Raw genomic sequence first — 72,089 nt, forward strand, 5'->3', positions numbered from 1 at the left:
ACGTACTTGATTTGCCCAACGACGTTAGATCTTGACGGCAATCATTAGTTATGCATTGCAGAATTGCCTAGGTGCATTAGATAGAACATACATAAAAGTTAACATTCCAGCAAGTGACCGAGCTAGGTATAGAACACGCCCAGGAGGTGGCCACAAATGTACTTGGCGTGTGTGACACAAAAGAAGATTTCGTTTACGTACTTGCCGATTGGGAAGGATCAACTGCGGACTCATGCATCCTTCGTGATGCCATTTCAAGACCTAATGGCCTGAAGGTGCCATGGGAAACTACCTACGATATTGTACGTATAAATACAATTTTCCAATTAACAGTTGCAACATTTTAATAATGCAATCAGCAATGTAATCACAGGCTATTACTACCTGGTTGATGCTGGGTACCCAAATGTAGAGGGTTTCCTAGCACCCTACAGAGGCTAACGCTACCACTTGCAGGAATGGTGTGGCGCTGAAAATGCACCTTCAACATCTAAAGAGTTCTTCAATATGAAGCATTCGTCTGCTCGTAATGTAATCGAAAGAGCATTCGGTGTCTTGAAGGGTCAATGAGCGATACTGCAGGGAAAGTCATACTACCCTGTAGAAGTCCAATGTCGCACAATACTCGCATGTTGTCTCCTCCACAACCTTATCAATACAGAGATGACAAACTTTGATATAGAAGACGACATTGATGAGGTTTATTCCACTGACGCGACTACTGCCGCCGATGACATACATTACATAGAGACATCCAATGAGTGGACTCGGTGGAAGGATGATCTTGCTGAAGAAATTTTTAGTGACTGGGATTTGCGTAACCAGTAGAACAATTAAATATTCACTGTTCATTTTCATACTTAAGTAGTGATTGCACTAGGTCTTATTTTGTCATAGTTTTCGAAATATATTTGTTTTAAATTTATTGATTACGCAAGTAAATTAATGGCAAACCGTTTTTCAGTATGATTGAATGTACTATGTATGTAATCATAGGAAATTAATGAAACTAATATGTTTGTGTTTGATTTATAGCATGCCAAGTTCATCGAGACTACCTAAGCACAATTGGACTAAAAAGGAAGAGCCAAGCCTCGTCAAGTACCTCACGGAGTTAGTCAATGCTGGTGGGTGGAGGTCCGACAACGGAACGTTTCGGCCTGGGTACCTAATTATTTTGGAGAAAGATAAATAATAATTAATTATTGTGGAAGATAATTAATTATTTTGGAGAAAGATAAATAATAATTAATTATTGTAGAAGATAATTAACTATAATAATTAATTATTTTGAAGAAAGATAAATAATAATTAATTATCGTGAAAGATAATTAATTATTTTGAAGAAAAATAAATAATAATTAATTGTTGTGAAAGATAATTAATTCTTTTGGTACACAATCGTTTAGATTTGTCTACCGATTTTTTTTTACACGATCGTTTACATTTGGCTACTCCAATCTAAATGATTTTTTTTAAGATTGTTTATACACGATTTTTTAGATTTTGCTATTTTTTTACATGACCGTTTAGATTTGGTTATCCAAATTTAAACGACGTAAAAATAGAAAGAGGAAAAGAAGAAAGACTGGAAAGAATTCACAGCGAAAAAAAAAAAAGAAGAAGAAAGACGATGGAAAGATTAAACGACGTAAAAAAGAATCAGAAAAGAAGAAAGACAATGAAAACATTAAATGACGTAAAAAAGAATAAAAAAGAAGAAAGATGGTTGAAAGAAATCGCAAAATCATAAAAGAAGAAATACGATGGAAAGATTTAACGACGTAAAAAAACAATTGGAAAATAAGAAAGATGATGGAAAGAAATCGCAGAAAAAAAGAAAAGGAAAAGAAGAAAGACGATGAAAGAAATCGGGAAAGAAGACAAGGAAAGAAATTGTCTTCAGAAATTGCAAGAGGAAGACGATTTCATCGCGAGGAAGAGAAGAAAAATGGAAGAGCAAACCTGGAATATTTAAAAAATGGCTAACTTTATGAGTTTTGTTACACGGGTCGTAAATAGCTTGGTGGTTTGTTACATTTACGTAAGTTTCCCTATGTAAAATATAATATTTATGAATAGAGCGGTTGTAATTAATACAAAATTTCTTAAATTATAACAAATATTTTTCTTTAAAAGTATGTTACTTTGATTTTAAAATATATCCTAAAATAAAGGAATTACTTCACATTATTTATTATTATTTGTAGCAAGAAAAAGAGTGTATCAATTAAAAGAAAATGAAAAACATAAAAAATATATCTGCAGTTACCAAGAGTATAGCATAGTGTGCTTGTTTCTTTTTTTTTCTTTTTAGTACGAAAAAAAAAAAGAATCAAGTCAATAATGAAAATATCATAACAATGGAAATATTCATATTGATTGTCTCAAAGACCCAAGAATGATCTTCTAGCTAACTATATTCCACAAACATTTACTAGCATGAGTGGGAAGAGCTGAATTATTAAAAACTCTAGGAGTGCAACAAAAATTCTTAATATTTTTTGTCTTTGTCTATCAATCATACAAAATAGAATTTTTTACCAGAAACTATGTAGATCAAGGAACAAAAAAAAATTGTCCTTATCTATCATTCTTTAAATCAAAAAATGAATTTTGAGAGAAATTGAGTTGTGTGCAAAAAAAAAAAAACAAAAGAAGACAAGTTTTAGAAAATGTAGTGAAGAAGATTTCTTTTATAGCAACAAGAATGATATTTCAAAACTACTAAAATTCCAAAAATTTTGAAATCAATGTAATTATAATTAAAGGTAAAATCATAAATTCTAGAGTGATTTTCTTTTTTAGAAAAAAATGGATAAAAATATTTCATATTCTACCTTCTTCACATTTGATTATATTTAATGATAATTAATAATTAGAAATTATTTTTATTAATAAAACTCAAATAAAAGGTAAATGATAAAAGAAAGAAAAAAACTAGAAAAGAATTATAACAAATATGACAAAATTATCCATCAAATTAATTATAAAAGTAGTTACAAACGAATGGTAAAATAGGGAGAAAAGTTTCTCTATATAGGGGCTTTTATATATTGACTAGTAAAAGACACGTGCATGGCACATATAATACGTAGCTTTAGATTATAGTAAACATTGCATGTATATGTTTAGGTTGGGCTATATTTGTATGAAATTCAAAATGTAATAGAATTAGATGTACATGGGAAGAAGTTATAATAATTAGATTAAATTATAAGAATTTAAAGGTAAGACTTGCATATATCAAAAGTGGATTTCTTTATAAACAATATTTTTTTGCATAATTTGAAGGTAACTTATTGTCACCTATGGGCTTGACCCAAACTTTTGTTGTCTTCACTGAAATTTCTCTAGATAGTGCAAGATAAAGTTATCCATGAGCAAACACACTTTTTAAGAAGATATATTCTAACATTAAGAATTGTTTGTCTTTGTGCTTTGTTAATTGTCATTGCAAAGCATAAATAAATGGGGAATTATTTTCTCTTGAATTTGAATGGATATCCATTGTCACTTGGTGGACTTAATGGTATTCGTGGAAGAAAAACCTTGTTTTCCTACATGATCATCCATTGCTATTTCAGCATATATAATATTTTTGTTAAATGATTGATATACCAATCTTGTCCCATTACACAATCCATTTGATGGATCCAAATTTCTCAATAACAACATTGGTAGAAAGAAATCAAGGAAACCTTTTTATATAGCAGAAAAAAATGTTACAAAAGCTTTTCAACTTTCTAGTCTTTAAATTTGTATTGTTAATTAGAATTAATAAGATATTTAATTTGTAACTAATTTCTAAAATGTAAATGAAAAACTATTTGGATTTCAACTCTTCACATTCTATACTTTAATTCCACAAACTCAAGTATAATTAAGTAAAAAAGTAGTGGGTAAATGAAAGACCATTTGTATTTAACTTTTTACATTGTGCTACTTTAATTCCCTAAACCTAAGCAGAATGAATGTACCATAAAACCAAAGAGTGATTTGGAACATAGAACTAAACTCAAGGGTATAATGGAGAAAAAAAATTCTCCATATTGAGACTTTTATATATACTATAGATGTATATCTTGTTCTATTTTAGTCCTGAATTTTTAAGGAACAGCTGTTTTAATTTTTGAACTTTTAAGTAGAGCCTATTTTAGTCCATGCTTTAAGATTCCATTAAGTCCTTAACATAATGGTGCGGTAGCTTTTATATTTGGACTAAGTTATCAATTAAGTTAATAACTAATAATCTAGAATTTTAATTTTTAATTAAAGGTTAGATGGTAAATTGATATTTTATCAAAAACCCAAAAAGTCACTTTCACTTCAAAAATTTTATTGTCACCATTTTAGCGTATTGTCATTCTATTTCACTTTCTCAACTTATATGCTAGATGAAATTCATCTATATACAAAAATTTGAGTGCCACAAGTTTGGGATATTTTGTGATTCATTGAGTGTTTCTTCTCTTCCTTCCAATTATTTCTTCTATTTTCCTTTTTTTTTTCTTTTTGCGATACATTATTGGAATATTTATTTGCAACTTCATAGAGTTTATTTTATACGTGTGTTGTCATTGCTTTATTTTACTAGTTTATTTTATCCTGTCATAGATGTTATCAATATGTTAGTTCAATTTTATTTTTCTAATATACTCAATGTCATTATTCTAATTTGTTTCAAAATTCCAAGTTGAAAAAAAAATTGTGGGGAGAAAGATGCGAGAGAATTAAATTTTGAAAAACGGAACAATTAGTAGAATAAGGGTGTGTTTGGATTACTTTTAAGGTGTTTAAATTTGGGGAAAACTTATTTTTAAAAAATTTGAGATGTTTGGTAACTTTCAAAATGCATTTTTAAAAAATGAGATTGAAAAATAATCCATTTTAAAGAAAACATTCCAAACCAAATTTTGAGAAAATAGGTTTTTAAACAAATTTATGAATATAAATGGAGATTTTTTCAAAAATATAAAAAAGTGACAAAATATTTACACTCTATAGAATAATTCCAAAAATGGAAAAAGCATAGAGGCGCATGTGTAAAATACCAAAAATGCCCCGAAAACCACTCTGTCAATAACGCGCGCGTAATATATTTGCGATCTCGTTTAGATATGGTTACAGTTTATACGCGATCGTTTAGATATGGCTACAATTTATCTTTTCCATTCCATCGTTTAATTTAGTTACACAATTGTTTAGATTTGGGGACCCAAATCTAAATGATTTTTTTTTTCAAAATTTGGTACACGATTTTTTTAATTCTTTTGGTACATGATCGTTTAGATTTCTTTACACGATCGTTTACTTTTTTTTACACGATCGTTCACATTTGGCTACTCCAATCCAAATATTTTTTTTCAAGATTTTTTGTACACGATCTTTTATTTTTTTTTTTTACACAATCATTTAATTTTTTTAAAACGACCGTTTACATTTGGCTACTTCAATCTAAATGATTTTTTTCAAGATTCTTTATACACGATCTTTTATTTTTTTTTACACAATTGTTTACTTTTTTACATGATAGTTTACATTTGGCTACTCCAATCTAAATAATTTTTTTTTAAGATTCTTTACACACGATCTTTTAGATTTTGCTATTTTTTGTACACGACGTAAAAAAAGGAAAAGAAGAAAGACGATGAAAAGAAATCGCAGCCAAATAAAAGAAGAAGAAAAGTAGAAAGACGATAGGAAAGCGAAAAAAAAAAAAGGAAAAGAAGAAAAAGGATGGAAAGGTTAAACAACATAAATAAGGAATTGAAAAATAAAAAAGATAATGGAAAGAAATTGTAAAAAAAATAGGAAAGAAAAAAGATGAAATCGCAGGAGGAAGACGATGAAAGAAATAGCAGGAGGAAGACGAATCATAAAAGAAAGATGGAAGGGCAAATCTGAAATATTTAAAAAATTGCTAAGTTTATGGGCTTTGTTAAACTGGTCGTAAATAATTTGGTGTTTTATTACATTTATGTAGGTTTCCCTATATAAATCTATATTTATTATATTATCTATACTTATACTATATATAAAAGCTCTTGTATGGAAAAACTTTTTCTTCTTATTTTACCCTATCTTTATGACTATTTTCATTATTAATTTGAAGAATAATTTTGTCATTTTAAATCAAATACATTTTTTAGCTTTTCTTTCTTTTATCATTACCCTTTTAATTGAATTCTATTAATAAAAATTATTTCTAGTTATTAATTATCATTAAATGTAATCAAGTGTTAAGAATGTAGAACTTGAAATGTTTTTATCTATTTATTTTAAAAAAAACCATTCTAAAATTTATGACTTTACCTTTAATTTATAATTACATTGGTTTCAAAACTTTTGAAATTTTAATAGTTTTGCAATGTCATTCTTGTTACTATAAAAGGAGTCTTCTCTTGGTTTCATTTGCACACAACTTAATCAATCTCAAAATTCATTTTTTAATTTAAAGAATGATAGATAAGGACATTTTTTTGTTCTTTCATCTACACTTTTTCCTCTAGCAAATTATTTTCTATATGATTGACAGAGAAGGACAAAATATTATTAAGGATTTTCGTTGCACTTCAAGAGTTTTTAATAATTATGTATCTTTTCCCATTCATGCTAGCAAATGTTTGCGAAATGAATTTGCATGTTAGAATATTATTCTTGTGTCTTTGTAAACCATCAATATATGGATGTTTTATTTGTTTTGATATTTTCATTACTTGGTTCTTCTTCCTTATTTTGAAGTTTATGCTTATTTTGTTTTTCCTCTTTGTATTTTTTCTTCGATATTCAATGATATAGAAAGAAATTCTTAATAATTAATCTATCATTCTTATATTAATAATTTATTCTTCAATATTCAATGGGTCTCTTTAGAAGCTTGAGGATTTAAAGTGATGAATTTTTCCATCAAGGATAAGAGAATTTTTCAACCTCCATTTGAGTAACCTTGGTAAGCTAATAAAATTAAATTAATATTTTATTAATTTAATTTTGGATCTATTTGGGGTTTCTTTAAAGGTTCAATTGGCTAAGTTTTTAAGATTTAAATCTTGGATTTTTTCCAATCAAGGTTGAATTGGTTTCAACCCCTTTTGTTTTAGAAAATTGATCCATTTGGGAGAATTTTTGGATGTTAGCCAATTGCTAATTTCATTAATTAAGATACTGAGTTTTCCTTTTGTGATTAGGATCAAGTTAATTGGAGAATTTTTTCTGTCAGCTAGGGAGTACCTTGTTTGGCTAAAATCTCCAGGTAAGAGATTCTCCTATTAGACCTTCGAACTGAATTTAAGAGACCGCATGTAATTATGATTATGCATTGATGATAGCTAAAATGCATAACTTGATGCTATTGATAATGACTATCATTTTATGGATGATTGATGATGATGACTGATGTTATGTTAATGACTGGTAGTATGTTGTTAACGACTGTTGATGTTTATGTTGATGCATGATATATTTAGAGGTAATTTTTATCATTTTGTGTGTTTTCTTTTCGAAAATTTAAAATTTTGGTGTAAATTCTCGGGTTCCTTCGAAGAGGGTAAAAAAATGAAATTTAGGGTTATGATTTTCTTTAAATTTAATATTTTGTAAATTGATATAATAATAATATAATAATAATTATATTATTATTATTATTATTATTATTATTTAATATAATATTATGATTATTATTTAATATTAATAATATTATTATTAATTATTATTATTATTATTATTATTTAATATATATATATATATAATAATATTTTTTTTAAAAGAGCAACCCTAGCCGCGCGCCCCCCGACTTCATCTTCTTCTTCTTCCTCCGTTCTTCGCCTGACAGCCCGCCTGCCTTCACGAAGCCGACGCCGCCACCTCTCAATCCATTTCCCGTCATCACGCGTCCTCGCCTCCGTCCCCATCTCCATCGTTGCCTCCGTCTCTGCATCGAATAGCCGTCGCGACCGCCTCCATCTCCGATCCCCTTTCGGTCTCAAGCAACCGCGGATCTGCCGACCGTCTTTGTCTCTACTACAAGCGACATCTCCTCATCCGTGTGCCATCCGGTGCAACCCAGAAGGTCCAAACTAAACCGCAGACCATCGCCGCCGTCGCTGTGTTAATCTTCGTCTGTCGTCGCGCGCAGCCAAGGTAGCCGTTCGCGTGTGCGCCAGGTGTTTCGAGCGAGCCGAAGACCGAGCCGAGCCATGAGTCGAAGACTAAGCCGAGCCGCGAGCCGAGTTGAGTTGAGCCGCGAGCCGATCCGTGAGCCGAGTCAAGCCGAGTTGAGCCGTGAGCCACGAGCTGCGAGCCGCGAGCTGTGAGCCGAGAGTCAAGCTGAGCTGAGTCGCGAGCCGAGGGTGAGCCGAGCCGAGCCGAGCCACCTAAGCCATTTTCTCCCTCCACTTCGGGTCACAATGAGTCTTCGGTAAGGATTATTTTGGTGAATTTCCTAATGTTGCTATAACCGTTTCGAGTTTGAATATTGGAGTAAGACTTGGTCCTACCTTTCGTTCCTTGAAGGTATTAGGGAGTTGACGCTCAAATTCTCGGGTTTCGTGGCAGGCTTATTTGGAGATAGCTTTCCTTTTCTCGGGTAAGTCAACGGATGTTGCTTAGGACCATTTAAAAATGACTTCTACTAGTATCATCGTTTAAAACCCTTGTGTTTTCGTTTAGGTGGATCCGTTGAGCGTGGACTCGATCGAGGGGCATAACCAAGTATCAGGTAAGGGATTTCCTACTACTGGACCTCGAATCGAGGCTGGAAGCGTAGTAATCCACAGGGGATTTCACGTTAGTAACTGTACTGAATGAATTGATGCATGTTTGACTATTAAGTATCGCTGTTATGTTCTTGACTGAGTAAAGGTAACGTGACCGCTAGTTGTAGCTTGTGTGCCATCGGGTGTAAGGAGTTGTTTACGGATAGACACCGATGCCCGAATGTTCTGTATATTGTAGTTATGTTAATGGGCTACATTGTGAACTGGAATTGTATGTCGACGGACTTTAAAGTCTTAAGGTTAGGTATGTGGTAGTCTATTATCTGGATATTGATCATGGAGTTATGTCGTGGAAGGACTATGGGTCCGATTCTGATTTGACTGGTTGACTGGATCTAAAGAATATCACAATGATGTGTGAATTGGATACGCATGTAGCAATTGAGGCTATGGTTGTTTAAACCTATACTCTCTGACTGACGAAGTCTATGACGAGATTGCAATATGAACGTTGTCGGAGCGTGATTGTCGTAGACGATTTAGTATGGACTGAGAGGTAACGGTTAGCTTCATCTATGGGGTAGTGTACCTTATGGATAGGTGTATCCTTCGGGATCACCAGACTGATAGGTGTATTCTTCGAGATCACCAGACTGATACATGCATCCTTCGGGATCATTAGACTGATATGTGTATTCTTCGGGATCACTAGACTGATATGTGCATCCTTCGGGATCACCAGACTGATAGGTATATCCTTCGGGGTCACTAGACTGATACGTGCATCATTCGGGATCACGAGACTGATATGTGCGTTCTACGGAACCACTAGACTGTTTACGTAGGGTACCCCTGAATAGGAAGTTAACTGTTGTTCCCTAACGGGCCCAGTAGTGGGTCCCTTACTGGGTATATTTTATACTCACCCTTTTTCCTCTTTGACTTTTCAGGTAAGGGTACAGCGAGGGGCAGACCGACGAGGGGAAAGAAGGATGTGTGAAGGCCATATGGACGCGTCTGGTTTTCTTTATGCTTCCGCTGATGTATTTTGTTACTCGTTATTTTCATTGTCGGGTCGAGTCATGTTTAGAATATTTGGTTGTGATTTTGTTGTTGATGAGATGAGTACTGTATTTTGGAACTCTCGTGATTTTGATTTAAAATAGGACCCGAAACTATTTCGTTTGTATTATATCTAAAACGTTTTTAATGAATCATAATCGGTCCTTTATGAGTATGTGTTATGTGGTCGAGTCTTGGTACTGAGTAGTGACCTCAGCTTAGTCCGGAAAGTTGGGTCGTTACAATTATGGACGTTAAGATTAATATTCATGCCATGTTATGATATTATGTTATGCTACATGCTATGGATAGGGTGTTCTGTTAACTTTATCTATTAGAGTCGTACCCACTGGGTGTCCTTCGGGATCACCACTCTTTTGATACAGACATGATGGAGAGATCCGACGGGATCGCTCACGCTTATGACTGCGTATTCCGACGGGATTACCAATCTGACATTGACATTAACATAGACATGATTTGAGTGATTCGACAGGATCACTCACAGCCCGATCGTCTTAGGTGTTCCCTTGGGTTCACCAGAGACCAGCTTGTTCCTACAGGATCACAATTTTCACGTGTTCGGGAACGTGCCAGTTCAGGGGTACTTCTTTACAGGACTCTAATGGAAAGTTAACAGACACCTAGCGGGACTAGTAGTAGGTCCCTTACTGAGTATATGTTTATACTCACTCTTTCTATGTTTAATATTTCAGGCGAAGGTAAAGGTAGAGGAAAGCTGGCAGCGGTAGAGAAGAATCCGTGACATGCCATATGGGGACTCAGTTTTGCTTCCGCGTCTATGTTTCAGTGTTTTAATATTTCGTTTTTAATGAAAATTTAGTCTTCCCTCGTTTCAAAAAAAGTGTCTCTTGTCATTGTTTCTTTTTAGTGATGACCTCAGCTTAGTATAAGAGTTGGGTCGTTGCAATGATGATGCATGATATATTAATCACATGATTAAGGACATTAAGATTAATATTCATGTCATGTTTATGATGCTACATGCTATGGATAAGCGTTCTGTTAGCTTTATCTATTAAAGTCGTACCCACATGAATGTCCCTCGGGATCACCACCTTTTTTTATGACTGCATAGTTTGACGGGACCATCAGTCTAGTATGAGATGATATGTTTATGAGTGACTCGACGGGGTCACTCACAGCTCGATTGTCTTAGTGTTTCCTTTGGGTCCACTAAAGACTAGTTTGTCCTAAGTGTTCCTTTGGGTTCACCGAAGACTAGAGATGTTCCTATAACAGATTGCACATGTTTGGGAACGTGCCAGTTTATAGGTACTACTCTACTCTAATGGAAAGTTAACAAACACCTAGCGAGACTAGTAGTGGGTCCCTTACTGAGTATATGTTTATACTCACTCTTTCTATGTTTAATATTTCAAGCAAAGGTTGTAACGACCCAACTTTTCTGGACTAAGCTGAGGTCACTACCAAATACCAACACTCGACCATTCAACATAAAATTTTAAAACGGACCAGATACGATTCATTAAAACAGTATAAACCGTACAAAAGACAGTTTCGGGCCCTATTTTAAATAATTCAAGAAAAACCACAAAATAAAATGTCAAGTCACCAGTCCAAAATCACAGTCAAAATATTCTGACAAAATACATAGCGGAAGCGAAAAGAAAACCGGACGCGTCCATATGGCCTTCACGCATCCTTCCTGCCTCTCGTCGGTCTGCCCCTCGCTGTACCCCTACCTGAAAAGTTAAAGAAGAGAAAGGGTGAGTATAAACATACCCAGTAAGGGACCCACTACTGGGCCCGTTAAGGGACAACAGTTAACTTCCTATTCGGGGGTACCCTACATATCAGTCTAGTGCTCCCGAAGGACGCACATATCAGTCTAGTGCTCCCGAAGGACGCACATATCAGTCTAGTGCTCCCGAAGGACGCACATATCAGTCTAGTGCTCCCGAAGGACGCACATATCAGTCTAGTGCTCCCGAAGGACGCACATATCAGTCTAGTGCTCCCGAAGGATGCACATATCAGTCTCGTGCTCCCGAAGGATGCACATATCCGTAAGGCACACTACCCCATAGATGAAGCTAACCGTTACCCCTCAGTCCGAACTAAACTGTCTACATCAATCACATCCCAACGACATTCATATCACAGTTCCGCCATAGGCTTTATCAGTCAGATAGTATAAGTTTAAACATCTACACCCTCAGTTGCTATATGCATTACCGATTCGCACACCAGTAGGGAAAAACCCTAGGTCCAATCAACTAACCAACCAAAACCGGACTCACGGTCCATCCCCGTCCAAATTCCATGAACCACATCCAGACTGGTGTTTACTACATACTGAACCATAACTTCAAAGTCCATCAACATAAAATCTCAATCCACAATTATCAGTCACAGTATATTTACATCAGACAGAATATAATATCAGTACTTAACAGCCAACACGCATACAGTTATTCAGTACAGTCACTAACGTGTAATTCCCTGTGAACTACTACGTTTTCAGCCTGGACTCGGGGTCCAGTAGTAGGAAAACCCTTACCTGAAACTCGGTTATGCTCCTCGATCGAAATCCACGCTCGACAGATCTACCTAACGAAACACGAAAGTTTTAGTTGGTGACTTTAGTAGCAGTTGTTTTAAAAAGGTTATCCGTTGACTTACCCAAGGAAAGGAAGCTTTCTCCAACCAGGTCTGCCGCGGAACCCGAGGACCTAAGCGTCAACTCTGTACTACCTTCAAGGGAGAAAAGTAGGGCCACATCTTAATCCAACATTCAAACTCGAATCGGACGAGGTAACTTTAGGGAATTCATCAAAACAACCCTTACCGAAGACTCACCGTGAACCGAAGTGGAGGAAGGAAGGCTTAGGTGGCTCGGCTCGGCTCGGCTCGGCTCGGCTCGGCTCGGCTCGGCTCGGCTCGGCTCGGCTCGGCTCGGCTCGGCTCGGCTTGGTTCGGCTCGCGGCTCGGCTTGGTTCGGCTCGCGGCTCGGCTCACTCGGCTCACGGCTCGGCTTGGTTCGGCTCGCGGCTCGGCTCACTCGGCTCGCGGCTCGGCTTGGTTCGGCTGGCGGCTCGGCTCACTCGGCTCGCGGCTCGGCTTGGTTCGGCTCGCGGCTCGGCTCACTCGGCTCGCGGCTCGGCTTGGTTCGGCTCGCGGCTCGGCTCGCGGCTCGCTCAGCTTAGGGCTCGGCTCGGACAAGGATGGCGGCTCGGGTACGGCTCGGACTGGAAACGGGTTCGGGTCGGGTCAGCTTGGAACCGGGTCGGGTTGGACGAAAACCGATTTAATCTTCACACTCCCGGCGGCGGAACGCGGCGGCGATGGCAGAGCTGTTTTGCCCGGTTTCTTTCGTCGACGACGGTAATACGACGTTTTACCACCAAGGCAGAAACGGCCGACGGCTGGCCGTGCACGCGGAACCGAGAAGGAGGGTAGTCGGGGACGGCCGTCGCTGATGCCTCCCACCGGTGATGTGCGAACACCGAAGTGGACGGCCGATGAAAACGCGCGGGGCGACGTCTGAGTGCCGGATGAAGAAGCCGAAGAGAAGAAGAAGGCGAAGGAGAAGAGAAGATGGACGGCTCGGGTGGCGGTGGCGCGGCGTGAGGAAGGAGAAAGCGGAAGAGAAAAGAAAAATTTGGACGGGGGGGGGGGGGGGGTAGGCGGCGCGCACGGTAAGTAGGGTTTTCTTTTTTAAAAGGTTTTATTATATATATATATATATATATATATATATATATATATATTTAATAATTATATTATAAAATAATAATAATAATCATATAAAGTATTAATAATAATGTATAATAATATTAATATTAAATAAATAATAAATTAATATTATGTAATAATAATGTTATTGTTTTAAAATAATAATATTACTATAATATTAAATAATAATAATAATTATTATAATATTAATATTATAATAAATAGAATAAGTATTAATAATAATAATATAATTAATATTATATTATTATTATATCAACTTGCACATTACGTAAAACGAGGAAAATTTTACCTTAAATTTTCGGAGCGTTACAAAGGTAAAGATAAAGGAAAGCTGACGAGCGACAAATAAGGATCCCTGACATGCCATATGGGGACTCAGTTTTGCTTCCATGTCTATGTATCAATGTTTTAGTATTTTGTTTTTAATGAAAATTTAATATTCCTCTTTTCAAGAAAGTGTCTCTTATTATTATTTCTTTTTAGTAATGACCTCAACTTAGTATAAAGAGTTGGGTCGTTACAAGTTACAAATTAAATATTTTATTAATTCTAATTAATAATACAAATTTAAAGACTTGACAGTTGAAAGTTTTTATAATATTTTTTTCTACTATATAAAAATCCTTCATTGATTTTCTTCTACCAATGTTGTTATTGAAAAATTTGAATCCATTCAATGGATTATGTAATGAGACAAGATTGGTATGTCGATTCATTTAGCAAAAATATTATACATGCTGAAATAGCAATTGATGATCATGCAGGAAAATAAGTTTTTTCTTCTACGAATACCATTAAGCCCACCAAATGATAATGTATATCTATTCAAGTTCAAGAGAAAACAATTCATCATTCATTTATGCTTTGCAATGATAATTAACAAAGCATAAGAACAAACAATTCTTAATGTTGGAATATATCTTCCTGAAAAATATGTTTTCTCATGGATAACTTCATGTCGCACTATCTAGAGAAATTCAAGTGAAGACAACAAAAATTTGGATCAAACGCATAGGTGACAACAAGTTACCTCAAAATTGTACAAAAAAATATTGTTTATAAAAAAATATATTTTTGATATATGCTAGTCTTACATTTAAATTTTTATATTTTAATTTAATTATTATAATTTCTTCACATGTAGATCTAATTCTATTACATTTTGAATTTCGTACCTTTAAATATAACATAACCTAAACATATACATGCAATTGTTACTATAATATGAAAATACGCATTATACGTGTCATATACGTATCTTTTACTAGTCTTATAAAAAGATCTAACCAAATACGTAACTATTTAAATTTTAAGAAAAATGTTTAAAAGACGATCTACTCTTCAAAAACATTTTTTTCATAGAGAATTCGAATGCACTCTAAAATAAGATTTTAACCAAAAAAACAATTATGTTAACCACAATATTTAAATAAACGTTCTTGGTAGGTTTGCATCTTTACAATTTAGGTTTTCTTTTCTAAATTTTATATATTTATTTTAGGAATCCATATGATTGGACAAAATTTTATACCGACTTTCAAAACTCTAAAAAAACCAAAAAATCAATTCCGTTCTTCTACACCAAAGATGCCCACCACAAAATGGCTCGTAAGAAAGCACAGATTCATAGCTGTCCACGACGCTCCAATTTCCCAATCAAACAACATCTTCTTCACGTTTTTTGTGTTCCTCTGCAATGGGTCAATTCGCTTTAAACCATAGTGAGTTTCACTACTATTTCTTCTTTTGGGACCTTTGATACGGGTGATATTCCTCTGTTTTAGATCAACAAAAAAAATCAAAGAGGAATGCAAGGTTTTTAACCTACAGTGGTCAAGTCCAATACGTACCAAGAAAATGAGAGGTCGTTGTTCGAACCTTGGAGATTTTCATTTCTGTTTTTGTCGTTAACCCATTTGATTTGATTTTCGGACGCTCCCACCTTGTTTCAGTAACTTGGACGCTGAGAATTCAGAATAACAGGGACACCCAGTTAACGTTTTTATCACTTATTTCTTATTTTCTTCTTCTTGCGTTTGTGAGAAACGCCCCAATCCAGATTTTCCAACTTCGTTACTACATTTTCCCATTTTTTTGGACGAGCGCCAATTCCAGTTGAGATACTTTGCTGTTCTAAACTGAGTCAACAACTGAAATTTGTGGTATATTCTTGCAAATTCGATTTGGGTTTTCTTTATTTTCTCTGAAAATTGCAGTGCCTGCTGAGTTCAGTTGATTGAGCACTGAAATTATTCAAAGATTGATCAAATGAATCAGTTCGAAGCTTTCTTGGCTTTTTTTACCCTTTTTTTCTTTGCTTCATGTAGAACAAAAGTAGTAAACAACTATTCTTATTCTGTTTTTCTGTTCGTTTCTCACGTGTTTTATTCTTGTATTTGGATTTTCAACATGGGAAGTAATCATTTGGACCTTCTGTCTTCTGCTATCAGCCATAAATTTTCACGTTGTTTGAATGATATGTAAACGTCCAGTTCGGTAATGGAATCGGGGATTGGTGATTAGTCAGCTGACTTCAGATTGAGTTTCAGTTTCTTTGATTCTGACCATTATTTAGCTCCAATACTTTGAGTCGCACAAACTCTGTAATCTCAAAGAGCAGATTTCCTAGTTCTTGTGTTTTTTATTTGCTTTTATATCTCTGCTTCAATTTAACCCATTTGACAAGCTAGAAATGGTTAGTTACCACTGTGTTTGCTTTTCTGTTTTCAGGCACTATACTTAGATGGCGGCAACATTGGCTTCCCACAGCTGTTATTGCCGCGAAACAAAGTTAAATGAGGGGAAAGGGAAACAAGCCTATGATCTGTCTTTTTCAAGATCAATTTCACTTCATACATTCAACAAGATTGAGAAGTCAACTTGGAGTCCTCCAAGTTCTCAACATTTCAGGCTTCAAAATGAAATGCAGCAGAATACATCGCCCCCTAGGTTTAATACTATGGGAAGAACTGTTAAGATGGTACCCATAAATGAAATAGTGAAAAAGAGAGCTGTATCTGCCAACAAAGTTGAGAACATAAATGGTAAAAAGCAAGTTATCAATGGGGCAAGTATAGTTAAGCGCAGCCCGTCTCCACCTTTGGTTAAGGGAACAAATGTTGCAGACTCAAAGAAGCTCCCACCAATTGAGGATCTTAAGGTTTTACCCTCAGATGAAGGTTTCAGTTGGGCTAATGAAAATTATAACTCTGTGCAAAGGAGCATTGATGTCTGGAGTTTTGTCATTTCCTTACGAGTCCGAGTTTTCTTAGAAACTACAAAATGGACATATGCTGGAGGTTTTTCAGAAGATAAGCAGGTTAAATACTTTCCTTAAGTTGTTATTTATCTACTAAATACCTCGGTTCTTGTCAGTTTTTTGTCTTCGAGACTAGAATGTTGTATTTTGCTATAATTCAATCATCATTCTCTCCCTCCAGAAAAAAAGAAGGCTAAAGACTGCATCTTGGTTGCGGGAGCGTGCGCTGCAGCTTGGCCCTACTTTTATTAAGCTTGGACAGCTCTCCTCAACTAGGTCAGATCTGTTCCCTCGTGAGTATGTGGATGAGCTTGCTAAATTACAGGTATCATTTTTGTTTTTTTTTTTGCCGCATTCTCTCTTTTCATGGAAACTTGTTTTAATTAAATTGATGAACGCCTATAGCCTCACTGTCATGAGGATGTTCAGATTATGAAATTATGGGATGTCGTGATGTCAGTGCTGAATAAAATCTGAAGATTTATTTTTCTGATATTGTATGATCAGGATAAAGTCCCTGCTTTCTCTCCAGAGAAAGCAAGAGCATTCATTGAGAGTGAACTAGGCGTCCCCATTGATACATTGTTCAGAGAATTTGAGGACCATCCTATTGCTGCTGCAAGTCTTGGTCAGGTGCTTTGTTTCATTTCAATTTGAAACGAACCTTCCAAAAGTGATAATTACTGGCATTTAGGTCAAGTTTACTTTTTTGTTTGTTGCATTTATATCTCTACCTATATCCTTTCTGCTTTGATTTTGAGTAATGTTGTCTTTAGGTCCATCGTGCAATACTCCATAATGGAGAAAAGGTGGTCGTCAAAGTCCAAAGGCCTGGTCTCAAGAAGCTTTTCGACATTGATCTACGTAAGGTTTGCTTTTCCTTAGCTGGAAAAAAATAGTGCAAATATAAGCTAGCTTATAGTGATTATTGAACTTTAATGTAACTTTTCATGGATAGGAAATCATTATTTTATAACATTTTAGCTGATTACTGGCACAATTGTGTATTGTTGATACATTTGGCTATAGAAACTTTTATTTATGTAATAGGCCATATAACCCAGGAAAGTAAATGTTGATTAGGTTCCAATTTGTTAAGTTTGAGACGTGTCACTGAGGCCACATGTTAACTTTTACTGTTGTTTGTATTCCATGAACAGGGAATTTGAAGTTGATTGCAGAATATTTTCAAAACAGTGAAACTTTTGGTGGTCCTACCAAAGATTGGATTGGTATATATGAAGAATGTGCTACGTAAGTAATACCAACGATCTTTCATTTGTAATAAAATGAAAGGTTCTTATTGTGTACTGTAGACTATGCATCTGTTTGAGTGCACCCTGAACTTGAGGAAAGTAACCTTGGTATCTTGGTCCTCAAAGGCTGCGTTGTTTCTTAGATACACAATTATGGTGTCTAACATATTATTAAAATATGACGTCAATGTTAGTTTTGAATGGCCAAGATATGGACATCTCTAGATTACCTGGGGTTGGTCTAGTGATTAAAGATGATCAATGTAAATAGTAAAGGATCTAGAGGCACACTAGGTTCAAGTTATGGTGGTCATTTACCTAAGACTTAACATTCTTTTAATTTTTTGCCAACTAATAGTTGTAGGGTTAAGGAGCTATTCTATGAATGGTCAAAGCTTGTACAAATGTCAAAAAGTAATTATAAGAAGAAGATATGACGATTTCTCAAAATTACAGTTCACAATATGATGAAATTAAAGAGGGATATAATGGTTTGGTGAAACTACCATTCTAGGAGCAATAGCTTGTAGAATTCTCATATCTGCTCCGATCAACAATAAAATTTTTGTCACTTCAACTACTTATCTCTGTCATGTTGTAAAATTTGATTTCACTATTTGTAACTATGGTTTATTTTCTCTCATAGTCATAGTCCATTAAAATAGTAATCCATCGTATAGGGTTCTCCTTCTGTGCTTTCATTTGATCATTGAACTGATCTCCCCTCCAAGGAAAAGAAATATCCTTTTTCTTCTTTTTTCGAAAATGAGACAGCCACTTTATTAATATTACTATAATAATAATGAGACAAAAACTCATAGTATAAGAGAATTATACAATGAGCATGTAACCATGGATCAAGAGGTGCACCTGGACATTTCAACTTGGTTGACTAGCACCCTCATCAAATCCAACCAAACTAAAAACCGATAACAAAGGAGTAATGTTCAAGAGCAACAAAAACAAAAGAAGTACAAAGAAATACAGATACAAAGACAAGACTAAAACAGACTAAACATCCTTCTAAAGAAAAGGCGACTGAATAGGCTTAAAACTCGCACTGAGTCAAACTCGAGATCCTTGGAGAAAGAACACCACGAGGAGGCTGAAATGTGATGACTCCATTTGGGTCTTATGCTAAGAAGCTTGCTCTGAAAATATCTTTGGAATATTCCCAAGTACAATTCTGACAACGATGCAAACCAGTTGAGAAAAAGAAATCACTTGTAAGGAGTCACTAGCGGCAGAGCATAATTGTAGATTGAAGGAGACAAACAGTGTCCAAAACCATTTTCCAAACATAGATTAACGATTAGACATAGACCCCTGTAATCCCATAGAGTTTTCACAACTTTTATTCAGAGGAAGGAAATAACTCAAAAAATTTCCAACAGGAGCCAACGGCCACTATCTTTGATCAATTCTAACCCTTTCTTTCTGGTGTGACTAAAGCCCCAAAGGAATCTGAAATTCACTCACTTCTTTAACCTTCAAGATTTCTTGAAACAAAAGTTCCAGCAAACTACTTTTTGTTAAACAACTAAACATCTTCTTCTTTTTCAAATCATATTGACTGCTGGGAATCGTCTTGCCAAACTTAATTACCTCCAAAAGATCAAGGCTTCAAAATGAACTCCGATAAAGAAATAAGTTCTAGTCAAATACACCATTTCTTTATGATCATACAGTCCATATTCAAATGTGATTCTGAAATCTTTTTGCAAATGGTTCATAAGCATCAAAAGAACAAAAGATCTCCACAAGGAATTGAAGAATTTGGAACAAAACTTTACTTTTTGACACTTGTAGCAAAACCAAAACCGGGGTAATCTAGATATGCTTCCTAGCTACCATTTTTTTTAACTCCTAGCTCTCTTTAATTCCAGAAGGACTTTCAATGCACTATCACTTCAAGACTACTTACAGTGCCGGAGAAAAAGTTTAAAGACCTCAAATGAAAGATATATCACAAGCTTCGATGATGTCATGCAAGTGCTTTGGAATTTCTTGTCTGAATTTCTGGAGAGAAGGTTGTTCTTCTTCTAAACCTTCCTCCTCAAACAACTCACAGACATCGCTGATTATGTTCTCCAAAATCTCAGAATCTTCAAACTCTTCCTCTGCATTAATCTCTTCTAATTCCTCACTACTTACACTTTGGGACTGATTCAACATCTGAGTCAAGAGCTTCTTGAGCATCAAGACTGCCAGCTTCCTTTGGATTAGTAATCCCATATTGCAACTTGCTTGAATTTTGCTTGCGCTCTCGATGAGAGTTCAATATACCTAGCTTGGTATTGCAACCAGTAGCTTGGATTAGAGAGCTGGAAACTTCCAAAAGATCTGGATTTACGTCAGTGAACAAAGACTTGAAAGATTGATGAGATTGATGGCCTGGGAATGCTTCTCTTGAGCCTTGAATGAACAAACTCCAAAAGACTCAGAATTGAAAAGAGCAGCCCAAACATTGTTGAAGGAAGTATTTTTCCTTATAAAATGCTGCAAGAAGAACTTTGGGGGGCAAGAGTTCTTTTTAGCTTTATTAAAACGAGCTGACAAGGGAGTAAAAGATCTTTTTTCTTTAATGATTGACTTGCTTGATACAGTAATTGGAGAAGAAGCAAGGGTGTCAACTTTTGATGAACCGAGAGGAGAGAGACACCGTTAGAGATTAGATATAAAGATTCTGACCTGGTGATGCTGTTATCAATAGGAAAGATACAGCTGGTTTCTTTTTTTATTATTATTTTTAGAGTTGAGTTACCTTTGCACTCCTTTTTTTGTCTTTTCACTTGCTATATTTTCAAAAGTAGGAGACGTTGAAGGATGCCTGGGACCCACTAAATTAATATCACAATTGTCTTCTACACCTTTTCTCTCTTCTTTAATAGCATCTATTCTTTTCCTGGCAGTTTAAATGCAACTTCCGTATGAATTTTATTATTGGCCTTCATGGTGATTAATGTCTTGTTGGCACTCTTGATCATAGAAACAACATTATTATTATCTTTAGTGTTGCAAATATGTGACTGCTGGACTCCTTCAAGTGACTTCTCAAATGGAATAAAATTAAAAGAAGTCTCCTCTGGCGGGAAAACTAAGCCTCTCTGATTGGTGGTTTTGATTTTGAACGTCTTTTGGAATTCTCTGACTTTCGTTTGTCTTATGCCATCTGTTTACTACCGGAACTGCCAATAGTTGGAGGTTGAAGAGAAGACTTTCTTAGATCTGATGTTGCTTTGCATTTCTGGTGAGTTGATGTTGGCCTCTGATGAAGATGATTGAACAGCCTTTCAGACAACTTATAAGGGTTCCTTTGTGTGCTTGGGATGGAGTTCGAAGGAAGGAGAAATTCAAACTTGGAGCTAAATGAAACTTCCTCAAAACCTTCATCCTTCATAACTTGGTTTAATCGGACAATATCTAATGGATTTGAGAAGTCATGAGAGTAAATAAATTACCTTGTAATTTGTTGGGTGGATTGGAAACAAAAATATCCCCAAAATTTAAAAAATATGTTTCCTCTTCTTTCATTAGAAATCTCAATGGTTGCCGGAATGAAACCACACATATTCTCCTTCATTTGAATTTTGGCTTCTGAGACATTAATGAAGTTGATAGTTTCAGCTGCAATAGTTTCTAAACCTTCAAAATGAGCTCCAATCACTTCAAAAGTTTTATTACACCAATAATCAAGAGGTTGATTTTTTATTGTAATCCACCCTCCATAGCCTTTCGAATATAGCGGTCTTCCATGGATGAGATTGTTCCACTTTTCAAACTTTAAATGAAAGGCACCAAAATATTGTCATTTGCCTGGATTTTCAATGAACTCCTTCAAAGGACCACGTTCCAATTCAATCATAGCATTTTCCGCAAATAAAGGGTTGATGATAACTTTTGAATCGAAAAAGAGTTCTAATGCTTCATTAACTTTTACCCAAGTATCAAATTCGAAAAGTTCTGAAACAACTAAAAGATTATCAAAATCTGCTTTGAAGACTACCGAATTCTTAATCACCCAATATTTGCTTGAACTTTGTGATGCGGTATCGGAGAAAGAGATCTTGGATGTCTCTTTTGATTATCCTATCTCCTCGTAGCTTCCTTTCATACTTTTGTTCGGCTGCTTCATAATGGTGTTGAACTTGGTTTCGGAGGAGAATCAAATTTTGTATTCATGGATGTCCTTGAAGTCTCCCAACATTTTTCCAAAGCTTTTCCACCCCTGTTTATCTTCACCAATGGGGATATGAATAAATGATCTCCCTCCCATACGAGGCCATGCAATGCATCTTAGAACCCACCCACTTTTGGTTTTGAATTTGGAAGTTTCAACCCTTCCACACTCAATTTTTTCTTTCTTGTAGAAATAATCTTCTTCAGATTTCTTATTCAAATCTTTCACTGTTTCAATGAACCATCTAAGTTGAAAGATTGATAGTAATATTATCTTCAACATCTTCAATGTGAAAAGCTTCATCTTCGTGCCAGATGTAGAGAAAATATTTGTCGATTTTGCAGCTTTTTACTTCCATCTTTGTGAGTTAAGAATGGTTGCTAGGGAAATGCCAAAGTACTAGGCGATGTCTAGCAGTGTCTACCGGAGAGGGTAACCGGCAATGAAGTTGAAGGGAAGGAGGAGGAGGAGAGAGGGGGGAGAGAAAGGGAGAGAGAACTTAACTTTTGAGTGATTTGGCAGTAATGGTTGTAATTACTTCATAAAAAGATAGCTTATTAAGACTACTAAAAATTTTTAGTGAGGAAAATCACTCATCTAAGATGATATTTATTTTCCCGTTTTAGCTGTAGTTAAGGGGATGTCCCAATGTTAAGGTTTATCATGAGTTTTTTGTGTGCCTAAACTTTAGCTCGTGTTGATTTTGATGTTTTATTAATCTTTTTGAACTCATGTTCTGATTCTTGGTTGTAGGATTTTGTATCAAGAAATTGACTACATAAATGAAGGCAAAAATGCTGATAGATTTCGCAGGGATTTTCGTAATATAAAGTGGGTCCGAGTACCTGTACGTTTCTTCATACAGATACTTCTTTAATGGATATTCTCCGTCCCTCTATAAAATTCAAAATATATGGGTAGAAGAAGTTTAGAACTAAAACTTCTTGTAATCTATCTACTCAGTGAATAAGTCTTAACTAAATAGACTTCCTCTTTTTTTTTCTTAAACATTCTTTTTTCTTTAATTCTATTTTACCTTTTGTAGCTTGTCTTTTGGGACTACACTGCTTTGAAGGTATTGACTTTAGAGTATGTACCAGGTTTGACCCCAAGCAATGCGTTTTTTGATATAATACATTACTATCTACATTCTAGTATGTTCACAGTGTTACTTAAGAATGCCATTGCTATTTTATGTGTAGGAGTTAAGATAAATCAGCTGAATGTTCTGGACTCACGTGGCTTTAGTCGCTCTCGAATTTCATCACGTGCCATTGAAGCATACTTAATTCAGGTCTTGCCTGTCAGTTGGATATAAAGTGATTCACGTCATTAGCTATTCCTGGCAGTGAATGTGATGAAAGCCAATCCATTGTAGACATTATGTACTTCGTTAAATTGTTTTTGTTAAGCATGGTTCCATTTTAAAAAGACAATTAATTAGATTATCATCCTGTATTAAGCAACGGATATACTTCTCTGATCTTTCAGATCCTGAAGACTGGTTTCTTTCATGCTGATCCTCATCCGGGAAATCTTGCTATTGATGTGGACGAAGCAATCATATATTATGATTTTGGTATGATGGGGGAAATCAAGTCCTTCACTAGAGAGCGGCTGCTTGACCTTTTCTATGCAGTTTATGAGAAAGATGCAAAAAAGGTTTACATTTCCTAAATATCAAATGGCTTTTCTCGAATACCTTTACAGAACCTTCTTTATCCTATATATGACTTACAGGGAAATGATCTAAAACAATCATGCATGCTTTCCTATCTTGTTACCAGAAATTCTTGTTCCCAGGATCATGATTCATGGATCTCATCGTTTCGAAAAATCTTAATATGATAATTAACCAACCATTCCCTCATGCCCCCACCCCACACACACACACAGAGGAAGAGAGTAGAGAGCATACAGCCTTAAAAAAATCATGATTTTTCCTTTTTGAATTTGCTATAGGCTATAGTAAAAGGGATGCGAATCATACCTATATCATATGATGAAATTCATCGTGATGATGCAAATTGGTTGATTCATCTGTTGATATGATATATCTTTTACCGACAAAGGGGCAATCATGCAGGTTATGCAAAGGCTTGTTGATCTTGAAGCACTTCAGCCCACAGGAGACATGTCTTCGGTACAAACTGACAGATTGAATATAAATCTACGATCATTGTTTATTGTATATCATTTTTCAAAATCTTTTTATTTAGGTGAGGAGATCCATTCAATTTTTCTTGGACAATCTGTTGAGCCAGTCACCAGACCAGCAGCAGACACTGGCTGCAATTGGTGAGGTATGCAAACATTCAATCTAGCAAATTCCACAGCCTCGGTTGTTTCATATTTCGTATCATCTTTTATAAACTCAAGCTTGGGTGTCTGACAGGATTTATTCGCAATAGCTCAAGATCAACCTTTTCGATTCCCCTCCACCTTTACTTTTGTCTTGAGGGCATTTTCTACCCTTGAAGGTTGATCCCGTTCTCTTATGCTTTGGCAATTGAGACATCATGTCTCCCAGGAATAAAACAGAACTAAAACTATTGTTTCATATTGTCAAAAGAATTATTTATTTTAAAGTATATAAACTGACCAACTTCAACTAGATTACACTTCTGCTCTCGACTGAGAAATCAATTTTGTTTCAGGTATAGGCTACACACTTGACCCGGATTTCTCCTTCGTCAAGATTGTGGCACCATATGCACAGGTTTGTTGCGTTCTTTTTGAATGATTTTAGTTTATAATTTTGTCAAATGAGCCTTTCACATTTCTTTGTGTCATCCATGAAGACTTTATCTAGTTATTTATGTGAAAATTGAGATGTGCAGGAGCTTTTAGACTTAAAACAGAAGGAGCGGAGTGGAACACAACTTGTGCAGGAGATAAGAAAACAAGCTAATGATGTACGGTACTTTCTTCGAGTTTACTGTTGTCTTCTCTCTTCATAGAGTGCAACTTCTTACAAATAACAGAATTCATTTTCAGGCTAGAACATCCACCATTTCCATGCCGTACAGAGTCCAAAAGATAGAGGAATTTGTACAACAGCTCGAGTCCGGGGACTTAAAGCTTCGAGTCCGAGTGCTCGAGGTACATATTTAATCACTTAAATTCTTATATTGTTGAAATTACTATAATTTCAGCAAATGTTGAAATTTTCACCTCTAAAAACCTTGCAATAACCCCCTCCTAAAACTTCACCATATTGTCATGGGATTCTTAGTCTGAAAGAGCAGCAAGGAAAGCAACAATACTTCAGATGGCAACGATGTACACTGTGATGGGTGGTACCCTTTTGAACCTCGGAATCACCCTAAGCTCTCAAGGAAACCAAGCTGTTGCAGGTGGATCTTTCGTTGGAGCAGGTGAGCTCTTTTCCCATGGCATAAGTTCAAGTTTGAAGTTCACATCTTACCTTGATCTTTCTGTGAAATGCAGGAGTTTTCATGACGCTTGTTCTTCGATGTATGCAAAGGGTTAAAAAGCTTGACAAATTTGAGAAGATGGTATGACTTTCGACCCTCCAAACACAATCAACTTTCTTGTATATCCATTCATTAGAAACTCTGCTACACAATCCTTTCAACAAGCATATTACAGATATAGAATCCCTTTTTCTCTCTATATTTGTTAGAGTAAAGGCAAGTCCCCGGCAGTTTGGAAGTGAAAACTGCATAGAAGAGGAAGAAAACAAAAATTGATTATTAGTGACAGAGGAATCATTTGGTGTAACCCTGTCCTGAATTAGAATTTTGAACAATCACTTTCATTATAAATTTATTATATTCTTTACTTTTATTTCATCTGAGGCATTTTCATTCTCTATTTTTCTCTCAATGTCCATTTCTTTATAAGAAGGATATAAATAAACCAACAAAAAAACTAACCATAATCAAATTTCAGGAGAGAGAGATTACATAGATTGTCACGTTTAAGTATATGTGATTTGTCGCATCAAAATAAGTAATCGACAAATATGACTTTTATAATCATTAAATTCAATTTATTAAGGGTTTTAAGGCCATCTTTCATTTTTATTCTTATAGATTAATTAATATGAAGTATAGAGATTTTTAATCTCTAGGAAGTATAGGCTAATTACTACTACAAAAAATGTTAGTATTTAGTTTGTTGATGAATTCAATAAGTTTTGTCAATTGTATGTGATGTAAGATATGGTCGACGTTGAATTATGGTTTGGCTCTAACGATTATTAAATTAATTTTTAGTATTATATTTAAATTAGTTGGGAGAAGAAAAGGACAAAATGTATATTTTAATCAACCACATGGATTGAAAGGCCTCTCGTTGACATGAAAATCAATGTTTTCCCCCTCTTTTTTCTTTCATTCTTTTAATTCTTTTTTCCCCTTTATTCTTAATTGAGTACAACCCTTTTTTTAAGCTTATACAAGGTAAGAGAATTTGACTTCCATCATTTCAAAATTCAAACATAAACCACGGCATTAAATCCTTAAATAAATTTATTATCTTATGCTTCTAAGTTGTAAAACTCTTTACCACTTCAATAAACTTAATTGATAAGTTGTTTTCGTAAACATACTTATTTTAACCAATATTTCCACCCTTTCAAATCCAACTACCAAATCCATCACTTACATGCTACATTTACATCTATTTCCAACATATTCGAGAGACTTGAAATTTTTTAAATCATCGCTAAATACAAAAATTCAAGTTCATGGATTATGAGTTCAATAGATCGTATTAGCTAGACATTCAATCACATTACACAAAAGACACAACTCAAGGTCCGCACAGGTTGTGAAGATGTTCTCCATGTTTGGTGAGTAATTTGAACATAGTGCAAGTAACTATTCAGGTGGGGGTCAGATTTTAGGTGCATAAATATGTGTGGGCATAATTTGAGCATTGTGTTGTGTGGTTGTTTGTAGAGTTGGATTGGCTCGATGGGCTAGCTTGTCTGCTTAAGCACAAGGTTTAGAAAAAAAGATGGAATGTGGAGTGCATTCTCAACCCAACTTCTTCACACACATAATTTGAGGGATTCATTTCCACTCATTGCACCCATTCAAACCATGGCTGTCCTCACTTTCATCAACATTACCAAACACTATAAATTATATATAAATGAACAAATCATGGATTGCCACGTTCTCATTCTAAATGTGTGATTCTTATTATCTTTTTGTTCAACTCAAAAGTATATTAGTATGAGTTTGAGATTTATGTTCCTGTATTTTTTAGTAGCTAATAATTGTTGGAAATGCAAAAAAAAAAAAAAAAACTCATATTTTTAAGAGTACGTGTAAAACAGAGACATTTTGAGTAAAACCAAAAATAAAATAATGAAAACTATCGATCAAAATTGTGAAGCTACTTGAAAAGTAGTTGTTCATCCCTCTAACAAACTAATATCAAAGTCCTAGCCTTACTTACCCTATATGTTGGTAGAATTCTTAGATCTCAAATAAAAAAGTGAAAAGCCTTGGAAGATGCGGTTATGGTGGTATATTAATCTTTGTTTGAGCTTTTGAACAGGTGGTGTGGTTAAGTATAATTTGAAGGGATGACAACATGTTGGGAAAAAAAAATCTTCCACTGCCAAAGAAAAAAAATACAAGAATTAACATGGAAAAAATTTCACCTAAAAGCAATCGGTGAGGAAATTCAAAATAAAGTGTATATATTCATTTTAGGGTGTTTGAAGCCAATCACTATATTGAGCCCTTTTAGATGATGGGACAGTGACATGTTTAATATTTTGTTAAAATCCTACAATATTGATACACACATTGACTAATTGGATTTCTTATCATAGTGAAAATTTCTGCTTTGAGAACTTTTCTTTGCCATTTTCAATAGGGCTGGAAATTTTTTCATGAAAAGGATTTTGAATATCCAGCAGTATAAAACTAAAGATTAAACGTGTTATTGTAGAGTCATAGTAAATTTGACTCATGAATTGAGTTTCTAATATTATATAATAGTTGAGGTTGTGGAGTAAATTAAAGTTTGAGTTCTAAGATTTTTCTCCCTCTTGTCTTACTAACCATTAGGGCAACTCATAATAATAGAGTTTAACTTTAGGCTTTATAAAAACTAGGGTGGCTCTATCATGCATATTTACAACCTTACTCCCTCAAGTTGTCTATTTGTCAACAATCCTTCAATAATTTTATACTAAACCCACCTACATTGATAATTTATCAATAGACATGTCACATCAATCTTTCATTAACAATATATATTATAAATAATTAATTCAAACCTAACTTGATAGATAAAACATTAATTGTTATTTTAAAAGTTAACCTAGATTTACAACGAAAAAATATTTTTTTACCGAAAAAAACAAACACAATTTTCGGACATACCAAATGATATTTAAAATCAAATTTCAATAGAAAACTTTCAAATATATTCTTTTATAAAAAGTAGGATTATTCATCCAGTCTCGGTGAAGATAAGAAAATATTTGAAAAACAAAAGTGTATATTACAAAAAAAAAAAAAAAAAAAGGGAGAAAATTACAATTATAACCTCGAACTCTTGTCAGTAGAAATTGAGTCTTCACATTTATGGTAGGATTAAAACTAAAGCTCATATCCACCGTAATTATGTAACTTTGAAACATCAACAACAGTCTAATTACAATTATTAATCTCAACTTTTACCATTGACATTAAAGATGTCTTTGGTAATTTTTGCAAAAAGTGGATGAAGAGAAGTTAAAAAAGAAAAATAAAGAAAAAAAGAAAAAAAGAAAAGTGATTTGTCTTTCAACGTCTGGGGGTTGGCGCTTGGGGTATGCACAGCTGGAAGTAGCAGACACCGTTAAACGTCCTTCGAAGCTGCGTAGACGAAAGGCCCCACTCTCCACTTCTATAACATCCCATTACCCAAATTCCTTCTTCTTCCTTCCTTCTCTCTCAATCAATCATACACCCAAATCAACACATCTTCTTCTTTTTCTTCCTCTCAACCCTCACTCATGGCGGTATGTAATCCTTCTTTCTTTCATCTCTAATCTCTCTTTACTTATCCCTGATTTTGACTTCCTCACTTATTCCTTTCTGGGTTTCTCTTCATCTTTTTTTTTTTATTTTTTTTATTTTTTATTTTTTATTTTTCCCTTTCTATTTTCCTCTTCCTCTCTAATGGGCATTCTTAAATTGAGGGTTTGCTGGGTCTGCTTTCTATTTGGTCTTCATATGAATCCGGTTGTGTTCTGTTCCTATGTTTGGTACTATGCTTGATTGCTTTTCCCCTTTGTGTTCACACCCCTCTCACTTTCTTTGTTATTCGATGATTTGTTTACTTGCTTTTAGCCTTTTCTCTATCGTTTTGTTAGTTTGCTAATTTTGCTGAGGGATTGGTGGGGTTTCTTTCTGTTTGTTTGGTTTTGAAGTCCCTTCCATTGCGGAAATTTGGGCTTTTCACTCAATCAGCTTGTTCGTAAGTATGCTGAATAAAAAGTTGGGGAGTTCTTTGGCATTCTATGTTAATATGTGTAAATTTTATCTAACTTTAGAGTTTCGTCCAAACGAACAGACAAACTAGATAGCCCAACGTATATCTTATAATTTGGTGTTATAGATGAGCTCTGGGAGTTCTATTTTTTTTTCCTACAGCTATTTTTAGTCTTGAGTAAAGACATAAGGATGACCAAGAAACTTGGAAAAGTCTCATGTACTATTCTATGGAGTGCGTTGTGAGATTTCTCTATGAATGTTGAATCTGAAGCTTTCATTTTCTGCCCTGTTTTTCACCATTCTATTCATAAGTTTTATGAGATATCTCTGATACTTGATTGGGTAGTTCTTGATTGTTTCGAGATTGTCTCACTTTGGGGTTGGGTCTTCATATCATGGGGTTTGGTAGCAAGTGTTGGTTAATTTAGGAATGCACTTTTGTTCAAAACCTTGAATGACAGTTGAAGATTTTTCTGTATGTCTGTTTTTGTTTTGAATCAGACAGGATTTTTTGAATTGTATCTATGGTCTTATATAGGTTTCTTATGCTTTCTCTTTTTCTCTCCCTTGCGTAGTTTGTATTTTTTGAGCATTAGACTTGGTTAATAAATAAACTCTATGGTCTTACATGGGCAAGGTTTTAGAGATTTGAACCAAGAAGGGAGAAGAGATGAAAGAAGTATACTTATGCTCTCCACCTTCATATCTTTGTTACTTATTTTACTAAGTTTTTTGCTTCCCTTGGCCTCAACCTTTAAGCTACAAACTTAAAGAGCTATGACTAAGTGTACATTTATACTATGTTGCCATGAAATGACTGCCATCCTTGAGTTTATTGATTCTGCAGGAAAAAGGCAGTAGCAGTCCATTGCCAAAGTTCGGTGAATGGGATGTCAATGATCCAGCATCCGCCGAGGGATTCACAGTAATCTTTACTAAAGCCAGGAATGAGAAAAAGACTGGTGGCATGCCTGACTCTCCAGCAAAGGATGAAACAGCATTCAAGAATGGTTCTGTTCTTGGAAAGTCTCAACCTGTAAGTTCTTTGTAGCCAAAGGCTTTTAATTTATTTGATTAGTTTTGCGATTGCTTGGAATTGGAAGCTTTGCTTGTTAGACTATTGGCGAGTGTATCTTTTTGGATACCTCCTCTTGAGCTTCTAACCCACATTCATGCAGCCATTGGATAGAGCCACATGGTGAAATCGATTTAAATGATCACCTCTTTGTTGGGTGCCTAAACCTTTTGCATTTTCTTTCTATTTCACGAATTCATGATGGAGGCATTGTTAAATATACCATATTGTTTAAACTAATTCCATTCATATATATTATATTACACGAGTAGTAGAACACTGCTATTTTCTCATGATTTTGAAAGTTGGAAATTGCAGAAAAAATGGTTTTGCTGCTTGCAAGCTGCGGAATCGTGAAGGTTTTGGGTTCGATAAAGGGGGTTCAGCAGAATTGTATAATCTGAAAATTCTGAACAACACGAGTGAAGCTGTATTTAAAACCTGTGATGGATAACGCTGGACTCCATTTGTTAGAACTTTTGTCAATAATTTGGGGGTCTGGTTGGGGATGAGGATGATTAAATCTAATCTATCATTGTCTTGTTATGTTGTTCATTCTGCATAAATGACAATTGTTGAAGATTGTTGTATTCATCATCATCCCTCCTCCCCGCTACTTGTGAAATGATGTTGTTTGTCGACACTTTCTTGTATGAATGATTTCAAATGTCTATCTTTTCTATGTAGATGCAAAGGGTTGTTTCATATCCTTCACACACCTTCCATTTCAATTCATGTGTGGTCGGTTATTGAAAACTAGACGATGTTGAACTATTTGTTTTGGTTTTTCAGAACAATTAGGTTTTTTTCTTTAAAGAACTTGAACGACAATGCTGGTTCATTAGCATTCTAATTTGTTTTATAGCTTTTATTATATTTATTTAGGGTGAAAAATGAGAATCTAAAAAACTAAAGTTTTTAAATGTCTAAACAAAATTTAATGAAATAAAATCTCATGGTTTCCTTTTTCCATGATATGGATAATGATGTGGGTATATCAGGAAAAGATCATGTCAAAATATCTTCTGATTCTGACACAAATATTTTATACTTATTCTAAAAAGCACTACTCTTATTATTCTTATTCCAAAAAAAATTCCTCATGTTTCAATTTCATCAGGCTCTATCTTAACAATTGTTGAACTCTTTGTACCTATTTAATTAACACTAACTCACCAATTTACTTTTCCCCCATTTGTAGGGAAAAAAGGTCAAAATTTCCCACAAACTTGCTATATTCAATGAAAAAAAATAAAATTAAGATGAACTAAATAACTTTGCCAAAAACTCGCATTTTTTATAAATAATTTAGTTTTAGTGTTTTTTTTCCTTTGACTATCAATTTTAACCCGACGTGTGTAATTCATTAAATCACTCGTGTAATAAAGAGCTTTACGTAATAAAAAGTTTTACTCAACTGACATTTGTATATGTTGAAAATCAAGAAGTCCATGTTCAAATCTCATCCTCTCTAATTTTTACCTCAAAAATAATTATTGAACTATAATAATTTTGAACAAAAATTTATGAAATAATTTGAAAATTTGTTTAAAGATCGGGTGAAATTATACTATTTATTTAGTTTGAGATGAAATTAAAAATTTAGAGTAGAAATGGATACAATGTGAAATTTCACTATTATCAATATTATTTTGCTATGTTTGTAAGTATTTTGTTGCACATTGCTATATTTAATGATATTTGAGACATATCAAATTAATTTTAGTACTAGATTTTTTTTTTTGTTAACATATCGGTTTAGCCTTCATGTTTGAAATTTGTTCAATTTTAGCTCATATACTTTCGGTTGTCTAACTTAGTTCTGACTACTTGTTTATTTTGATTTAATTTCTTTAGAAAGAGAAAATTACAAAAACCACCCCTAAAGTATAGTAATAGTTACAATAATACCCTTCAACTTTGAATTTTAAAAATTGAGCCTTCAAACTTGTGCAAGTGTAAAAGTTGAGTCAACTTGGACCTTCAAACTTATATAACCCTATAAATAGTAATATTTTATATAAATTAGATGATTCAATTTTAAATAAGGATCCAATTTCTAGAATTATTGTGATTTAGAGGGTCGAATTTTAAAATAGGTAGAAGTTTAGTAGTTCAATTTTTACATGTAAATTGAAGGTGTAATTGCAACTAACATCATATTTCAAGGATGATTTTTGCAATTTACACTAAAAACATTTTATTTTCCATTAACACTTTTACTTTTTCTTGCATAAGTATTATACTATTGTTGTATAATCAATTTCATTAAAAGTTAGTTTAGAAGTGGTAAATTAAAGATTTATTAAAATATACAGACTAATATTGACCGGTTAAAGTTATAGAAACTACAATTGAAATTTGCTAAAATGATACTTTAACCAAAATTTTAAAAATAAAAGAAGTGATACATGTATATATATTAATAGTATATCATTTGATGATTGAACTCAATTGTTCGAGGAGAAATCATTCAATGTCACTTCACAAAAGATGATTTTTTTTTTCTTTTATACGAATGACTTGTTTGTGAGTGTATTCACGATGGATACCCAAACACTCGCATAAGTATGATTTTTAATCTTTTGTTTATGTTAGGTCTTATATTATCTCAATTTTATGATCAGTTGCGTGAGAGATGATCTAAATTTTCCAGCAACAAAAATGAGCTGCCCTATAGAAAATTTGATATCAATAGAAATCTCGAATACAATAAATTGAAAAAATGCGGTAATAAATTTGGTTAGGGTTCATACTTGTAAGGGGTGGATTATCAATTACGAGACACTCCTAAAAAGAAAAAGGTCGTTACACAAAAACCTCACTCAGAAGTCAAAACAGACTCATTTTTGGTGGATGAAACGACTCTCAAGTTATGATCGAGATAGTAAGAAAGTAAAAAGAAGCGACACATGTAAATAGTGGAACTCACTCTCATGCTGCAATGAATCAGTTTGGTTCGACACTTGTTCTTCCATTATCAACTTGTTTCATTCGGCCATGAATCGGTGACGGAAAAAGCTTTGAATTTCTTTTGTTTCTTCAGCACCTCCCGTCACCGTTCGCAAACCCTCAAAGCTTATCAACCTTCCTATTAAAAATTCCAAATATTCAAACATGATTACCAATCTCAATCTTATCTCCTGCAATTTCTTCTCACCATCTCTTCCTTCGAGACTCTCCAAACTCACAATTACCCACCAAACCCAAACCCAAACCCGAAACCCCAAAACATTACGCTCCCCAAGTATCATTCCCTTCAAATTTCCTCCCAATTTCAATTCAAGCTCCAGTAAAATGGGTTTGTTCAAAAAATGGCGTAGTGCATCGGGAAGCCAGACCATGGGAGACCCAGCTGCGGAAAAGGGAAGCCCGGTTGAAGGTGAGAGCGGCGGCGGCGGAAATGGTGGGGAGGGAAGAGACTGGACGACTTCGATTTTACTGTTTGTTTTGTGGGCTGGTCTTATGTTCTATGTTTTCAATCTCGCTCCAAATCAGACTCCGGTATTTACTTGGTTTGGTTTTTCTTTTCTGTTTGTTCATGTACATGATTCATCAAATGCTTATTCTATATGTTTCCCTGAAAATTTGCAGTCAACGGACTTGTATTTCTTGAAGAAGCTTCTGAACTTGAAAAGTGACGATGGTTTCAAAATGAACGAAGTTCTTGTCTCTCTTTGGTATATTATGGGCTTGTGGCCTCTTGTTTACTCCATGCTGCTGCTTCCTTCTGGTAGAAGGTGCCTTCATCTTCTTCATTTAATCAACATTAGTTCTTATAAGGGTGTCTGTGGCAGTTAAACAATTTGGAACTCATTCTTCCTGCTCAATTATCCTCATTTTCAGTTACTGTTTATAATGGTATAAATCTTCCTATATCAATTCGTCTTCTCCATCTCAGAACAATATTTTAAAAATTTGAAGATTCCCATTTAATTTTGATCAGTAATTCGTGGAATGTATATCTTAGCCTTAAGGATTGAGAAAATTTGAGCTAATGAGTTGATTGAATGTAAGAGCCTTTAATTACTATGTCCTGCTTTTTGAGTTGATAAGTATCATAGATTGGAGTGGAGCAAGCCTATATGACTGATTAGCAAATCTTATATGTTACTTAAATGTCATCAGCATCAATGCAGTGTGTCGTCCGCTTTTAGTCTGACGATTACAAGCTGATTGATAGAAATTAGACTTCCTGTTCAATTCAGATAGCATCAGTGACATAATTCTTGTATCTGCAGTTCAAATAGCAATGTTCCTGTTTGGCCTTTCCTAGTACTGTCATTCTTTCTGGGTGCTTATGGTCTTCTTCCATATTTTGTACTGTGGAAGCCACCGCCACCTCCTGTCGAAGAAGATGATCTCAAGAGATGGCCTTTGAATTTTCTTGAGTCGAAGTTTACTGCTGGGGTATGGAAAATTCTTCCCCTTACCATGAATTTATCGGAAGCTACTGTACTAAATGCATCAGTTACATATAATGATGCCACCTAACATAATGCATCATAAAACATTGTCCTATAATTCCCAGATCAGGTTGAAATGGATTTCTCTCTATCTTTACCATTGGCATGACCAAATATTTCTTTCGTCTTTTGTAATCATCTCATAATGAACTAGTTTTTGAGATGGCTTGTAAACCTTGTACCAATGTGGAAACCACATTCTCTTCCACTGAAACTCTCAGAAAATTCTTTAATAACATAAACACAATTTTGTGACTAGGATTGGATTGTGAAGTAGCACAGCCACTATTATGGATTGGATTCTGAAATCACTGCTAAATTTGTTTCTATCTTTTTTTCCCTTAAAGTTTGATTGAGAATGAAAACTAACCATGTTGGAATCAGATAACGTTTGCTGCAGGACTAGGTATATTGTGTTATGGTGGATTAGCTGGTGAGAGTGCGTGGAAGGAATTTTACCAGTATTTCAGAGAGAGCAGATTTGTAAGTCTGCCAATTTCATTTTAACATACTGTCAAAGTTAGTTAAAATTCTTGATTTGTAGACTAGTTGAAGATCATTTTTTTTGCTGCTACTCCTGGAATCTGACTGATGATAGTTTTGGTGTTTAGATATTTCTATCAAAAAGTTCTATCATTGAATAGCCATGTAGCCTCACCTTGATCTCAAAACATTACTGGTGCAGATCCATGCCATGAGCATCGATTTCATGCTGTTATCTTCATTTGCACCGTTTTGGGTTTACAATGACATGTCTGCTCGGAAATGGTCTGGTTACCATCTCATGCTAATTCTTCTAACGTAATTCATTTTAGCCTTTTGGACAATTTTGCATAACATTGCAATGAACTCATTCAGGTACGACCAAGGTTCTTGGCTTCTTCCACTTTCGCTGGTGCCATTCTTGGGTCCTGCCTTGTATCTCGTCTTACGACCATTGCCAAAGGTGACTCCCATTCCACTCAACTCTGCTGCATCTGAACCCAAATAACCGTGGAAAATGTGATTTGGCAGAATGGAAACTTGGCTGTAATGGTAGAAAAGAGAAGCTTTCAGGTACATAGAGAAGTTTTGTACTTCATGCATAGTAGATTAGGAAAAAGGAACATCAAATAATTTGACGAAGTGTTGTTGTTTGGTTATATTAATATGTTTATTTGATCAAATAGTGGCTATATATTATGCTTCCAACAGGGTTGATTTTGGTCCTGTCACTTCTTTTTTTTTTCCCCTACCAACAGTCAGACATTTTAATTGTTTCATCAACCATAATAGGCTTACTTGTAGTGGCTATAAGGATACGATAATCAATTTTTGCTAGGGAACACTATGTTTCTTTGCTTTCCATGAACCAAGAGGTTCTAAAAAAAAAAAAAAAAATACAACGTAGGCTTTTGAGCAATCAATCAGGATGTCTGATTAGATGAAAGCGTGTGAACTAAATGAGATTGAGTAGCAAACAAATGGTTTTGATGTGGTTGAGTTAAATACTCAATTTATGGACAACAAATGCGATATATGGATGGGAAAGAAGACGAGCAATAAGATGAGAATTTGTAGTAGGACCATCTAACAAAAACTTATTGACCGGAACCATTTGAGTTTTGGATCAGCAGGAAGAGGACATGGGACATGGTTTACAAGCAAGAAGCTCGATATCTTCTAGAAGCTTTAATGTGTAAGGTCTCTATGACAAAATTAGTACTTTGGAATACCCAGCTAACTCAAGACCTAGACAATACCTCAACGACCTCAATTCTAGCTTGAAAGTAGTATTAAGATAGTATTTTGAAACATCAAAGTCATGAGATAGGGCAATAGTGAGTGGTGACAATAATGTCATCAACACATACTGGCACAAAAATTTCCTTGAGAACCACAAACAAAGATGGAGTATTTTGATTTTGACTCTTTGAACCCAAGAAGCAATAGAGCATGGGAAAACTTGTCAAACATAGGCTTAAGTGTTGGGATCGTGTCATAAATTATCGTAACTAATATGTTATTTATTTGGTTTAGATGTAATATTATTTTATTCATTACAGTAAATATCTAATGTTATTAGTTTTATCTTTAAGAGAATGTGGTTGACATATGATCATGTTATTCAAGTCAAAAAATAACATAAAGGGTTTTTGATATATAGATAAGACTGGGTACTTTATTTGAGTGACATTGTGAATACTCTTTTATCATTTCCGAATTATTCATGTGGAGACACACAGGAGTAGAGATATCATATACAAAAAGTTTCTATTGTGAAGTATTTTTCTCATTGTATATATCCATTCATTAAAAGAATTAATATCTTACAAAATGATTTTTATGCAACACGATTTGAATCCCAAGTGACTTGTGAATTTTTAAGACTCATTCTTTGATTTGACCTAAGTGGCTCATCCAATAAGTCTACTATTTTGGACAGTTAACCCAGTAGGTAAGGTAAGAAGATGTATTTTCACAAGATAGAGATCTACTCATTTCCAGATCTTTAGGGTAAGAAGTGGGTTTCAAGAAGTTGATATGATATAAAAAATATGTGTTTTTTTAGTAGTGGGATCCATCAACTTTTTGGGCCAAACGTAAAGTAAAGTTCTCCACCCCTACTTCCTCCTTGGGCCGATTACACATAAATGCTAATTTTAAGAAGGAAAGATTTAAACAAAACATCTAATTTCACTATGAGATTTGACAAAAATCTTAAAATAACTTTTTTTTATTATTTAATTAGGAAGGAATTCACATATTTTGATTAACATTAATTATAAAGGTAATTCATAATTAATAAGTATTTTTTACCTTATTTCCAATATATTTATCATTATTGTCTAAAATATGATTTTCTTAATTATGTTTTTAATTAATATAAAATATTTATTATTCCACCAAAAACGTTACCTTAATAATTGATTTAAAATTATAATTAAATCGTATATTTAATTATTTTATAATATATCTTTGAATATGGAAATATTTTTTAAAAATCTATTTCTTAATCAAATCATCTCCGCTTAATTTCTCATCTACGTCGTTTGCTGTCTGTACATTATTCAACTTCTCCATCAATTTCGTTATTTCGTTCGTTCGTATGCATATTATCTCAACATTTTCACCAACTCCATCCATTGAAGATCAATTGAATTTCTTCACCAAATCCATCCGTCTATGCATTATCTCAATTTTTTTCGTCATTTGTTCGCTTCATACATTCGGTTAATTGTCTTCTTCAATTTGTTATATTTTCCTGTATTCTATTAAATACGTTTTATTCTCAAAAAATTGTTTTAGACATATACCACTTTATATATAACATCGTAGATTTTCTGGAACTTTTTAAACTTCGATTCCATAATATTGCATTTAGATATATACAACTTGATATATACAATTTATATAAATATATGTCGACATATAGTTTTCGAAAAATATGATATATTGGTACTGTTATTTAGTGTGTATATACCCCTTCATATATATAATAATATATATAAATTGACTTAAATTTGTTGAAAAATAGGATATGTTGAAATTGATTTATGAAAAGTATACATAAAATAATATATTGTATATCTTATGAATGAAAGGTTGTGTTTTCAATTTGTTAAATTAATTTATGTATTTTATTTTAAATATTTATATTATATGTAAAAAATCATAAATTATGTTTGAAACAATATTGATTATGTATGAATTATTAAATATAATAAATTGAGGAACTTTGATTAGTACGGAAAAATATGGAAATAAAATAATTTAAACTAAAAATTGGAATATTTCAAATAAAATTATGAGACAAATAATTCAATAAGCAAAACTTGTATCTCTTTCGGTTATGGCCGACATGTCCACAATGGTCATATTTAACGCGTCTCTTGAACTCTATTTTAGAAGGATTCTAATCTTCTTTGATAGACCAACCGAACGTTTTACATTCGGTGGGAGGATGACAGCTTCAATTTTTGTATTATTGAATATATATAGCAGTATATTTTTAACAAATCGCAAAACATAAACGTATTATGCAGTAGTATATATGTACGAAACCAAAGAAAATACTAATCAAATCAAGAAAAAAAAAGAAATACGAAACATAAAAGAAAAAGAACTGAACTATGTGTCACTAAATACCTGTTATTGTACATATACAAATGTATATACTAATAACATCATCTGTGTATGTAATGATATATAATGAAATTCAACTATAATTTATGTATTATTAAATATATGCAATAGTATATATGTAGCAAATCACATAACATAAATATGAATAAGATGTTCTATCAAAATAGAAGTTTAAACAGTAATATATAAATGTATATATTGTTCATGAAAACTTTATTGAACAAAAATATGAATAAGATGATCGGAACATGTGATAATTATTGAATATATGCAGCAATATATAAATTGAGTAAGAAAAAATTACAGAACATGAGGAAAAATTTGTGTATGTATTAATAAATATATGCAGTAGAATATATGTAACAAATCACAAAACATAAATGTATTATTCAGTAGCATATGTGGAAAATCAAAATAGGCGGAACATTACCGGAATATATGTTATGAAACGGAGGAAGAAAGAACAAAATTTTTGTAACGATCCAACTTCTTATATTAAGCCGAAGTCATTACTAATTTGAAAGATAAATAAAATTTATAAAATTAAAATAGAAAAATAAAACAGAACCTTGAATTTCTCATTAAAAGCATAAACAAATGTATTTAGAAATAAGTCTAAAAATAAAACCCTAACTCGCGCCCTATCTAATTTTAAAGAAATAAAATAACAAATAAAGAATAAAATAAAAATGAAAATACTGAAATCTGAACTATGACATAAAGCGGAAGCAAACGAGTTCCTATGACTCGCTACGGTCACTTCTGGTCATTCACCAGCTTGCCTTTACTCTTACCTCTGCCTCTGTCTGAAAAATAGAAATAGAAAGAGTGAGTATAAAATATACTCATTAAGAGACCCACTACTAGTTCCGTTAGGTGCTTGTTAACTTTCTATTAGAGTCCTGTAAAGTGGTACCCTGAATTGGCACGTTCCCAAACACGTGCAATCTGTGATCCCGTAGGAACATATCTAGTCTTCGGTTAACCCAAAGGAGCACCTAGGACAAATTGATCTTTAGTGTACCCGAAGGAAACACTAAGATAATCGAGCTGCGAGTGATCCCGTCGAATCACTCGAATCATGTCTATGTCAATGTCAATGCTAGACTGGTGGTCTCATCGGACTATGCAGTCCTAAAAAGGTGGCGATCCCGAATGACACCCATGCGGGTACGACTCTAATAGCTAAAGCTAACATACACCATATCCATAGCATGAAACATGTCATAACATCATCGTAAACATGGCGTATCACTACAATCATAGCATACTTAACCAATATCGTAAACATGAACACAACACAATCATCCTCATCAATATACTACTAGTCATAACATAAAATCAATTCTCGGCATCAGTAATCAACACAGCGTCGGTCATCATCAATATCATGGTGTTATGCAATTTAGCTACCATCCAAGCATAACTATAAATACATACGACCTCTTAATATCACTCGTAGGTCTAGTAGTAGAATCTCTTACCTGCAGATTTGTTCAATCAAATTCTAATAGTAAAATCACGCTTTCCAAGCAGTGAAGTCCTAAATGGTTAGAAAACAACAATTTAATAACCTATCATTCATAAAATTAAAGTCCACAAAATTCATTCGAAGTAACACCCCAAAATTTGAGGAATTTAATTTTATTATCTTAAGTGTAATTTTGAGATTTTGGGTTATATTTAAATATTGAAGTATTTTACTTTATGGAGATTTGATTCTATTGGATATTTGAAAAATATAAAATTGTTATTAAGTTGGAATTTATGTTTGTTTTGGTTATTTATGTTTAGGTATTATTTGGCTTAAGGAATTAATAATTGTATTATGAAATAATATAGGTATTATGAAAAGATAGTTTGATAAGATAAAGATGATTGGTTTGGTTGAGGAGAGAGAGTATGTGATTTTATTTGGGAAAAGATAAAAAGAAAATAAAAAGGGAGATTTGGTGGTTTTAAATGAAGAGAGAGTAAAGATTTTGGGGAAAGAGAAAAAGAGAAAAATAAAAATAAAAGAAATTATTTTTATTAAATAGACATTGGGATGTGTGAACCACTATTCATCTTCTTCATTGAGAAAAAGAAAAGGAAACCCTAAATTTTTTTTAAAAAAAGCCCTACCCGCTGCCGCCGTCGGTCGCCGCAACCCGCACCCAAGCCGCGTCAGCCGACCTCTCCGCCGCATCCTTCCCCGCACCGTCGAAGTTTCCGTCAGCGTCCGCTATCTCTCGTCGTCGAGCTAAGCCGAGCCGCTCGAGTGAATTGAGTGTCGTCGGTCGTCTGAATCAGCAACGGAGCCGATTGTCTTCACGCCGCGCGACTGCGTCAAGCCGTCTGTCAGCCGTCGTTGGAGCTTTACCCCAGCCACGTCGGAGATCGCTACACACCCGAGACGTTCTCCGTCAGTCGTGCCAAGTCGAGTGCCGTCAACTTTCGCCTCGAGCCGCGTCAACCATACCCGAGCAGCGCCAGCCGTCGCGTGAAGTGCAAGCCGCGCGTGCGCCTACTCGAGCCGCGCCAGCTGTCGCGTGAAGTACGAGTCGAGTGCTCCTGGCCGAGCTGCCCATCTGTGAGCCGTTTCTGCCACCCAGTCGAGCCGTCAAACTATTTTTGAGCCGCTTAGCCTATTTTTCACCTTTTTACCTTTTTTTGGTAAGTTTTGATTGAGATTTTGGTATGCCCGACCAAGATTTATTTTTAGACCTAAATGATTTAATTTCGGATTAAACTAAATTATTATTTATCCTAAAGGACCGGTTGGACCAATTGGAGTTTGGACTGTGGAACTCTTTCTAGTTAAAGGAAATTGTTGCAACCTTGATCTTGGGTAAGTTACTTCGAATGAATTTTGTGGAGTTTAATTCTGTGAAGGTTAGGTTATTAAATTGATGTTTCTAACTATTTAAGACTTCGTTGCTTGGAAAGCATGTTTTGCTGTTAAAATTCAACCGAGCTAATCTCTAGGTAAGAGATTCTACTACTAGACCTTCAAGTACTTTAAAGAGACAGCATGTATGAATATATGGTTATGGATCAATGGTAGCTAAGTACATAACTCGAGGTTATTGAGAAGGAGGCTGATACTATAATTGCTTCTGCTGGTTGACTTTATGGTTAGCGCTGATAGTATGTCGATGTTATCGCCTACGTTCTAATGACATAGTTTTGTGGTTGAGGATGACATGATATGATATGTTATGGTATGATTGTTATGATATGATATGTTATGATGATGCTGTGTTATGTGCATGTTATGGATAGAGTGTATGTTAGCTTTACCTATTAGAGTCGTACCTACATGAGTGTCCTTCGGGATCATCACTCTTTTTGATGACTGTGCAGTCTGACGGGACCACCAGTCTGACATTGACATTGACATAGACATGATTTGAGAGATTCGACGGGATCGCTCACATTGATGACTGCGTAGTCCGACAGGACCACCAGTCTGACATTGATATTGACATAGACATGATCTGAGTTATTCGACGGAATCACTCACAGCCCGATCGTCTTAGGTGTTCCCTTGGGTTCACCAAAGACTAGCTTGCTCCTACGAGATCACAGATTGCACGTGTTCGGAAACGTGCTAGTTTAGGGGTTCCACTCTTCAGGACTCTAATAGGAAGTTAACCGGCACCTAGCGGGACTAGTAGTGGGTCTCTTACTAAGTATTTTTATACTCACTCTTTCCATTTCTATTTTTCAAGCAGAGGCAGAGGTAAGAGCAAAGGCAAGCTGGCGAATGACCCGGAGTGACCGTGGCGAGCCATAGGGACACGTTTGCTTTCTCTTATGTCATGTGTCAGATTTCAGAGTTGATATTTTCTTTCATTTTATTTCTTTTTTTTTCCTTTAAAACTAGTAGGGCCCGAGATAGGATTTATTTTAATTTATTTCCATACATTCTACTTATGATTTTAACGATAATTCGCAGTTTTGTTTTATTTTCTATTTACTTTAAATAAATTTTAATATTTTTCTTTTAAAGTAAAGTCCTCAACTTAGTATAAGAGGTTGGGTCTTTACACCCAAGATCAAAGTTGCAACAATTTCCTTTAACTAGAAAGAGTTCAACAGTCCAAACTCCAATTGATCCAACCGGTCCTTTAGGATAAATAATACTTTAATTTAATCCAAAATTTAAATCATTTAGGTCCAAAAATTAATCTTGGTTGGGCATACCAAAACCCAATTAAAACTTACCAAAACAGGTGAAAAGGACCCAAAACAGGCTTGTGGCTTACAAAAGCTTAGCGACTCTGCTAGGAGGTAGACGCGGCTCGCGGCTGGAGGCGTGGCTCGGTAGGAAGACAAGCGCGGGCACAGGTGCGGGTTCGGTTCACGAAGAAGGGGCGCGGGTCGGGTTGGTTTGCGGAGAAGGGGTGCGGTCGGGTTGGCTTCGCGGCAACGCACAACACGATTAACGGCTTCGGCGGTGCGACAGATGGAAAGCTCGACGACTTGCGATTGTCCTACTGCTCGGTGGAAGGGCGAGCGGAGAAGACCGATGGCGGCGTTCGGCGGCTTGGCTCAAAGCAGACGACAAACAAATCGCGGTTGAAGACGGAAAGATCCACGGCTAGGCTTCGGCTTGGTTGCTTCGGATGACCGGCTGACCAAGGCAACGGCGCGGCGGAGCGGCAACGGTGGGGAGGATTAGGGTTAGGGTTTTCCTCTCTTCTCTTCCTTTGTGAAGAAGATGATGGAGCATTAAATGCTCACATCCCAAAACCCTATTTAAATAAATAAAAAACAATTTTATTTCCCTTTCCTTTTCCTATTTTAATCCAACCAAAACAAACCTTCTCTTTCTTCATTTAAAACCCACCATAATTCCCTTTTTAAACCAATAATAAAACAAATATTCTCTCTCCTCAACCAATCAAATCACCTTTATCTCCTCCAAATATCTTTTCATAAATAATAATATTATTTTCATAATATAATTATTAAATCCTTACATCCAATAATACACCTAAACATAATTAAATCAACCCACCTTAATTAACCAATTAGATATTTCTCCAAAATATCTTCTACTTCCTCCAAATCAATTACTTCAAGAAAGAAAAAAAATTTAAATAACAAAAAATTTTAAATAACACCTAAAATTCAAATTTTAACTTAAGATAATTAAAATTTAATTACCTCAAATTTTGTAGGATAATTAAAAATATTATTACCATATAAGATAATAATTTATATCATATTTAAATCATTCTAAAGGTAATAAATATTACATTAATAAATTCAAATATATATGTATTAATAATTTAGGAATTTATAATTGATATAATAAATATGGTTGTAGATAATTAAGGAAAATATTATTCAAAATTAATAAAATTTGGGTAATAAAGTAAATTCGTCCATTCTTTTGTGAAAAATGTTGGCTCATTTAGGACTTTTATGTAATATATTAGAAAGAAAGGCTTATTGTGTAATATCATGTAACAATTTAGGCTATTCTAGTTAAAACCCCTTTAAGAATTCCTTTTTGGGGTTGCACCCTTTCATTATCCTAGAGAGGAAGGTTTATATGATTATATCGTAAACATATTGTTTATTAGAGATCAATAGTACTTAAGGTGCAAGATATAGTTACACGAATAAAAATAGGCATTTGACCTAAGTGTAATTAATGATTTTGTGTATATCTGGAAAACTAATTCTATAACCCTTCTTCCTTCTTTTCACTTTCTCTGCACTTTTTTCTCTTAATTTTTTAATATTTATTTATTTATTTTTATAGTAACATTCCATGGTCCCTAATAGAGGGACTTTTCACTCGGCACTTACTATTTCTAACATCAAGAACCACAACCACATCTCCATGATGCTTGAAATAGAGAACGTTCAATATGCAAAATGGGAAAAACTCCAAGATCCATGCGCATTCCCATAAGGTTATTCATATCATTATTCCACTGGAAAACAAAAAGGCTAAGATGCCACAATTCCTTCAAGTTTTTCTTCAATTTCTTCTCCTCTTCTAGCTCCTTAGTGCTTCCAGAGGTTGGAGTGCTTCTTCTTCTGAACAATCAAAAGATTGAATATCATCCTCTAGAGATCAATATGGATACTTAGCTATTTAAGGATTGAGTTGATTTTTTACATAAAGAAAGAAAATAAAGGTAACTTTGAAGTTCAAGAGGCAAAGATGTTTTAGGATATTGAATATTATATAGGGGTATCTTCAAAAATATAATAAAACGGCAAAATATTTACATTGTATAGAACAATTTTAAAAACGGAAAAAGCCCACAAGCCAACAATGGAAAATACAAAAAATGTTCCGTCAACTACATCGTCAACAGTGCATGTAATGTATTTGGTACATGATCATTTAGATTTGACTATTGTTTGGTACACGATCGTTCAGATTTGATCGTTTAGATTTGGATAGCCAAATCTAAACGATTTATTTATTTTTAATTCTGTCGTTTAATTTGGTTACATGATCGTTTAGATTTGGTCGTTTAGGTTTGGCTACATGATTGTTTATATGTGGCTATCCCAAATCTAAACTTTTTTTTTTCAAAATTTGGTACATGATCATTTAGATTTGGCTAAACGAATTTTTAGAAGATTATTTTGGTACACGATTGTTTAGATTTGGCTACTTCAATCTAAACGATTTTTTTCAAGATTCTTTATATACGATCTTTTAGATTTAGTTACCCTAATCTAAACAATATAAAAAATAAGAAAGAAAAGAAGAAAGACAATGGAAAGAAATTGCAGTGAAAAAAAAGGAGAAAAAGAAGAAAGACGATAAAAAGAAATCAAATTTGGTTATCCAAATCTAAACGATGTATAAAAAAAGAAGAGAAAAGGAAAAAAACGATAAAAAGAACTTGTAGCGAAAAAAAGAAGAAAGACGGAAAGACTAACCTGAAATATTTAAAAAATGGCTAACTTCATGGGTTTTGTTACACGTGCGTTTGTTATATTTATGAAAATTTTCCTATTATATATCTGGTTAAGCATACAACACTTTTTAATTGACATTTGATTTAACATGCGTCTATGATTAATCAATGTAATAAAGCATAATAATATTGAAAATCATTCAAAGGAAAATATACATAAAAAAACATAATAATATTTAAAATCATTAAAAGGCAAGCATAGCTAAAAAATATTATTGACATAAATCTATATTCAAGTTCATCAACATCTTAAAACTAAAGAGCGTGTTTGGCCGAAGAAGTAGAGTGGGAGAGTGGGTCGTTCCATGTTTGGCCCACTGGTTAACACATAATTGAGAGATTAGGATTATTCACCAAATAATCGTAATCCCCAAACACCCTTAACTTCCCTTCTCTCCTTCATTGCACTATTCATCATTTCTCCTCTCTCCTTCATTGCATTATTCACCATTTCCCCTCTCTTCTTTATCGCATTGTTTATTACTCCCCTTCTTTCCTTCTCGCACTACTCCCATCTCTCCTTCCTTCTACCTTTGTTTTCCTTCTTCGAATCCCCAAGTTACTTTATTCGATCAATTGTGATGTCACATCTCACACCAAGTCACTCTATGCAAAAAAATGGAAACGTGACCGTCTGATATTCTACACGAGTCTCTCTGTGAGATAACATGCAAGCTTAAATGCAGAATATGAACACGAATGAAATAAGTAGACTCCATTAATTTAAGTAATAGACTACATTGGATGCTTAGTGCAAAGTTCCCTTCAAAAGAACTATATACAAACTCAAAATGATATTTAGACTCTCCTTGACTAGCTTCTACATGCTATGCGAGTTGATAATGGCCACTATCAAAATGATGTGTTCCGGATGGCACAGTGGACAATCAAGACTATAAGTTCAACGCTGGATATCCTTCACTACTTGAAGGAGTATAAACAAAACATTTTAAAGGTTAGATGAAAATGTTTAGGAAGCAAGTTTTTTTCTCAACATCTCTAATAAATCAATTCCTGCCTTAACGCGTTGCGATCATTTCACTACATCATGAGATACAAATACTTGTGTTTCTTTCACAAGATATGGTTTAAAAGAAATCATTTAAAAGTGTTAGGTGATTAACACAATTCAAATCTCATCTTCAAAAATTTACAAATCGTACGATAAATCATTTCCTTTTAAATCAAGTATAAGGTTACTATCAGGCAGAAGCGCATTCATCATCATTCATCTTAACAACTTAAAATCATTTTGCTATTTAATTACATCTTTAACCCTTAGTTCAAGTGTTTACCCCACTCTTTTACCAAGTTGTAGCTATGCAGAGTAGTCTAAACACACTTAGCAAGTTTCATTAATTCCATCATCAATAACGTGCATGTCAATGCCAAATCACACAGGAAGCAAAGAGCATCCCATACCAAATCACACAACAAGTATGAAGCATTCTACTATAGATCATTTATCTAGAATAGAGCATCTTATCCCAGACCACACAGCAAGGATAAGGCATCCCATACCAGATCAAGGATAAGGCATCCTTCTACTTGTTGTGTGATTTAGCATTGGAATACTCGTTATGTGTGATGAAATTGATGAAACTTGCTAAGTTCGTTGAGACTACTCGACATAACTACAATTTGGTAAAATAGTGGGATTAACGCTTGAGCTGAGGAAAGGGTACAGAGATGTAATTAAATAAGCAGAATGATTCTGCATTGTGATTATAAGATGAATGATGATGAATGCGTTTCTACGAGATTTGAACCTTATGCTTGATTTTAAAAGGAAATGATTTACCCTACAATTTGTAAATGTTTGAAGGTGAGATTTGAGTTATGTTAATGAAACACTAGTCTTTGTATCTCATGATGTGGTGAAATGATTGTAACGCATTAGGGCAGGAATTGATTTATTAAAGGTGTTGATAACATACCCCACTCACTAAACATTTTCGTCTAACCTTTCAAATGTTTTGTTATCCCTCCAAGTAGCAAAAGACATCCAGCGGGGACGTGACTGCCTAGACACTCTACGCGAGTCTCTTCGCGAGATAACATGCATAGTGCTTAGTAAGCGGATTAAATACAACCAACAAGCTTAAATGCGGAATATGAACTCGAATGAAATATAAGACTTCATTATATTTAAGTAACAAACTACATTCAATACTTAGTACAAAGTTCTCTTCAAAAAGACTATATACAAACTCAAAACAACATTTAGACTCTTCTCGCCTAGCTTCTACATGCTATGTGAGTTGACGTGACCATTACCAAAATGATGTGTTCACGTATGGCATAATAGGCAGTCAAGGCTGCAAGTTCAACGCTAGATGTCTTTCGCTACTTGGAGGGAAATAAAACAAAACATTTGAAAGGTTAAATGAAAACGTCTAGGGAGCGAGGTCTTTCCTCAACATCTCTAATAGATCAATTCCTGCCTTAACGCGTTACGATTATTTCACCACATCATGAGATACAATACTTGTATTTCATTAATAGGATATGGAGTTTAAAGTAAATCATTTCAATGTGTTAAGCGATTAACATAATTCAAATCTCATCTTCAAACATTTACAAATTGTACGGTAAATCATTTTCTTTTAAAATCAAGCATAAGGTTCATATTGCTCCCAGAAACGCATTCATCATCATTCATCTTTTAATCATAACGTAGAATCATTCTGCTTATTTAATTATATCTTTGTACTCTTTTCACAACTCAAGCGTTTACTCCACCTTTTTTGCCAAGTTGCAACTATGCGAAGTAGTCCTAATACACTTAACAGGTTTCATCAATTTCATCATGCATAACGTGTATTCCAATGCCATATCACACACCAAGTAAAGGCCACCTTGTAACAAATCACACAACAAGTATGAGGCATTCTACTCTAAATCACACATAAAAAAAGAGTATCATATCCCAGATCACATATCAAGGATAAGGCATCCCATACTATATCACACAACAAGTATGAAACATCTAATTGCATGTTCACAAGACCTTTGCATTTCATTTAATCATTTCAATTCATGTTAAATCTCATTCATTTATAGATTACATGCATTTTAAGAAATGGAAAGCGTACGAGAAATCATACAACTCATGATTTCTATAGAAATACACTAAGGATTTGAAACACATTAGAAATTCTTTTATTTTTTGAAGACATATTTAGGAAAAATCACTTACAATCAATGAGTTTCCTCGCCTAATTCTTTGGCTAAGAACCTCCTTACTTCTTTGCAACTCCTTGCCAGATTCAAGCTCATGAACGAATACCTGAAAATGGTGAAACTCTTTCGATTCTTTCTTAAGTAAGCTCAGGGTAAAAGCAACTTCAAAATGACGGGCTTTCACCTATTTATAAGTCTCTCCGATGAAGTCTCCCATGCTTAAATGATTACTTATGTCCGGTGGTGAGATGGTCCAATGTCAGAACGCCACATGTCATTGCCACCTCTTTATCCTGAATATTGATTGGGCAGTAAGGTCAAATCAATCACCAACTTTCTTACACAAGGGTGACATCACTACTTCTTAGTGAAGTAAGTCCAAAACATATAACAGTTCCCTACCTTCGTCGCATAGGCTATTCTTGCTACATGAAATCTTATCGCGTGGCAGAACGCGATTAGGGCCTCACACACTTTGGTGAAGAAGTTAAATAGGTTTTGTCATTCCATACACAATTAATGTTCAAACCCTAATTCATAACAGGATAATAATAAAATTGACAATACTTTATTATTATTTAACTCATTTTCTTAAATAAACTTATATAATAAATATATATAGTTGTCTAAATCCTCCTACTCTTTTCTAATTAATTCTATCATCTTTTCTCAATAATTATATTCTAATGTATGATTATCAAACTTTCACCTATTAATTATATAACCAAAACTATATAATTATTAACATTCACTACTAAATTCTAAAATTTTTAATTAAAAATACATACCTATATATAAATACTTAATTAATCTAACACATTACATCAAATAAATTTCTTAACTTTCAATTTTAATTAATCTAACACTTATAATAATCTAATCATAAAATTATTTAAGACAATTATTGTAACGACCCAACTCCTTATACTGAGCCGAAGTCATTACTAAATGTAAATAACATAATTTAAGTCATAAAGTTTAGTTAAAACGAATAAAACCTCAGAATTTTATTTATAAAAATCAAATCAGGGTAATGTGCGAAATATAAACAAATATTAAAATCCTACTCGGGTCCTATCTACTTTTAAAGAAATGAAATAGTAAATAAATAAGAAAATAAAACTCAAGTACTAAATATTTAAAACGGGGTGTAAGCGGAAGCAAAAATCCCTATGGCTCGCCACGGTCACTTCTGATCGCTCGCCAGCTTGCCCTTGCTCCTACCTCGGCCTCTACCTGAAATACATGACATGGAGAGAGTGAGTATAAAATACTCAGTAAGGGACCCACTACTAGTCCCACTAGGTGCCTGTTAACTTCCTATTAGAGTCCTAAAAATGGTACCCAATATCTGGCACGTTCTCGAACACGTGCAACATGCGCTCCCGTAGAAACGAAAATCTGGTCTTCGGTGTTCCAGGGGAGCACCTAGGACATACTGGTCTGTAGTGAACCCAGAGGAAGCACTAAGATAATCGGTCTGCGAGGATCCCATCGAATCACTCGAATTATATCTATATCCATGCTAGACTAGCGTCCCTCGGACAACGCAGTCCTAAGTAGGTGGTGATCCCGAAGGACACCCACGCAGGTACGACTCTAATAGGCTAAGCTAACAGGTACCCTAACCATAGCATACATAAGCATAACATCATCATGTAATCGTATCAGTATAATCATCATTTCACATCTCATCACAATATCCAACATACAGTCATAATAAGCCACGTCATCACATTATACCATGCCATCATATAAAACCATATCATCAGTCACATCATGCTCTCATTAATTTACATGTGTTATACAGTCTAGTCCTTAACGTGCATAACTGGAAGTGTATGCGGTTTCATGGTTCTAGTCATAGAGCTAGTAGTAGAAATCTCTTACCTAGAGATTTGCTCGACGAGTCCTATGTAACGCCCCAAAAATTTAGATAATTTTGGAGTCAGTTATCTTAATTTTGTTTATCTAGATTTAATTTATTGGGCGTTATTTTGAATCCATTTAATGAGAATTATTTGATTTAAGTGGGAATTAAAATTAATTAAATATTTCTTGGATGAATATTTAATTAATTAGAGGTTTTGACACGTGGTGTTTGTTGAGTTTTTATTAAATGGTAGGTTAAGAGGATTAAGTAAAGTTGTGGATTTTAGTGTTGTTGAAGTTGAATTTAATTAAATAATTATGGACGTTATTTAATTAAACCGTAGGGTGGAAAGTTTGTTGAAGATTTGATAATTATATGTATACGTGGAAATATATATATAATTATTATGTTAAAGGAAAAGATAATTATATTTGTTGAAATATAATTATTTAAGGAAAAGATAGTTGTATTTTGGGGAAATGATATTTATTAAAGGAGAAAAAGTAAAATAATTATATTTTGGGAAAATATAATTATTTGTAAAAGGATAATTAATTACTTTGGAGAAAGATAAACAATAATTAATTATTGTGGAAGATAATTAATTACTTTGGAGAAAGATAAACAATAATTAATTATTGTGGAAGATAATTAATTACTTTGGAGAAAGATAAACAATAATTAATTATTGTGGAAGATAATTAATTACTTTGGAGAAAGATAAATAATAATTAATTATTGTGGAAGATAATTAATTATTTTGAAGAAAGATAAATAATAATTAGTTATTGTGGAAGATAATTAATTATTATGTAGAAAGATAAATATTGTTTATGGAGTGAATTTGTTATGGTTGAGTTAAGATAATTCATGTTGGAAGTTATAAGTTATTTATTGGAAAAGATTTGATTGATTAAATTAATTGAGGACTTAAGTTAATTTGAGATTTTGGAGGGAAAAGTTAGTTTTGGTGGAATTGTAATTAATTGAGTATATATATATGGATATATATATTTAATTAATAATTTGGAAAAGTGTAGTTAATTATATTATGGAATATAATTATATTTATTTGGAAAAGAAAATAATTCATGAAGAGAGAGATGATTGATTTTGATTGGACGAAAAAGATATATATTTATAAGAGAGAATAATGGTTTAAATAAATATATATTTATTGTAGATTTTGGTGAGAGAAAAATAATAATAATAAAGAAGTATTATTATTATTACTAATGGTTATAAATGCCTAAGATTAAGGCATTGATTTAGGAAAGATAATGGGAATAAAGATATATGTATATTTTTTTTGGTATTATATATATATATATCCTAAAAGAAAAAGGAAAAGGAAATAATAATAATAATAATTATTATTGTTATTATTTGGGTCTATAAATAGCATTGGAATGCTTAAGATGGAATTAAAGGAAAAAGAAAAAGGTTCTTTATCTTCTTCTCTAAGATAACCCTCTGCTGTCGCCGCCTCAGTTAAAGTTAAGATTGGTCTCTTTGGAAGCTTGAGGATTTAAAGTGATGAATTAAGAGGATTTTTCGACCTCCATTTGAGTAACCTTGGTAAGCAAATAAAATTAAATTAATATTTTATTAATTTAATTTTGGATCTATTTGAGGTTTCTTTAAAGGTTCAATTGGCTAAACTTTTTAAGATCTAAATCTTGGATTTTTCCCAATCAAGGTTGAATTGGTTTCAACCCCAATTTTTAGAAAGTTAATTAATTTGGGAGGATTTTTTGATGTTAGCCAATTGCTAATTTCATTAATTAAGATACTAAGTGTTCCTTTTATGATTAGGATCAAGTTAATTGGAGAATTTTACCGTCAACTAGGGAGTACCTTTGTTTGGCTAAAATCTCCAGGTAAGAGATTCTCCTACTAGACCTTCGAACTGAATTCAAGAGACCGCATGTAATTATGATTATGCATTGATGGTAGCTAAAATGCATAATTTGATGATAATGATTATACTGAGATTATGATGATAGTTGATGTTGATGATGATGACTGGGATTATTATGTTGATGATTGATGATGATGACTGATGTTATGTTAATGACCGGTAGTATGTTGTTGATGACTGTTGATGATTGTTAATGCATGATATATTAATCACATGATTAAGGACGTTAAGATTAATACTCATGCCATGTTATGATGTTATGTTATGCTACATGCTATGGATAGGGTGTTCTGTTAACTTTGTCTATTAGAGTCGTACCTGCATGGGTGTCCTTCGGGATCACCACCTATTTAGGACTGTGTGGCCCGACGGGACGCCAGTCTAGCATGGATATAGATATGATTCGAGTGATTCGACGGGGTCCTCGCATCCCGATTGTCTTAGTGTTACCCTCGGGTTCACTACAGACCAGCATGTCCTAGGTGCTCCCTCGGGACACCGAAGACCAGATTTTCGTTCCTACGGGAGCGCATGTTGCACGTGTTCGGGAACGTGCCAGAGATTGGGTACCATTTTCAGGACTCTAATGGGAAGTTAACAGACACCTAGCGGGACTAGTAGTAGGTCCCTTACTGAGTATATGTTTATACTCACTCTTTCTATGTTTAACATTTCAGGCGAAGGTAAAGGTAGAGGAAAGCTGGCGAGCGACAGAGAAGGATCCGTGACATGCCATATGGGGACTCAGTTTTGCTTCCGCGTTTATGTTTCAGTGTTTTAATATTCCGTTTTTAATGAAAATTTATTCTTCCCTCGTTTCAAAAAGTGTCTCTTGTCATCGTTTCTTTTTAGTAACGACCTCAGCTTAGTATAAAGAGTTGGGTCGTTACATCCTAACAGCAAGAAAAGTGTGCTTTCCAAGCAGCGAGGTCCTAAATGGTTAGGAACAACAATTAATAACCTAACCTTCATGGAAAAGAAGTCCAAGAGTCGTTCGAAGAAACTTACCCAAGATCAAGGTTGCGATAATTCCCTTTAAGTCGAGAAATCCCACGTTCCAACTCCACTTGGTTCAACCGGCCCTTTCAGGAAAATAATTTAATTTAACCCAAAATTAAATTATTTAAAACCAAGATTACTCTTCGTTGGGTATGCCAAAAACCCAACCAACTTACCACAAACTTACCAAGGACACGTGGGGGAAATGACCAAAGAACTAGGTGGCTCCAAAAAGGCTTGACAGCTTGGCTGGAAAAGCAGGGACCAGTTCGGCTTGGGCGCAGGCGCGGCTCGGCTCGTGCGCAGGCGCGGCTTTGCTCGGGCGCAGGTGCTACGCGCGTGCGGCTCGGCTTGCGGCAGAAGGGAGGTGCGGCTCGGCTTGCGAGTGCATGCGGGCGCGGCTTGACGCTCGGGCACGGCTTGACGGCTTCCAAATTTGGGCGGCTGGCGGCGCAGGTCGGCTGATCTGCAGTGACGCTCGACGGAGGTGTCTGGCTGAAGGCGGCGCTCGACGACTGGCGGAAGGCGACGGCGGCACTTGCTAGGGTTTTCAAAAAATTTTAGGTTGCTCTCTCTTTTTCTTTTCCTAAAAAAAATAGGTTTTACTTTTTGGTGCACGGGTCCCAAGGCTCATTTATAAGGAGAACCCAAAATAAATTCTCTTTTTCTTTTCCCTTCAATTAATTCAAAACCAACAAACCTTCTCTCTCTCCAATTAAAACTCCCAATATCTTAAATTTTCAAAATCATCCAATCACAGCATTCCCTTTCAAAAATATATATATTCTTTTCCAAATAAAATATCACATTAGCTTAACTCAATTATTTTATCTTCAACAACCAACCTTACCAATTTAATTATCCAAATCAAAATAATTATAACTCTAAACCTTAATTAATCGCAAATTCAAAATAATCAAGTTCCTCAAATAAATTCGAAATTTTCATATCCACACTCAAGATAATAATAAAAAGGAAATCAAATTTGTTGGGGCGTTACAATTATGTAACAAAATTATGAAAAAAAAGGTCCATTGTTACATACCTCATCTTCCTTACAGTTTTATTTAATTCATTTGTAAATTATTTTTATGTTGAAAAAGTAATTTTTTTGTCCATTTTAAAAAGTCCATTATTGATTGTTGTATTAGAATTATTCTTTTTACATTTATTTTTAGATCATAGTTCAATTTATAATTGTGAGAAACAAAATACTTATCGTTTAGGAACTTTTTCTAAATTCTTTCAAAAAATAAAAAAATTAACAAACTATTTATATTTCATAATGTAAAATCATTAAAGAACAAAATTTATTTGATTTTTCTATGAAGTATAAATGTTTTGTCAAATGTACTATTTTTTATAATTTTTCTATCAAACAATTACAAAAATATATTTAAAATAATTTTAAAGAACAAAATTATAATGCATTTTGAAAAATTGCATCAGATGACAAAAAAATTAGAAAAAAGCAGTTCATAGCATCTCATTTTTACAATATGACAGGTAATTAGATAAATACGATGGATATGAAAGGAGTATAAGCTCCATAGATTTTGATAGTGGAACGCAGGTTAATCTCATTCAATAATAAATTTATATAAACTCAAATTTAATTTTACAATCACGTTTTTAAAAAGATGGGTTTTGCCCTCCTGAACATTAACGAGAGGCCTCTTCTGTTTTCAAACTTTTGGCCTGAAAAGTTGGCCTTCTTTTCCCATTTTTGACTTAACCAAAGTCTCCAAAATTAACTCACAAAATTCAAAATCACTTTTCAAAGCAACGCAAGAGTCTTAGCTGTTAAAATCAAGTAGGCTTCATTCAAACCAATCCCCACACCTTCCCATTTTTTCTCAAACTCTTATTCAACTTCAATTGCCTTTCTTTTTCTTTCTCTATATCTTAACTTTTAATTTCAAATGTTCATCTAATTGTTATTTTAATCTCAAATAATGATAATAACAACAACAATAATAATTATAACACCATAATATATTAAAGTAATTTTTAATTTAATTATCTTAATTTTATTTTACATTTGTGTTATTATTGGATGTTATTTTATTTGAAATTGAAGGTAATTGACATGGTGACTTTGAAATTAATTAAGTAATATATAATTAATTAATTAATTAATTGTAAAAAAATAAAGATAATTATGTGTGATAAAAATAAGTCACGTTTAATTACTTGAAGGTTTAAGTTAACGCTCAAGTTAATATGAAGCAACAACATGAGTAAGAGTACGAAAAGACAAAATAGTTGGTAGCCTAAGTTCGATGACACAACATTTGCATTTGGGGCTGGACCTTTAGCCCGACTGAAAAGATCATTTATAAAAATTGAAGAGAATTACAAGTGCATAACTTATTGAAAATCAACTATCTTGAATCATATGACTTTTACAAGTTAAACGTTTAGGCTTCCTCTAAACCACTTGATGTGCGAAGAAGGAATTTAATCTCGGACCTCCTTAGAGATCATATGTTTCATGCTTTACCCTTGCATATCAACGTGCAGGCTCCCATGTGAGAGAATCCTTAAATGCTTTACCCTTTTCAATGCATTCAATGTTTGCAAAAAAAATTTAATATAGAGGAAGGGATCCAAGCCATAGATCTATTATTTGTTAATTTATAATTTATGTTAGTTGAGCCAAGTATCGTTGAGATATATTAATAGCGTGTTACTTAAGTGTTGTCATGAAATTTTAGATGTTAAATATCTTTGTTTATTTCACAAAATTTCATCTTTTTAACCTAAAGCATCATTATTCGTACAACTTTAAAATCCGATTGAATTAATACCCTCCGCACATGTGAGATTTTATAGGTGAGGAATAGTAAAAGTATATCTTAACTAATTATTAAATCTAAATATATTAATTGTACTGGAAAAATTTGGAAATTTGTCAAAAATAGAATACTTAACAAAATATTTCCACTTCAAAGAAAAATCAAGTATAATAAATTTTATCGCTTAGTAGTTTGTTTTATGAAGTGTAAATTGTTTATCAAGTTCTTATATTTAACAAAAAAAAAAAAAAAAAACCCCTTAAAAAATTTCAACTAATATATTTATAATTAATATTTTATACTTTAGGTTGTTTCAAGAGAAATTTTGATAAATATAACAAACTGGCAAAATATTTACGGCCGTCTAAGAAAATGAAAAAGTCCATAAAGGTGGAAATTTCTTTTTAAATATTCTAGGTTTGTCTTTCCTTTTCATCGTCTTTCTTCTCTTCCTCTTCTACGATTTTTGTTCTTTCCATTGTCTTTCTTCTCTTCATATTTTTTTTTTCAAATTGTTATTTGGCTCAATATCATGTACCAAATATAAAAAATCTATTTTTTTTAAACTTTTATTTGATTGTTCAAGATCTTGTACTAAATATAAAAGATCTTGAAAAAACGCTGTTGAATAAGAAATTTTGGAACCAACCACAAATTGCCACATCATTACTGAGTTAAAATAATTGCATTTGGGATTAACAAAAAATTGGCATATGTGCCAAATTAAATTTAAAGACAAATTGTCCAATTCTAATGATACCATATGTCTTTATTATGACAACTTGGTCAAATTAATTATTTTGGTTCAATTAAATATTATTTATTTGAGCTAAAATTCAATTGAGCCAAAAGATAAGCTTAATTTAGCCTAAAGGTTAAATATGACACAATGTGATTGAACCCATGGGTTTGGTCTATGAACCAACTAGGCTCAATACTATAAAATCCCACCAATGAACTCTATAAATAGAGGAGTTCTCTTCATTTGTGGGGGTTGGAAATTTTTGACTCCAGAAGACCTAGAGAGAATTCTCTCAAGAGCTAGAAGACTCCCCAACTCTTGAAGTCGACCTCCCTCGAAGATTGAAGCCCATCAGAAGATACAAGCTTTCTTCTAAGTCAACTTCAAGAACATCACGTGCTCCTTTTCTTCAAATCAAGTGTAAGCATCCAGCTGAGAGAGAATCAAAGAATCAAATTTTAGAGATCGAACCACATCACATTAAATCAACGTAAATACAACATCAACACAAGTTCAACTCCAAGAATCAAATTGGCACGACCACTGGGACCTCTCTACCTTTCATCTCTCTCTCGTCATCTAAATCTACAAGCAAACCAATGACATCAAAGAAAGCTGCATCCAAATCTTCTGTTGCAAGCGACGCTTACACGGGACCTGTCACTCGCAGTCATTCTAAGGGGATCATCTAGGAGCAGGATCAAAATTATGTTATTGCGTAGAGCATTCTTAGGCAACTGATGGAGTCTCATAAAACTGGGATTGTCATCAAGGAAAATCCTTTGTATGATAACTCTGATTCTGCCTCTAGCAAGTCAAAGAAGGAAGCACACTCTAACGTAATGTCTATAATGATTGTTGATGTAACGACCGAGGCTGCCATGGGGAAGATGACGAGAAAAATTAATCTAATAATGAAGGTTGTTGAGGAACGAGACCACGAAATCACAGCTTGGAGAGAGCAGATGCAGACTCGTGAAACTGCTGAATCAAGTCAAACTCCTATTGTTAAAGCTAGTGATAAGGGGAAGAATGTGGTGCAAGAAAACCAACCACAACAACAATCAGCTTCTGTTGCTTCTCTCTCAATTCAGCAGCTATAGAATATGATCACAAATTCCATTAGAGCTCAGTATGGAGGACCGCTACAAACTTCTTTCATGTACTCTAAGATGTACACCAAGAGAATCGACAACTTGAGAATGTCGCTGGGGTACCAACCTTTAAAATTCCAACAGTTCGATGGAAAGGGCAACCCAAAGCAGCACATCGCCCACTTCGTCGAAACATGCGAGAATGCATAATCAAGAGGAGACCAACTTGTCAGGCAGTTCGTTCGAAGCCTGAAAGGAAATGCTTTTGAGAGGTACACCGATCTGGAGCCGGAAGTCACTGATAGCTGGGAATAACTGGAAAATGGGATCCTCAAGTGCTTCTATAGCACCAGACACAACATAAGCATGATGAAGCTTACAAACACGAAACAACTAAAGGGAGAGCTAGTCATCGACTGCATCAATCAATGAAGGACTCTGAGTTTTGACTGCAAAGATCGACTCCTCGAACTGTCAGTTGTAGAAATGTGCACTCAAGGCATGCATTAGAGACTCCTATACATTCTGTAAGGAGTAAAGCCCCACACATTTGAAAAGTTAGCAACTCGCACTCATGATATGGAGTTGAGCGTCGCCAGTAGAGGAACTAAAGATTTTCCTGTTTCTGAAGTAAGAAAAGATAAGAAAGAGATGAAAGGTGCTGAAAAGATAGTGAAGAGCACCGTGAAGAAATCTATGATTGTAAACACGACCCCACTGAAGTTCTCCAAAATAAAAGAAGTGAGAGCTCAAAAGAAATGATGGAAGCGAGAGATGACGTCTGACTTTAAAAGAAAGGAAAAAGTTTATCCATTTTGTGATTTAGATATTGCAGACATGCTAGAGCAATTACTGGAGAAGCAACTAATCCAGCTGCTTGAATGTTAGCGACCTAAGCAAGCAGGAAAGGTAGATAATTCCAACTACTGCAAGTATCATCAGATCATTAGTCACCCAGTAGAGAAATGTTTTGTGCTGAAGGAGCTAATTTTAAGGTTAGCTCGTGAGAAAAAGATCGAGTTAGACTTGGAGGAGGTAACTCAAATAAATTATGCTACAGTGACGATAATGTTAGAAGGTCTTCCGTCAAGATTGATTTTTGAGCAAAGGGAAAGATTGGTCCAGTTCGAAACCTTTGAGCCTATAGTTGTCCAATTCTATCATGAAGTTACACCCGATGATTCTCAAGAAAAAGAAAGACTGATCGAAGAAGACAATGAAGAGTGGATTGCTATGGCCCGCCAAAAGAAAAGAAAGTCGACTCCGACCCAAAAAAGTCTCACTTCTACATAAATTATAGAAGAGGGAATAAGTCTCAAAAGAGTAAGAAGAAGAAGACTTGAAAGTCTAAACTCGTGCACGAGGAAGACATGAATTTCCCTCGACCTTAATGCTTAGTAACCTTGGTAGACTTCTTTCCAACAAGATTCATTTGTGATCATCAGGATGAAAACACGGAAGTCGTTGCGAGTCATGCTATCAACGCACCGGAGGAAGAAAGCATCCCTCTAAGATCACTAGAGGAGGAGGGAGTGTTAAAAGACCTATCAATGTTCAATGTGGATGATTTGTTATTACTTCCTCAAGAAACTAAAACCATCCTAATGCATTGTTAAACTCAAAAGCATCAAGTTCGAGTGCTCCAACTACGACATACGAGAGTACTCCTTATTGCATATCTATAGTCTTATTAGATGAGGATTTGCTATTGGGATCTAAACTTCATAATAGACCCTTGTGTTTTTGGATACGTTTGAGAATAGAGAGTCGATTAGATTCTCTTCGATAATGGATCAGCTGTTAACATAATCCTAAATTCAACTATAAGGCAATTAGCATTTTGATGGATGAACTCTCGAATAGCAAGCTGGTAATCTAAAGTTTTAACCAGGGCAGCCAAAGAGTAATAGGCATGATACGCTTAGAACTCACAATTGGTGACCTAAAGGCTAGTGCATTGTTTCATGTTATAGACTTAAGGATCACTTATAAGTTATTACTCGGTCGTCTTTGGATTCATGGAAATGGAGTAGAGTCCCTAAAAGGCTTGAAGGTTGGTGACATCGAAGTCCTAAAAGAAAGCTTCACTACACCGCTTACCAGAATAACTAAGCAAGAAATAAAGATAGACCTGACGGAAGCAAGTTTTCCCTAAAGGCAGACGAAAGATGGACTTGACCCTGAGGCTGACAAATTGATGGCGAAAGTAGGTTATGAATTCACAGCTCACATTGAGTTCAAAAGCTTGAAAATTCATGAACAGCTGGAGTTCTCCTCAATCCAAAAGAAGTTATTACTGGAAGGACATGCTATACCCGTGTCAAGAAAAGGACTCGGATACAAGTTGTTAGAGCCAATTTGTATAACTAGAAAGAGGAAGGAAAAAGTGGTTGACAACAATGATATAACTATAGAGGAGGTTGATAGTATGGAAGAAAAAGAAGGTGACAGTCAGAGAACCTTAACATTTGATTGAATTAGACCATATATTTCATGCGCCCTAGTGTTTGAAAGACTAAGCATCACTGATGCAGAAAGAGAAGGTCACCAGTCAACATCTAGCCTTGATCGACGTTCAGCCTTTTGAAGGCTAACTACAACCTTTAGAAAAGAGAAAAGCACATGTCAAGCCTCAATGACTACAAGACCATCAGCCTTTGAAAGGCTAGACATGGCTAAAAAGAAAAATGTATAAACACCCCATGCTCCAATTTTTAATCGTCTTGGGGACGGAGGCCCACATATCAAGACTGGTTCCTGCATATATATAAAGAAGAAGGAATTAACATCTCACGCATCAGTTTGAGAATTGCCATGGTAGGAAGTTTCCTTGTGAGGCAAAGGAAGAAATTCTTAGCAATATTGCTTCCCAAATGAAAAGAAAAACATTTGTTACTCTTAATACAAGTAAAGGTTTGTTGAAGGTGAAAAGGCATGATGTTATACTAACTGATTCTGAAAAGGAAGACTCAGAACAAGGAGAAGGCGAAACCTCATGTCATCACATCACCATTATTGAGGAATCAGAGATTGAAACTCCTGAAGAAGATGCAAAAAGAGGTGAACCTTGGTACAATCTGAAGCAAACCCAATTTTCATTAATGCATCTCTCTCTAGTGAAGAGGAGGGTAAGTACATTAGTTTGCTGACAAAGTACAGGGATATCTTTGCTTGATTGTACAAGGAGATGCCATGACATGATCCAAAAGTAGTAGTCCATCATCTCCTAATCAAACAAGGGTATCGGCTGATTAAACAAGCGCAACGATGTTTTCAACCAGAGCTTATCCCCCAGATCGAGGTTGCAGTCAATAAGTTGATTGAAGAAGGATTCATTCGCAAGGTCAAATATCCAACATGGATAGCAAACATTGTCTCTATCAGAAAAAAGAACGGACATCTTTGCATTTGTGTAGACTTTCGTGACCTGAATAATATATGCCTTAAAGATGATTTTCCTTTATCCATCACAGAAATCATAGTTGATGCAACTACTGGACACGGGGTGTTGTCCTTTATAGATGGGTCGTCTAAATATAACCAAATATGAATGACCCTCTCAGATGAAGAAATGACAGCCTTCAGGACTTCAAAAGGAATATACTGCTACTAGGTGATGCCCTTTGATTGAAAAATGCGAGTGTTACTTATCAATATACTATGCAAAAAGTGTTTTGACGATATGCTACATAAGTATGTTGAGTGCTATGTTGATGACCTTGTGGTCAAATCCAAGAGACGACAAGATCATTTGAAGGATCTAAAAGTTGTATTTGACTGCTTGCGAAAATATCAACTGATGTGAACCCTCTCAAGTGCGCGTTCGGTGTGACTTCAGGAAAGTTTCTTGGCTTTATTGTAAGGCACCAAGGGATTGAGATAGACTAGTCCAAGATTGATGCCATTTAGAAGATGCCAAGGCCAAAGAGTTTTCATGACCTAAGAAGTCTTTAGGGATGATTGAATTACATTTGAAGGTCCATCTCCAACATGGTTAGTCAATGCCAACGTTTTAAAAGTTGATGAAAAAAGAGAAAATTTTGTGTGGGATGAGACTTGTCAGAATGCTTTTGATAGTATAAAGAAATACTTAGTTAATCCCCTAGTATTAGGAGCTTCAGTACCTGGCAAGCCATTGATATTGTACATTGCTGCATAGGAAAGGTCTCTAAGCGCATTATTGGCGTAAAAGGAGGAGAAGGGAAAGGAACATACTCTCTATTATCTAAGCAGAACCTTAGTTGGGGCTGAAGTTGACTATTCTCCCATTGAGAAAATGTGCCTTGTACTTTTCTTTGTCATCAGTAAGTTGAGGCATTATATGCAGGCCTTTACGGTTCATATAGTAGCAAAGGCGACCTTATAAAGTATGTTCTGTCTAGGTCAATTATCTATAGACGCTTAGCCAAATGAGCGGTTCTACTCCAGAAATATGACATTGTCTATATTCCCCAAAAGGCGATAAAAGAACAAGCGCTGGTAGACTTTCTGGCAGACCACTCAATTCTATTAGATCGGAAGTAATGTGAAGACTTGCCAAGCCATGAAGTTTTCTTCATAGAAGGTATAGAACCTTGGACTATGTATTTTGATGGTGCAATGCGAAGAAATGGTGTGGGGAAAACATCGTCCTCATTTCTCGTAAGAAACATATGTTGTCTTATAGCTTTGCGCTTGCTGAACTGTGCTCAAACAATCTGGCTGAATATCAAGCCTTGATAATTGGCCTTCAAATGGCATTAGAGATCGGAGTATCATTCATAGAAATTTACAGTGGTTCAAAGTTGATAATCAATCAGCTCTTGCTTGAAGACTTGAAGTCATACTTCGCTTATGCTCGACAGTTAATGGAAATGTTGATGTTGGAGCATGTCCATAGATTAGAAAATAAGAGAGCGGACGCATTAGCAAATTTGGTTAATGCCTTGACTATGCCAGAGAATTAACTTTAAATATACCACTTTTTCAACGATGGATTATGCCTATAATTTTGTATGAATGTCAGGAAATGAATGTGACGACATCCCATTTGATTGATGAAGAAGATTGATGTCAACCTATCATAGAGTATCTTGAACATGGAAAGCTTTCAAAGGATTTTCGTTATGAAATTGAGGTACGAAGAAGGGTTGCACACTTCATTTATTACAAGGGAACCTTATATCGTCGTTCTCTTGAAAGGCTTTTCCTTCAATGTCTTGGAAAGGAAGAGTCGATAAAAGCTCTAAAGAAAGTGTATACAGGCATCTGTGGAGCACATCAATCGGGATCAAAGCTTCAATTTTAGTTGAGAAGAATGGGCTATTATTGGCCTAAGATGGTTCAAGATTCAATTGACTATGCTAAGAAGTGTGAGGCTTGTCAATACCATGCAAACTTCATACATCAACCTTTAGAGCCTCTACATCCAACTGTGGCTTCTTGGCCATTCGAGGCTTGGGGACTTGATTTGGTTGGCCCTATTACACCATTATCATCAGCAGGGCATTCTTATATCCTTATAGCATTAAATTATTTCTAAAAAATGGGCTGAGACCATTCCCTTAAGAGAGGCTAAGAAAGAGAACCTGATGAACTTTACTCGTACCCACATCATTTATTGATACGATATTCTTCATTAGATCGTGATGGATAATGAAAGGCAATTCTCTAATAACATGATAGGCAAGTTATGTGAAAAATTCAAGTTCAAGCAGTACAAGTCATCTATGTACAATGCAGCCGCGAATGGTATAGAAAAAGCATTCAACAAAACATTGTACAATCTTCTGAAGAAAATTGTCTCCAAGTCAAAGAGGGATTGGCAAGAAAGGATTGGTGAAGCATTGTGCGCTTATCGAACCACTCATCACACTCTTACAGGGGTTACACCATATTTGCTTGTTTACGATGTAGAGGTTGTCCTTCCTATCGAAAGAGAAATTCCATCATTAAGAATGGCAGTGCAAGAGGGGTTGACTATTGAAGACAATGTCAAGTTACATCAAGAATTATAAGCATTTGATGAAAAGAGATTAGAAGCCCAGCAAGCATTGGAATGGTACCAAGCGAAAATGTCTAAAGCTTTGGATAAGCATGTTAAACCTTGCTCCTCTCAGGTTGGTGATCTAGTACTTGCTATAAGAAGATAGGATGTTAAACCTCGCTCCTCTCAAGTTGGTCATCACAATGAGGCATACAGAAAATAAGTTCACACCTAAATGGGATGAGCCTTACATTGTCAAAGAAGTTTACATAAATGGCACATACAAGATTGTTGATTGAGCTGAATTAAAAATTGGCCTAACCAACGACAAGTTTCTAAAAAACATTTATGCTTAACGTCATTATGTAAAAAAAAAAATCAGTTGAACTAAGTTATGACTTGATCCCTATATTATAAATGGTACGTAGGTAGCTTAAGGGAGACTTTAAGTTCAGTCCAGTAAAAAAAATAATTGAACTACGTTATGACTTGATCCCTATATTATAAAAGGCATGTAGGCAGCTTAAGGGAAACTTTAAGTTTAGTCCAGTAAAAAAAAGAAAAAAAAACTCAGTTGAGAAGAATGGAAAACAAGAGTAGTCTGATGATCACATAAAACATGACACTAGCAATTGATGGTATACATTCTCTTTGAAGAATTTCAACTTAAAGTTGAAGATGCCCTACTAAAAGGCAGTATAAAAATAAAAAGGGTGTTGAACTAGAAGCTAGGTGCTGCAAAGTTAGATGCTTATAAGGCACATCACTCCTCTAAAGTTCAACACTCCGTCGTCAAGTTTAGAAGTTCCTCAGAAACAAATTTGAGGCTTTGTTAATGATTCTTGAAATTCAAGTTCATACAAGTTTAGAAGTTCCTTAGAATTAAATTATGAGGCTTTGTTAATGTTTCTTAAAATTTAAGTTCACACAAGTCTAGAAGTGCCACAGAATCAAATTCTGAGGCTTTGTTAATGTTTCTTGAAATTCAAGTTTAAAGATTTCATTGAGGCTCATTCAAATACAGAGTTGGAGACTTCACCAATGCTTTTTCATCTCCAACTTCGAGCATTGCACTGTTGCTTTTCCATGTCCTAATTTAAGAGTTGCTTTGTTGGTTCCATATTCAAGTTTCTCTCAAGAAGATGGTGATGGTGAACCTCTGAATTCGCCTCTCTAAGAAAACGACGATGGTGCAGCTTCGCCTCCGCCTCTCCAAGATGAAGATGGTGTAGTTTCGCCTCTTCAAAATGACGACAAACAGAGTGAAGATATCCGATCATTCCTACTAGGAGTTGGAGTCAAAGGCAAAAGTCCGATCACCCCTATTAGAAATCGGGCCGCTGATGGCGAAACAGAGCAAAGATGGCCGATCGTTCCTACTAGGAGTTGGATCTAACGGTAAAAGCCTGATCGCCCCTAGTAGAAATCAGATCTGACGATGAAGCAGAACGAAGATGTCAGATTGTTCCTACTAGGAGTTGGATACGATGGCAAAAACCCGATTACCCCTAGTAGAATTCGGATCACTGATGGCGGAGCAGAAGAAAGATACCCGACCGTTTCTACTAGGAGTTAGATTCAACCGTAAAAGCCCGATCGTCTCTAGTAGAAATTGAATCATTGACGGTGATGTAGAACGAAGATGCCCGATCGTTCCTACTAGGAGTTAGATCCGACGATAAAAGCCCGATCGCTTCTAGTAGAAATTTGATCACTGACGGCAAAAAAGAATGAAGATGTTCGATTGTTCCTATTAAGAATTGGATCCGACGGTAAAAGCCCAATTACCCTTAGTAGAAATTGAAATGCTGACGATAGAGTCACCTCTATAAATGATTGTGAAGAAGAAGAAAAAAAATTCTCACCTTTTGAAGATACGTTGGGAAGCAAAGAAAGACACAACAACTCTAGTTCCTATAAAAAGAAAAAAAATGGAATAAAAAGTTTTAAAAAAAAATTATTAGAAAAGAATAAAAAAAAAGAGGAAGAAGAGAGGTCTTTTTTTTCTCTCATACCTTTGTTCTGCTTGATGAGGAAAAAATGATCAAGGCATGGGTCTATTTATAAAGCCAACAAGTCCAATTCCTAATAGAATTTGGAATGATTTAATTTTTTAAATAATAAGATAAAATTAAAATTTAATTATCTTATGTCATTTTACTTTGGAATAAAATCTCAGATTTCACTTTTGAGATATTTAATCATATTTTAATATTTTAATTTTTTTAAATAAAATTAAAATTCAATTATCTTATGTTATTTTATTTTGGAATAAAATCTCAAATTCCACTTTTTAAGATAATTAAGCATATTTAAATATTTCAAAATTTAGATTTATCCATAAATTAAAATTTTACTTCCATCTTTATCTCAAATTTAAATTGGAGCCATAAATCTAACTTTATCTCAAGATTGAGGTCTCATATTTGTCTCAAAATTAAAATTGACCATTTTATTCCAAAATTAAAATTGGTCATTCCAAACTCTTGTGCATCCTTAAGACAAATTAGGGTATGATAGAAACCTCATCCTTATCTCAAAATAAAATTTGATTTCAAATTTTATAAAAAAAAATCTTCAAATTTAAATTTTTATCCTCAAATCGAAGTAAGTTGACGATAAAACGTTGAACTTTTCTCAGATTAAGGATTGACCATATTTCAACCCTTATTTCAAATTTAAATTTAATCAATGTACTAAATTCATAGTTTGATATATCAAATTGAGCAAAAAAAAAAAAAAAAAAAAAAAAAAGCTCGTATTTGAACTTCGAATTTATCTTTTTCGAGATTCACCCACTCAAACACATGCATAAATCTCGAAAAGGGGCATTTGTTGAATAAGAAATTTTGGAACCAAGCACAAATTGCAACGTCATTTACTAAATTAAAATAATTGCGTTTGGGATTAACTAAAAATTGGTATGCGTTCCAAATTAAATTTAAAGATAAATCAACCAATTCTGATATGCCACATGTCTTTATTATGACAATTGGGTCAAATTAATTATTTTGGTTCAATTAAATATTGTTTACTTGGTCTAAAATTCAATTGAGTAAAAAAATAAACTTAATTTACTAAAGGTTAAAGATGACCTAAATCCATGTGATTGAGCCTATGAGTCTGGTCCATAGACCAACTAGGCCCAAGACCATAAATGCCCACCAGTGAACTTTATAAATAGAGAAATTATCTTCATTTGTGGGGGGATAGAAATTTTTATCTCTAGAAGGCCTAAAGAAAATCAACTCTTTAAGTCGACCGCCCTCGAAGATTCAAGCTCTTTTGAAGATACAAGCTTTCTTCCAAGACTCCAACTTCAAGAACATCACGTGCTTCGTTTTCTCAAATCAAGCATAAGTATCCAACCGAGAAGGAATCAAAGGATCAAAGGATCAAATTCTAGAAATCGAACCACATCGCATCAAATCAATGTAAATACAACATCAAAACAAGTTTAACACCACGAATCAAATAATCATTTAGATAATGTAAAAATGATATTTAGATGATCTTAGTATTCTCGGATATGAGGAAATGAAGTAGCTTCAATGAATCTTGTCGAAAACAATGAAGATCAAATAGGAGATTTAAACAGAAGAATGAATCAACTAAAAATAGGAGAAAGAAAATCCGAGAGAGGAGTTGAAGAAATCAAGAAAAGACAATGAATAAATCGCAAAGAAAAAGAAGAAAAAGAAGTGACAAATCGTCCGCAATATTTAAGGGCAAATATGAAATTTATGTAAATATTGTATCGGCTTTATGAGATTTTTCTTTTTGTTACACGGGTCGTAAATATTTTTGTGTTTTGATACATTTATGAAAATTAACCTAAAAAAAAAAACTCTTATTAGTAAACTTTTTACACTAAAATTCACATCACCTAAAATAAAAACTAAAATTTTAAGTTAAAACATAAAATTGCACAAAATCTCATAAAATTTCAAAATAAAGTTTTCTCCTTAAAAATGGATAATTTATATAAATATAGCAAAACCAAAAAATATTTATGGCCCGAGTAACTTAAATTAAATCCCATGAAGCCATCATTGTTTTTTCCATAAATTCTAGATTTTCCCTTTGTCGTTTATGAATATTGTAGAACCATTCTTCACTTCACTTCTTTTTTTTTTCTTCTTTGTGATTTATTCTTCCCCTCCTCGTATTATTAATTTCTTCATGTTATTACTTCTCCTTTTTCATATTCTCTTTTCTTCTTGTTTGCGATTTCTTCATTTCCTCTTCCATAGATTTCTTCCTTCTTCAACTCTCATCTCTTTTCTTCTTGGTACAAGATCCAAATAATATGGGTACAAGATCGAAATGATCGTGTACCAATATCTAAATTATCATTTCTCTATCCTAGATAAATAGTGATAGACGACTATCACTAATAGATCATTTAGATTGGGTAACAAAGGTACAAGATTGTGTAGCAAGATCATTTTAATTTGGTACAAGATCGTTTAGGTTAGGTACAAGGGTATAAGATCGTTTAGGTTGGGTACAAGGGTATAAGATCGTTTAGGCTGGGTACAGGGGCATAAGATCGTTTAGGCTGGGTATTGTTGGAATTTTTTTCCTAAAACCCATAGTTTGTAGTTAAAATTATATTCTATTCAATAAAGTGGTTATTGATGACTTATTAGTGAAAATAGAATATTATAATCTTGAATCCAATAAACTAAGGTCCCGAGGCTATTTAGTGTAGATTTGAACTTTAGGTAAAGACATAAAAGTGAATCAAGTTTGAGTTTGTAGCCAAACGGTTTATAGTGTATGAATAAAGTTGGGTGCCTTATTTCGGGAACACTATGGGTGCAGTCTGCTCTGTAGTTAGTACAAACAATATGATCCTGAATTGTTCATGTAGAGACATGGGAGTGGGGGCATCCTATGTAAAGAGTTTTACATAAGGCTGGAACAATAAAATAGTCACTTTTAAGTTATAAGACAAGTGATAAAACTGTTGACTATATAAACTGATTATTTCGATTATGATGACCTAGCTAACTTAAACTTAATCAAGAGCTAACTATGAACTTCTATTCAAATGATATTATCCTTAGATCTGAATAGGTGAGAGCAACTCAATGGTATTGGTCCAATAAGCCTCTCATTTCAGGGGTAAAACCAGATGGATGGCTAGGGACATAGGGTGCAAGTCGGAATTCACTCCTACCCGCTTTAGGTATAGTAAATATGTTGTTCCCTTGAGGACTGAATCTAAGTCTTGAACAAGGGATCCCACCCTTTCTTTGGTCCAAGAGGAATTCGGTATATAGGTTGGACCTTAAACCAATTGTTCAATAGTGGATTAGTCGAATTTAAGGAACAAGATGTAGTCTCGAAGGTAAAATGATATTTGACCTAGCCGAGGTTATGAACTACCTGTGAAGGATTAACTTACTGATCATGATTATATCAGATGAACATAAATATATCTATAGTGAGGTCAGTGTAACTACGGGACTTTGGTGGAATGACCCGTTAGTTAACGATTGTTGATTAGCTTGGTCTAAAAGGGTTTAGTCAGCTAATCTCAGATCGTTAGAGCCCATGATCTATAGATCCATTAGGTTCCCCTGCTAGCTCATATGGAATTAACTTAGAACAATATGTCGGAATAATTCGAATTGTTCGAATTAGGTAAATAGAGAAACCGACGAATATATGTGATATAACCATCGTTTATAGAGTTTTATGTTTAAATGTAATTTAAATATTAAAAGTATGAATATGAATTCATATTCGGAAGCTCATAATTGATGAAAATGGTTAAAGTTGTAAAAAATCAAAGTGTTGACTTTTAATTTTGAAAAGTCAAAGTTTGATTGTCTCTATATTCAAATGTGATTAAGAAAAAAGAATGCAGATGCATGCTCGAGAGGTCGAAATTATTCAAGACAAAAAAAAATGGTAAAAAGTCAAAATGTTGGATATATATATGATGTAAACGCAGCCTATTAAACTCTAGTGGAGGAGGAGGTGTTGTTATTTTGTAAAGTTTTTTCATGCATTTTTGCATGCAATGGTTATATAAAAGTAAGTTTTGATAATTCTTTTGAGTCTTTTGAAAAATTGAGAAATTATTCAAAACTTTAACAAAAATTTTCTCACCTCTCTCTCTTAACCAATTGTTGGTTTCCTTCGTCCTAATTTTAATATCCCTCTCATTTCTCCTTCTCTTAACGAGTCCCAAAATCTGGTTCTAAGTCCAAAGAATAGTGGGTCAACACTAGTAGTGGTCCCAGGTTCGTGATTGTGAGGAGATTTCAAAGATTGGGAAGCTATGAAGGTAAGTATTTTTTCTTAACCCTATGCAGTGTAATTAGTGTAGTTATTAAGCATATTAATTTCTAAATTAGTTTGGATGCATATAGAGTAATTTTTGATTTGTCCTTCCACTGCGCATGTCTCGTTTTTCCATCAGGTACAAGGGTACAAGATCGTGTACCAAGATCGTTTAGACTAGGATATAAGAATGTTTAAACTAGGTATAAAGGTAAAGATTGTTTAGACTTGGTACAAGGGTACAAGATCGTTTAGATTGGGTATATGATCGTTTAGACTGGCTATAAGTTCTTTTAGACAAGGTATAAATTGTTTTTTACTCGTGTGTGATCGATTAATCGTGGAGTATTTTTGTTATTTCACGTTGTGGGCATGTGGACTTTTTCCTTTTTCAAAATTGTTCTATACGATTGTTTTGGAACCAATCACAAATTGCCACATTATTTACTAAAATAATTGTATTTGGGATTAACTAAAAATTGGCATGTGTTCCAAATTAAATTTAAAGACAAATTAGACAATTCTAATGATGTCACGTGTCTTTATTATGACAATTGGATCAAATTAATTATTTTGGTTCAATTAAATATTATTTACTTGGGCTAAAATTCAATTGAGCCAAAAAAATAAGCTGAATTTAGCCCAAAATAAAATATGACCCAAATCCATGTGATTGAGCCCATGGGTATGGTCCATGGACCAGACCAGGCTCAAGTCCATAAAAGCCCACTAGGGAACTCTATAAATAGAAGAGTTCTCTTCATTTGTGAGAAAGAGAATTTTAAACTTCAGACGGTCTACAGAGAATCCTCCCAAGAGATAGAAGACTCTTCAACTCCTGAAGTCGAATCCCTCGATTATTGAAGCTTCTTTGAATATACAAACTTTCTTCCAAGACTCCAACTTCAAGAACACCCTCGAAGATTGAA

At 34.3% G+C, this 72,089-nt stretch overlaps 3 protein-coding genes across 6 annotated transcripts; all 3 read left to right on the forward strand.

The window, feature by feature from the left end:
- Positions 1–15,321: 15,321 nt before the first annotated feature.
- On the forward strand, positions 15,322–26,030 carry LOC103502101 (protein ACTIVITY OF BC1 COMPLEX KINASE 7, chloroplastic). Of its 2 annotated transcripts, XM_008465930.3 has the most exons (18): positions 15,329–15,682; positions 16,251–16,839; positions 16,961–17,104; positions 17,287–17,412; positions 17,556–17,643; positions 17,940–18,033; positions 22,969–23,062; positions 23,261–23,315; positions 23,418–23,509; positions 23,707–23,877; positions 24,302–24,358; positions 24,435–24,518; positions 24,611–24,695; positions 24,873–24,934; positions 25,056–25,130; positions 25,213–25,317; positions 25,451–25,592; positions 25,666–26,030. In XM_008465930.3, exons 2-18 carry the CDS (start codon positions 16,264–16,266, stop codon positions 25,737–25,739), a joined length of 2,124 nt encoding a protein of 707 aa, XP_008464152.2. In that variant the 5' UTR covers positions 15,329–15,682; positions 16,251–16,263; the 3' UTR covers positions 25,740–26,030. The 2 variants fall into 2 exon arrangements, with proteins under 2 accessions (XP_050935145.1, XP_008464152.2); XM_051079188.1 differs by having other exon boundaries at positions 15,322–15,682; positions 25,451–26,030.
- A 2,961-nt stretch (positions 26,031–28,991) lies between these two features.
- On the forward strand, positions 28,992–31,445 carry LOC103502102 (protein NOI4). 2 transcript variants are annotated; one of them, XM_008465932.3, is made up of 3 exons: positions 28,992–29,209; positions 30,532–30,720; positions 31,078–31,445. In XM_008465932.3, the coding sequence occupies exons 1-3, from the start codon at positions 29,204–29,206 to the stop codon at positions 31,114–31,116; spliced, it is 234 nt and encodes a 77-aa protein (XP_008464154.2). In that variant the 5' UTR covers positions 28,992–29,203; the 3' UTR covers positions 31,117–31,445. The 2 variants fall into 2 exon arrangements, with proteins under 2 accessions (XP_008464154.2, XP_050935395.1); XM_051079438.1 differs by lacking the exon at positions 28,992–29,209 and adding an exon at positions 29,349–30,363.
- A 2,174-nt stretch (positions 31,446–33,619) lies between these two features.
- Positions 33,620–36,434, forward strand: LOC103502103 (uncharacterized). Of its 2 annotated transcripts, XM_008465933.3 has the most exons (6): positions 33,620–34,263; positions 34,354–34,499; positions 35,001–35,169; positions 35,610–35,708; positions 35,911–35,993; positions 36,084–36,434. In XM_008465933.3, the coding sequence occupies exons 1-6, from the start codon at positions 33,877–33,879 to the stop codon at positions 36,214–36,216; spliced, it is 1,017 nt and encodes a 338-aa protein (XP_008464155.2). In that variant the 5' UTR covers positions 33,620–33,876; the 3' UTR covers positions 36,217–36,434. The 2 variants fall into 2 exon arrangements, with proteins under 2 accessions (XP_008464155.2, XP_050935466.1); XM_051079509.1 differs by lacking the exon at positions 36,084–36,434 and having other exon boundaries at positions 33,623–34,263; positions 35,837–35,986.
- Positions 36,435–72,089: the final 35,655 nt, after the last annotated feature.

The sequence above is a fragment of the Cucumis melo genome, chromosome 11 (genome assembly GCF_025177605.1).
Source record: "Cucumis melo cultivar AY chromosome 11, USDA_Cmelo_AY_1.0, whole genome shotgun sequence".
Classification (NCBI taxonomy): domain Eukaryota; kingdom Viridiplantae; phylum Streptophyta; class Magnoliopsida; order Cucurbitales; family Cucurbitaceae; genus Cucumis; species Cucumis melo.

Coding starts and splice junctions, on each gene's coding strand:
- LOC103502101 (XM_051079188.1), top strand. CDS start 16,264: ATGGCGGCAACATTGGCTTCCCACAGCTGTTATTGCCGCGAAACAAAG. Junction 16,840..16,960: donor GTTTTTCAGAAGATAAGCAG/GTTAAATACTTT, acceptor CTCTCCCTCCAG/AAAAAAAGAAGGCTAAAGAC. Junction 17,105..17,286: donor ATGAGCTTGCTAAATTACAG/GTATCATTTTTG, acceptor TTGTATGATCAG/GATAAAGTCCCTGCTTTCTC.
- LOC103502103 (XM_008465933.3), top strand. CDS start 33,877: ATGATTACCAATCTCAATCTTATCTCCTGCAATTTCTTCTCACCATCT. Junction 34,500..35,000: donor CTGCTTCCTTCTGGTAGAAG/GTGCCTTCATCT, acceptor TTGTATCTGCAG/TTCAAATAGCAATGTTCCTG. Junction 35,170..35,609: donor AGTCGAAGTTTACTGCTGGG/GTATGGAAAATT, acceptor TGTTGGAATCAG/ATAACGTTTGCTGCAGGACT.
- LOC103502102 (XM_051079438.1), top strand. Junction 30,721..31,077: donor TTCTTGGAAAGTCTCAACCT/GTAAGTTCTTTG, acceptor TGGAAATTGCAG/AAAAAATGGTTTTGCTGCTT.